We start from the raw sequence: 72,089 nt of genomic DNA on the forward strand, positions 1-72,089 counted from the left end.
GGTTTGCTAAATAAAAACAAAACATTACATAATCCTATTTTTCCTATGCATTTGAATGCAAATAAAGTTTTGACAACATTTGCACTTGTGCACATAAATAAATTACCTTAGAAAATGCTTAAATTAAAAGGTATTTTTAATCAGTAATAATGAAGATACCATGTAACAACCAGATATGAAATACCCTAGTTTATACTGGGGAGTGGCTTGTGGACCTGGTCACATTGGTGAAACCAGGGGTGATTAAATTCCAGCGCAACTCATTCTTGCATATATATTACACAGCTATAATCTACACTACAAGGACAATATCATATAGTACTGCCATCTTTCATATTCCAATTGTTAGACTTATTTCAACTACCTTAAAGTGGAAATAATATGCACACCTTACAAGAATCCATTAATAACTAGTAGACATCTAGATAAAGCAACTTAGCCTCTGTTTTCAGTGAGACATAAACCCCTTAAGGGGATCTTCATAAAGATCATTATCTAAAGGTACAGGTTTTTGCAGACAACTGCAATAAACAGTCTGAGAAACAGAAATAGAGGATTTTTTTATTAAGCTGTTAGTTTTAGACATTGAAAAGGAACAGCAGTTGCCCAGACTTTGGAACATACTAGTGAAATACAGAGAATAAATGCAGGCGAGCTTGTAATTAAACTGGAAACCTTAAAATAAAACAGCACTAGAAGACTAGCAGTTACAGCTTCAGCCTGCTAAGTGGATTCAGGGATGTGAGGACTTAACTATGTTTAGCATTGTTGCTTTGCTCATTGAACTCTATCCAATATGTATCAGTCCACGGAGCTAAATGGACAGCTGATTTAATCTGCAATCCATTTCTGAGATTGGGGTTGAGAACTCTACAGCTGTGTAGGGAGATGGACTGTAATACTTGTCAGCACTACATAAGAAACATACTTCAACTCTTATTACCGATGATAGGAGTTTAGAGTTTGAATACCCAAAAGAATAGGAGTACTGGGGCCCAATTCCCAACTGGAACTTTAAACTTTTCTACCTAAATCAGTCTCAACAGTTTGACTTGAATCATTGTGTTTTGCATAACCACTTGCAAGCTGTGTGTAGTATGGTTAAAAATGAAGCATCCTATTTATGTGCAAAAATAAATAAACAAATATAATAATGATAATAATAATAATAATAATAATAATAATAATACCATAAGGGTTCTTTCAAATCCCATAGCATGTTCCTGACATTTTTTTTCTCCAGCTGGTCTAACTAATACCTCTAGTGTACTTTTAGAGTCCATCCTTTTCCAAAAAGCCACTGAAGTAGTCAAAGCCCTGGTAGAGTGTGTGCCCTAACCATGTCTAGAAGTGTCTTATTATGGTGAGAGTAACAAACAGCAATAGCATGAGACAACTATAAATAGTCTGTTTTGACATAGATTGTCCCTTTTCCCTACCTTTATAGGAAATAAACAACTGCTTAAATATACCTGTAGGTTTTTGTCTTGTCAATTTAGTATCTTAGTTGCCTATGGGCATCCAGGCTGTGCAGCCTACTATAGGACCCCATTCATGACTACCTGTCTAATATGGAAGCCATGAGCATTTCAGCCAAACACCATTCTCTTAGAAGACTTCAACTACCCTTCTATCATCTTTGAAATGTATACAACCCCAAACATATATGTCAAGAAATTTCTGTGCTTCACAAATACAAACTCACTGGACGAGGTAGTTCATATCCCAGTAAGATGGGACAAAATCTTGGACCATAAATCATTCCTATTCACCATAAGACCTAAGCTGGAAGCATCCTGCAATAGCTCATTATTTGGAGATTATGCCAAAGCAAATCCATTAAAGCTGAGAGATGACATATGAAAATTCAACTCTCCTCTCCTTTCCACCTTGAGGATCCTGTTACAAATGTGGAATCCTTCACTGTCAAATTCTGTGAATATTTTAATAATGGTATGAAGTATCTGTGCACCATCGAAATACACTAAGTTTAAGAAGAAAACTTTGTGGTAGAACCGTAATATAAACAGTCTCTACAATAAAAGCAAAAAGCTCACTGTACTTAAAAACAGATTTAATTCTACAAATGACAAAAACATCCTTACTAAGACTAACAGAGAACTTTGGACCCTGATTAAATCAACCAAAGAAAGATACAAGGTAAAAAGAGCCACCCAGGCAAAAGACAATCACAAAGCAAATATGTCAGAAACCTCAGAAATAATTTTCAAAATTGCCCTGAGCTAACAGTAAATGATATCATATAGTTTGAAGACATAATTTATTATTAGATAAATTTAGCTCAAATTTCACCCACCCTTGCCCAGACCTCTTATTAGCATCCACTCCTCCCCTCAAATCTGTAGGGAACAAGTCCTCAAGGCACTAACCAAGACCAAAAACAATGCTGCTATGGGGCTGGATTACCTACCATGATGCCTACTGGTTAGCCTGAAACATGTCCTGTCAAAACCCCTTACAAAGACTTCTCAATATTAGTCTCTAAACAGGGATTTGTACCATATGCCTGGTAAATTCCAGCAGTCACCCCCCCCCCTTCATAAAGGTAGGACACCAACCAATTTGTGCAGCTATAGACCCGTAAGCATAACCAGCCTCATCAGTAAAGCTATGGAAAGGATAATTATGGAATTAGTAAATGAAGACCAATTATCAGCCTGATCCAGTTCAGTTTTGTCATAGGCAAATCCTGCATACTCAACTTAGTTAACTTTTTATAGAAGGTCACCAAAGCAATGAATAAGAGAAAAATGTTCATGCTGCATATCTAGACCTCAGAAGGGCATTCAACACCATCCCCCATTCAAACACAGTAAGCAGACACAGGCAGCTAAATATAAATCCCTGTGTAGCTTGTTGGATAGCAAACTGGCTCACAAATAGAGCACAAAAAATTAGGGTGAGTAGATCTGCTTCCACCAAGAGATCTGTTACTAGTGGGGTACCCCAGGGCTCAGTCCAGAAGCCATTCTTTGCTGGCATCTACTTTTCAAAGGTCAGGGCAAATACTGAGGGCTTATGTCTGGCAAAGTTTACTGATGACTGTAAACTCAGTGCCATCATAAACTCTCCAGATGACACCATGATCCTTCAGAAAGGCCTGTCACAAACAAATGGCTGGTGTCAAAATCATGGCCTAAAACTAAATGCCATAAAGTTCATAATTGTATTCCTTCATCAAGCAAGATGTCCCCTGCAACTTTTTCATCAACATCATTCTCCTGATAATTGACCCAGTAGTGAGGGACCTAGGATCATATGTAGAGAATGAGCTGTCATTTGACAACTACGTGTTGACTATTCATAGGAAGTGCTTTATAGCACAGCATATTAAGAGGGATGCCACCTCTTAGGATGTAAATCTAAGGAAGTACACTGCACTGGTTAGGCTAATCATTGAATTTAATGCTGTATTTGACATGTACCTATCCAAACATCTGACTCAACTCTAGCAACTACATTTTCTCACCAAAAAAATCAAAGGAGTATATCACAAAAGCTAATCTGACTGCCACACAGCCTTGCCCTACTTTTCAATATCCTATGGGCTGCTGAGGGGATATCATACATCACAACCTCTTAGAGCAAGAAATCTGGACAGAGCCTAAAATAATGGGGGACAAAGTCCAAAAAAATAGGGACATATTTTAAATATTTCTCTTACAACCTTGGAAAGTTGCTAGAATAATATAATTTGTGTTAGTATGCACTTTCCAAAGGATAAGAAGTCTGAAACTCAAATGTGTGTCATTATTTAATGACTTCACTCCTCAGTGATTTGCCAGAAAACCACAAATTTTATGAGGAGCAGACCAAAAATATGAAGCAAAAATCTGGACAGTTGAGAGCTATGAGAGATCTCCCCTCACATGCAGGGCCTCCACTGACCCCATGTAACTAAGGCACCCTTCTTGCAGAAGTCAGAGTGATACATAATGTGTTTTTCCGAAATAAGAACTTCAAGTCAGCCTCATCTGCAGGTTGAAAAGGAAAAAGTGTAAGTTTCTCCAGGATAAAGTTCAGAACCCAAGGAGTCATCTGTATGCTAGGTGGATAAATATCTAAAACCCCTTTCACAAACTGTTTGACTAAGGCAGAGTAGAACAGGACAGAATCCATGGGCAGATAAGCAGAGATGGCTGGAAGACAAATCTTGATAGAAGAGTAATAAAGGCCAGTGGATAATTACTCAAATACTGTAGAACCCTGTGTGTCTTGGCCTTAAAAAGGATCCAGATTCTTTGACACCAAGTAGAAAATTGTTTCCGTTAGCCAAATATGATTTTTTTTAGTAGCTTCCTTTAATACCTGCTATATGTCCTCAGAAAACAGACTTAATTCCTTTTAGGCACCTATCATCCAGGCAATAATCTGAAGAAATTAAAGGTTGGGCTCTATCAAACAGTGCCTGTCCTGTGTGAGTAACACCATCCTGTAAGGAAGGTTGCATAATTGCCCTTAGTAAAATTACGGGAGAATCAGTGTTGCCAGGGATGAAAGGGAGTTACTAGTATCATCTTTGGATAGTTTTTCTGAAGCTTTTGAAGAACACTAGTTTATTTACTTTTATCTTTTGTTTGACTGGGTTAGTCTCACTAGACTAGTAGCCACTTTTCAGTGGAGACCCAATGTGGCATTTACACTACTCGGGGGATTTGGACTGACCATTAGGGAAGTTCTGGTACTCTTTTTGATATGTGCTGTGGGATCTTTCACATCCACCTGAGCTACCAACAACTCAGGCAGATGAGGTCTCAGTTTAAAATCTCACCTGAAGGATGATACTCAGGAGTGCAGCACTCCCTTTATGCAGCACTGCAGTGTCAGCAATCCGTCTACCTGGTATGCAAATATAACCCACAGTCTTCTGCTCTAAAAGCAAGTATGTTATCTGCTGTACCATTGACATTGGTAGTTATCATAGGAAAAGGTGAAAAGGCTTAAAGGAATGACTCCATCCATGAAAATGAAAAAACATCTGTCTTCCAGACCTTTCTGTAAGAAGTCATGGAGTAGAATTTCTTTAATTGTGTTGTGAATGGAGGCAAACAGGTATATTTGAGGTGATCACATTTTGATCAATTACTGGAAGACCTCTGGGTGCAACTTCCATTTGAGAGATTCTGTCCCAGTCCTGCTGAGCTTGTCTGGTATAACAGTCTGTGGTTATGAAATTTAATTAGCCTTGAAGATCAGATTGTGTTGATTTACTAGTTCCCAGACTACCACTTCCAGTTTACAAAGGAGGGAGGGGCCAGGAGCTAGCTCCCCCTGTTTGTTTATGTATCACATCATTGTGGTGTTGTATGTGATTAGTGACCGAGGGCTTGAAATTCAAAGATGGCTCAGAGATTTGAGAGCACTTAGAGCTATCATTTGTTTGACATTTATGTTTTAATTTATTGTTTTTGTTCCACAGACCATAAACTTTTATCCCGTTGGATACAGACCCCAAGCAAAGTCTGAGGCATCAGTGATTATAGACTAAGTAGGGACTGGAAAAAGAAAAAGGAAGACCTCAACTGAGACAACTGATTTACCCACCAAAGTAGTCCCTTTTCACAAATGCCAGCACTAGGAATTGAAAAAAAAAATAGGGAGTGCTGGTGTCAAACTGATTTGATGAAACACTGGATTCTCCAAATGTGAAGTTTGGCCAAATGAATCATAAGAATTGTAGAGACCATGGAACCCAGAATTCACAGATATTCCCTGGCAGATACCAGAGTCTGATAGGAACATGCCAGAAACTGTCCCTTCTTCTTTGTCCAGGGGGAGATGCATGAATGAGACATTCCAGAAATATTGTCCTGTGAGACGGAATGAGAGACTATTTCTTCATGTTCACCTGAAATCCCAGACAGAAAAAAAGATTTTTTACCCAAGCTGGATCATAGGATGATAGGAAGTTAATAGGCTATCAACCTGGAGGTCATTTCAAGCCTATCTCTTTCATCCCAATGTAGTACCATAGATACTCTAGTCAATACCCAGGATTGTATTTAGTAATGACTGCCTATGTCCAGAAGGGTTGTGTGCCTGTTATGAACTTACAGTGGCCCATCCACTTGTCCAGATTCCTTTTGAACCTTGTCAAGTGAATGGGGTACTGTAATCCAGAGAATCATGGCAACTTGTATAAGAATCAGAAAAAAATAAAACAGTTGTCTATATATGGAACAATGTAAATTCCCTGCAACACACAATGGGATAATACAGGAGTCAGGCTCTATCTAACCACACTTGGAGCTGTTGCAAATCTAAAGGGTAAATAAAGCAGGAATAAAAATGTAAATCAGTGTAAAAAAACATAAAACATGAAACCATTGAGAAATGGAAGATGACACACATCTTTCAAATCCATTGTTACTAGAAAACTGAAATGTAGAATGAGAGGTAACAGACACTGTAGAGAAAGCATTTTGAATTTTGATGTGAAGATTTAAAAAACAAAGGTCTAGGACAGGTTTGCAAGTTTCTTCTTTCTTTCTTTGGCACCAGAAATATTCTTAAATAGATCCCGTTCCCTTTTAGTTCTGGAAGAACAGGTTCTGTAACTTCCAGAGACAGCATTTGATCTTACTAGGAAGAAACAGGATTGGATGGATACATAAGAATTTTCTGAAAAAGCGAATGGAAGTCCCAATGCCAGTTATAAACTTTTTGAATAACATCAGACACTTGGGTTATGTGCATCAGCTGCCCCAGAGGTAAGTGAAGACCTAGACTTTTGGAAAGCTTTACTTGAATGCTAGGGTGGGAAGGTGGAAAACATGAAGTTCATATAGACAGGATTATAATTGGCCCTTAGAAGATTTGCCTTTTTTTGTACTTCCCTACCACTGCTTTCTGAAATGTTGTTGCCTATGCCTTGTTGGGATTGTTTATTTTGTTATTTTTGTTTATAGAAGGAACCTGATTTGGAAGGAAAGTTGTTTGTGTTTTGGCAAGGAGGGTTGAAAAATATGACTAACCCCTGAATTAACCATCTCCTTTCATCAAATCTGTTAAGGACCCCAGCAGAGGAAGGGCCAAGTAATACCTCTTTATTTGGGGAAGCATTCAGAAGCTCAGCTTTGACATCCCCTGGTAAATTCTGGGAACACAGCCAGGGGCAGCTGCTCTAGAAACACTGTCAACAATTTGAGAAGAAAATTTTAGAATGCATTTAGTTACCTGAAATGGAAGAAATTAAAGAATTCAGAGATGTGCAAGTCTATGAAGAAGGAAGGTCAGCAGTAAACTCTCTCAAATTTCCAAGGGAAGCCAGATGAAACTTGGACTTGCAAGCCTGACAATTCATTATTCTGAAGGCTATTCTGAAGGAGTATAAACTATGGGCAGGATTCACGATGGCTTGCACGGAGTCTAAGAGTCGTGTAAGACTCCATGCAGCCATAGCGATCCAGGAACAGCCGGAAATACCGTGTAAGAGACCAGCTAAAACGTCTCTTACACGGGCAGGGCGTGGATATGCTAATTACCTCACTTGCAGCCGAAAGGCATGCAAATGAGGTAGATTAGCAATCCATGAAGCTGAAACCAGCCCGTGTAAGAGTCGTGTTAGGTGCAGAAATGTACTCAGTTGACAACTGAGTTTTTTTTTTTTGGTGATCGTCGAGGTTTAAACGCAGCGCAGCCCGGCGAAAACGGGCTGCGCTATATAAAACATAAAAATAAAGGTTTGAAACCCCACAAATGTGGGTTTTATGCAATGCATGGATTTACAATGCAGGGACTAGCAGACCGAAAACAGCATGGCCACCGTTTAGTGGTTGCTAAGGGGGGAAGCTAAGTGTAAGACACGTAACTAAGCATTAGTAGGCAATCCTATGTAAATGAGTGGTAGGATAGTGAATCTCACTGTCACATAGCAAATGAGCACATTCCGTGTAGTGTAAGAGTTAGATAAGGGGGAGTAACAGAGTAGGAGATAGGTGACATCACAGGGGGGAATGTTAGAAAGAAATGAAGCTCATTGGAGCAAAGTGGTATGTGAAAGATGTCAGTCACACAGCATAGAAAGAGGAGTGTCAACAGATAAGCATGGGAAAGTCAAGAAATGGAAGGTGTACACCGTGGCTAACACCAAAGTTTCTTGCTGTGCGAGCATGCGCGCGTGTGCACGCTGGGAGGCGCGAGTAAGACAGAGTGCGCGCGTGTAAGGCAGAGTAAGCATGTAGGAGCCTGTTTAAAGTTCTGTAAACCTGTTTGCACTGGTGTGCATGCGTTTTAACCTGAATAAGTAGATTCTAGTCCGTGTAAGCATGTGTGCACATGTGGTAGCCACTGTGAGCGTGTTTTCGCTGGTATGCGCGCTGCTCCCCCCTGAGGAAACAGAGAGGACAAAGGAAGCAGAAGAAATAGTAGGAAGCTAGCAGGGAATACTGGTAGAGCTAGCAGGTGAAAACAATTAGAAGCAGGCAATTACACAGGCAGAATACTAGCCCAACCCAGCACTTAAAACACTGCAAACAGCATTGCAGTATGTTTCTCTCAAGAGACACTGCAAGACAGGAGTAAGCTATTAGAAGTGAAAACTGAAAAAGCTGCACTCAGAACAAACATGCTAGGGGCTGCCATAGCTGTTATAAGGAGACATAGGAGACTTGCTGAGGGTGGTGACAATGCAAATGCTGCCAGACATCCCACAGTGAGGAGACGGAGAAGAGTGTACAGGCCCAGGGTCACCTAACAGGGGTTACATGAGCTGGAGATAGTGGAGCGCTATAGAGTGGACAGAGACCTACTGCAGCAAATTGTTGAGCTGTGCAAGCCACGCCTCACACACAGAACCAACAGAGGGGAACCCATCCCAGTAGAAACCAAGGTATGTGTTGACCTAAGAATACTAGCAACAGGTACCTTCCAGAGACCAACTGGTGATATGATGGGGATCTCACAGGCATCTGCATCCAGGGTACTGCACCATTTCCTGGATGCCATGTCGGCACATGTCGGAGATCATGTATATTTCCCCAATTCCCATGAGGCATTGGCCAGCAATATGCGACTCTTCCAGCAAATAGCGGAATACCTTAAGGTAGTGGGTGCAATAGACTGCACGCATACATGCATCAAGGCACCAGCTGGTGAGCGGGGTAGGGCCAACATCAACCGCAAGGGCTTGCCCTCCATCAACTACCAGGTCATGTGTGATGCCCAGGGCATAATAACGAATGTGTGTGCTGGCTGCCCTTGAAGCTACCATGATTCCCATATCTGGCATGTGATGCAGCTGTACCAGACATTTGCCAATGGGGACATCCCACATGGTCACTTAGTGGGGGATGCTGGATATGCACTGGAGCCATGGCTGATGACACCCATCAGAAACGCACACACACCTGAACAAGAATGCCATAATGAGGCACACGCACAAACACAAAATGTAATAGAGCATGTGTTTGGGCTGCTCAAGTCACGGTTCCGGTGCCTGGACACATCTGGTGGAGCCTTGCAGTACTCACCAACTACATGTACCCAAATTGTCATGGTATGTGCTATGCTACATAATATGATTCTGTGAAAACAGCTGCAGCAGGACCAGCATAGGGCCGGGCCAAACAGCCCCCCACCATTGCCAAGGCCATCACAGGCAGAGTGTGACTCGGAGGAGGAACAACCTGAGCCTGCCCCAGTAGGCAGAAGGAGGTGTGCCCAGTATGTTCTGGCCTTGGCAAAGAGGCAACACATAGCACATACACTGGCTCAGTAGGAACCCTGGGAATGATACCCCTCTCTGACTCACACATATAGTAACAGGGACGCCTAACATGACACAACCTGCTTTCAAACATGTACAGGGAGTGTAGTATGTGCATCCGACATAGGCAGCCCTGCAGCACCACCTGAGGCATGATTGCCATGTGTTAAGCAATGTAACACCATCTAGTATATGCAAACATGATGACCCTGCCTAACATCTCACCCTCACCAAGCATGATGCCACACTATGAAGACAACAAGATCAAGTGCAATAATTGGCTGAAGTATTGCTGTTAGCAAAGGGAAACAAATGGCTGACAGCCTGGGATGACATGCCGAGCAAGACATGATGCTCCACCTGCTAGGGATGGCACGCACCCAGCACACCTGGCTGTGTGGATACTGGCAAAGGCTGTTGTCACCCCCACTGTGCCTTGAATAGGTATAGCTGGAAACACAAACCCACCACCATAGGTAGCACAAGGGATAACAACCTGGAAGTAATGCTACCCAATGCCAGAAGTCTAAACTGCAAGGTGCATGCAGACCAAACCCACCTCAGCATGGAGAATGGCAATATCTGTTCTGTAACAGAAACCTGGGTCAAGAACCAGAAGAGCACCCTAATACTACCAGGTTATGCCTTATACCATGCTCAACAGCCCCAAAACATGGAACAAACTACAATAGGTTGGTACCACAGCAAGAAGCAGCATGGACTATCCACGGGCAAGTAACAGTGGCTCAAACTGTGTCCCTGTTTGCAGCCTGCTACAGACCACCCTCAGAAACCCAGGAACCCCAGCTAGCCTTCCTGAAGACACAGCAGAGTATGAATGTGTCAACAAATACCAAACAAGGCACATACAAAGTATGACATAGGTGGTAATCCATTATGTACGGAAGAAGTAATCAGGGACCTAGGGACACAAGTGGATGGTAACCCATCATGTGACACTCACATTGCCAAGGTGGCCAGGAAGACCTGCTATATTGCCCACCTTAATATGAAAGGATGCACATGCAGATCAAGAGAGGTCACTGTGCTCCCATACTCTTCCCTTATCAGGCCCATACTTGAGAACAATGCCCCAATTTGGATGTACCTTACCTGACACCTGCAGCAGTTAGAAAGACCCCAAATGTACCTCACCAAGAGGATAAAGGGTCCAAACATTTGTCATCTGCTGCCTGGCTGAAGAAACCACAGCCCAATTCACATGCATACTGCCCAGTCAGAGGTGATGCATGCCTGATGTACAAGGCCATGTCCAATCCAGAAATAATTGACATGCTCCATTGCAGAAACTCCAAATCCAGCAGACACACCACAGTGAGATATCTGAACCTCCACACATAGATAAATTGGATGTTCTGGAGGGACAGATCCATAACCCAGAGGCTCCTTACACTCTGGAACAGAATCCCAGTCCATGATAGGCTGAGCTCCACACTCATACTCAACAAGAGAAATCTGGTCAAGTGCATGGGAGATAGTAGGTGTACACTGGGGCCCATCCCTGTGTCACATCTAGTAAAGCAAACCCTAAATGGGCATAATATGCACATTGCAAGGGGTGTCGAAAGCCACACACAGTCAGTCTATGCTCAAACATGGCCAGGGAAGATAGCCTAGTACGAACCTATGAACCTATGATGATACAAATTGTGCAGGACACAAAGGATAATCACACAGCTGTCCTAACTGATGTAGGAACCATGGTGATAATGCAGCATGGACTATCATCCTGTCCCTACCTTCCCCCTCTCTTTCACAAATTACTCCATAACAGATTTCAAACCACTAGAAAGTTTTACCTAATACCCTCCAAAAACTCAAAAATATCTCCAGTCCCACAAACACTCTTACTGTTACACGGGGACATCCACACCAACCCTGGCCCCAATAATCCCCTCATCCACACCCTTTCAAACCAAACTGCTAACAACTTCAGTTCACCTTTCTCTTCCAACTCCCTTTCTATAGCACACCTAAATATTCATAGCATCAACAATAAAATCACACAACTCCATGCTTTAATTGACCTCTATGCATTTGCTATCCTCTATCTCACTGAAACCTGGCTTAAACCAGGTACCAGAGACAACAAAATCACTCCTCCTGGCTATAGCACTTTAAGGCAAGATCGTCTTAACAAAAAGGGTGGGAGAGTGGCCTTACTTTACAAATTCCAACTGCAGGTGGCCTTAATTGACTCCCTGCCTCCCTTTCCAGCCAATGCTGAAATACTCTGTAGCAAATGCCAAGTAAATAAGAGCAAAGCCATTTATATAATATGTTCCTATATCCCTCCAGGTAATAACTTAAACACACTTGAAAATATTCTTAGCTGGGTCTCCTGTAGCTTTCCTCAAGAAACCATAATCTTAGGAGACTTTAATATTGATTGGAACTCCTGCATATCTCCCAAACCCACCTTTCACCTCAATCTCTTTAACTTTCAACAAACCATAAACTCCCCTACTAGAATTCGCAAATCAACCAATAAACAAGCCATCCTGGACTGGATATTGATCAACAATAATCCCCTCTCATATAAAACTGGAATACTCCCAGACAATATCAGCGACCATCTCCTCACCTACATCACTAAACAAAAAAATAACAATCTCAAACAGGCTAGTTATCGTACTGTATGTAAAAAAAAAACTTTAACCTTCCTACTTTCCTTAATGAACTCAAAGAATGTAACTGGTCAGCTCTAAAACACCTCCCACTTGATGAAGCAGTTACCCATTTCAACAACACTTTCCTACAAATTCTCGAGCGTCATGCCCCCTCTCGCTTAATTAGAATAGGATCCAAAGCTGCCCCTTGGCTTTCTAAAAAAAACAAACAAACAATGCTATTAAGGAATAAATTATGGGCAAAATGGAGAACCACTAAAAACCCAACTGACCATCAAAACTTCAAACACCTTAGAAAAAAATTATTACCTTCAATATCAACAAAACCAAAATCACAACCCCAAAAAATTCTGGTCAGGAATCAATAAACTGCTCCATCCAGGGAATACCAAAACACCTACACCAGCTAACTTAGCTCAGACCCCACGCAATATAATAGCCAATACATTCAACAACTTCTTCTCTGAAACAGTCACCTCTCTAGCAAACACCATGACTCCCCTCCCTTCAAAAGACCTCTCCTCAAAATAACACCCCCACTCTAAAATTTAGTACAGTCTCCACAACCCACATACATAAGTTACTCTCAAAACTTAAACCATGCACCCCTTCAGCTGACAAACTACCAGCTGAATATCTGCAACTAGCAGCAGCAGAACTAGCTTACCCAGTCTCCATCTTAATTAACAGAACAATAACCGAATCTACTATTCCATCCTGCTGGAAAGTCTCCCATATCATTCCTCTGCATAAAGGAGGTAACACTAATGAACTTTCTAATTTCTGGCCTATAGCCCTACTATCTCCACTATCTAAAATTATGGAACGTTGTATACACCATCAACTCTTACATCATCTTTTGCAAAATAGCCTACTCGTAGACTCCCAACATGGTTTTAGGCCCTACCATAGCACTTCCACTGCCCTTCTCTCCTTCACAGACATGATCAACAAAAATCGTAATAACAACCTTTTCTCCTCTGCTTTATTCCTGGACCTCTCAAAAGCCTTTGATATGATCAACCATCAACTTCTCCTAGACACTCTGAAATCTCTCTCACTTGACTCTTTGGCATTACACTGGTTTGACTCTTATTTGAAAGATAGAAGACAAGCAGTCCTCTGGGACAGCCATATATCCTCTCAGCTCCCAGTCACTATCGGTGTCCCTCAAGGATCCCAGTCACTATCGGTGTCCCTCAAGGATCCATCTTAGGTCCCCTTCTCTTCTCCATATTTATAAATAACCTGTCTACTTCACTCCCAACATCCACTTGTATTCAGTATGCTGATGATTCAACTCTCATCTCTTCTGCTTTATCTCCAGAACTTCATTCTTCCACCCAAAAAGTCTTTACGGCAGCAGAAAAATGGTTCCAACATATCTGTCTCCTCCTTAATCCCAAAAAAAACAAAATTACTACTTTTCACCCCAACCCTTAAATCTGCCCCTATCTCCTTTTCCAGTGTGACTGACAATGGCACTATCATTAAACCTGATTGTTCCACTAAACTACTAGGCGTTACAATAGACAATCAACTAAACTTTGACTGCCACATTGATCTAACCATCAAGGCTGTTAATAAAAAGATAGGTGCCCTCTACAGACTTAAGCCCTTTCTTACTGCAACCACCAGAGTGTCCCTTGCCCAAACTCATCTCATCTCTACACTATTGTATGCCTCTCCATCTTTTATCAACATTTCAAAAGCTAACCTTCAGAAACTTGCCACAGCCTACCATAGTATTGCCAGCTTTGCCACAGGTTCCCCATTTCGTACTCACCGTTGTGTTAATCTCAAAAACCTTAACTGGCTTGAACTTCAAAATCTAATTCTCCTACATCAATTAGTCATCATATATAAAACTCTCCATTACCCCTCTAATAAACCCATACTTAATAACCTCATTGCCCCATACAAGAATCTTACTTCCCTTCGCTCAGCCAGCAAACTTCTAGTAGCCACTCTCAAATCTCATAATAAAGCAGGTGACTCCTTATTTACTAATGCTGTTGGCTCATACTGGAATAAACTTCCCATAGAACTGACCACTTTAGGCTCATCTCACCTTTTCAAAAAACAACTAAGAAACTATTTTAAATCTCACTGGCTATGCCCCTGCTCTAATCCTGACTGAGCTCAGCAAACAATCCCTCTCTACAGTCCTCTCCATTCACTTCTACTTGCCTCTATCACTACTTCTATCCCTCCAGTGTAGTGCACCCAGCGTCCCACCTGCTTATTAATTTTCCTATACTATCTTTTCTCCTTATACTTGATATATTACTGCAACCTGTCATCTCTCCTTTTATTTAACCTAGATGCTGATCCCTACTGTGCAAATCTTTATCTTAAAACTAGTGCCCTGGCACAAAATGTTTATCCTAATTTGTTAATAGTGTAAATATTTATAGACTCTTTACGTGTTACTATTTTCTCTCTTTTTCATTTTATAGCAGTCCTACTCTTGCAAATATTATGGGATAATGATTCCTTGCTATTGTTTAGTTCTTGTTAAAGTGCTTCTGCATTGTTACTATACTACATGAGAATATTTCTTTATTTGCTTATATGTTTGTATATTTTTGTTTATTGTAAGTCACTAGTATATAGTGGAGCTTTTCTCCTCGGGCTTCTGCTGAAAATGGACATGTATCCAGCCAGACTAGCCCGGTCAACAAATGTAAAATAAATAAATAAATAAATAAAAATAATCCACAGATATGCTCTGCAGTACTCAAATATCACAAACAATACACCAAACCCACACACATTGCCAACATCCAACCTAACAGATTCTTTGCAAACTCCCCACCAGCACCAAACTGCCAAATATCTATCCCAGCAGAGTGCTGGCCCCCTGACATTGCAGATGCTGAGGTAACAGCCAGCAGCTACAAAGCAAACCACACAGCATCAATGGTACCAGATGGTGTCCTGGCTTGTGTCCAACAAGTACTGTAAGAAGAATAGAACATCAAATAGCACTACTGCGCACTCACAGTCTTACCACCGGATATGTACCCAAAGAGCAGTGTACAGCAACAGTGGTCCCTCACCACAAAGGTGGTTCCTGAATGGATACTGCAAATTATCACCCCTCAACCCTGACTATCTTGGTTGGCAAAGTAATGGAGAGGATGATCATGGATCCCAGGAATAATGAGATTGGGTACCTACAGACATTGGACCCTACCCAGTGTGGCTTTCATAGGGCAGATCCTGCCCCTTAAACATGTCTGACACATGTGAAACACGCACCAAGGCCATTGATGAGGGGAATGTGGTTCACACAGCCTATCTGGACCTTGCTAAACCCTTCCATACAATACCCCAGTTGTTCAGTACAGATAAGCTCACCAGCCTAACTATAAACCCCTATCCAAGTAGATGGGTTGCAAACCAGCTCAAGGACAGAACTGACCTGGTCAGACATGCTGCAGCCATGTCAGACTACAAACCAGGTACAACTGGCATCCCACAAGGCACGGTTCTGGGACCTCTCTTGTATGCTATATATGTCACATAGGTACAGGCCAACATGGAAGGACTCTGTATGAACAGGTTCGCAGATGACTACAAACTGCCCACCATATCGGACCCTCCAGCTGACACAAGCATCCTACAAAAGGCACACATAGAAACAGACAAGTGGTGCCACAGCCATGTCAACAAGCAAAATGCAGAATAGTGTATAGTCATCCCCTGTGGAAACACAGTATGTGGCCACAAATTACCACATAGGTGTTAACCCATTAAGTACATCAGGAGCAATGAGAGACCTGGGGACACAATGTGATAGATATCCTGCATGTGACAACCATGTGTCTGTAGTGGTTACAGAAACATACCATATACCCACCTAATCATGAAGGTAAGCACAGCTAGGTCAGGGTAGGTCATTGTGCCTCTCCAGTCATCCATCAGCAGCCTCACAATTGTGTACAATGGCCCTTGTGGGATTTACCTTAGCAGACACCTGCATCAACTGGAAAGACCCCACAAATACCCCACCAGGAGGATCTCAGAGCTGTAACAGATGCCATGTGTTCCCTGATTAAACAAACTGCAGCACCAAACAGTGCCATACCGCCTGGCTGGAGGTAATCTGTGCCTGATGTATAAAGCCATGACCAAGCTGGAATCAATGGACATTTGGCACCATGTAAAATCTGAATGCTGGTGACCTATGCACATGACAGGCCTGAACCCCAGCATAGACATAAACAGGACATGCTGTACTGATTGGTCCATAACCCAGAAGCTCACTCCACTCATGACTAAACTCCCAGTACAGGTTATCCAGGGAGTCCCTCATTGACTGTCATCCAGAGAAATCATGATGACTGGATGGGAGATGGTAGGTGTACCCTGGATATCACCTGTATGTCACGGGTAGACAGAGGCACAGCACACTAACCTTGATATATGTCATGGCAAACACCAGTAAATAAGTGTGTTGAAGGACAAACACTCTCTGACTAGCATTACAAATGGCCTAGGGCACATGGCCATTGTTTGTCACTGTCCACTCAAGTTGTGGAATACATTAACAATGTTGGACAATGTTGTTCTATGTTGTCCATATCTGAACAAAAAGCAACATGGTTATATCTGCACAACTGGCCCTCAACCAGTCTGGTGTGCTCACTATAAATATTACAAGCAGTGATAGGACTGAAACCGATGATACTGTCCACCACAGTGAAAGTACTGAACCAGTACACTATACAACAATACGCTGTTTGGTCAGTATGAAAGGATGTTGACAACTGTATGCAAACTATCCCATGGCAACCCTGCAGGCACAGCATAATGCCTGTTAGGTTCAGACACAAAGCAGTTGGGCAGTAAGAACACAACCTGACGTCCAACACTCAACTGTACATGTGAAATATAGATGAAGTCCACACACAAACACAAATGTGGTGGACCACAGTTCCCAACATATGGAAAGTTCACACTGGGCATGCTCGCACACTTAGATAAATGAGACATGTCAGTCAAGAAGCCATATAAACTGTTAACTGGGCATGCTCACACACTTAGGCCATGTCACAGTTCAGCAGTTGCACACACATATCTGGCATTTGTATGTGTTAACACAGGAAACTCCCACAATACAGAAATCTGCCCAGTGCACACAGTGAAATTACAACAGAGACATAAGTAAAGTACTGGATCCCACTCATATGCAAACATCTGCCACAGTACACGAGTTGTTCATAGAGATAGGCAAAGCTATGGCAATAAAGACCCACAAACAGTATATGAGCAACAGATACTTGCATCTGACAGGTAAACATATGGCCGTAGAGTGCAATACTATGCTGTTGTCCCTGGGGAATACAGAAGGCTATCCACAGTGTGTTTGGCATCTGCCTCTGCAGTACAGTAGGCCACTGTGCCTCTGCAAAGTTAATGCATATATATGCTCTCCCCCTTACTGATGGATAGTAACAGATGTACATACCTCTTCATAAATAATGATGTCAGCACACCATACATATGTCAGGAGCACAAATCATACCCAGTAATTTGAATAGCGCGCTCAGCTACTGCATCTCTCACAAGTGTTAAAACATAGTTAGGTAGGGGTTTGAATTCTGCAAGTGCTCAGTGTGTATGTGTGACTGTGGGGGGGGGGGAGTAGTGTGTGTGCAATTCTATGTGTAAGAGAAATGTCCCTTTTGGCATTTAGTACAACACACCACATGCTGCATATTCCACTGTCTAAACACTGATGATGTCAGCACCCTATAAGTACAGCAGGAGAAAGAAACACTGATGATGTCAGCACCCTATAAGTACAGCAGGAGAAAGAAAGCCTCCCAGTAATGCAAATAGCACGCTCTGCTACTGCGTCTCTCACAAGTGTCATAACACAGTTAGGTAGGGGTTTGTATCCTATAAACGCCATGTGTGTTTTTGTCACACAGTTTGTCCATGTGTGTGGGGTGTTGTTCCCAATATTGCACGACATAGATTATATCAGTAATGTCAATGCACACATGATGTATGTGTGTGCCACATACACATATGTACCTGTGACCTTCAATAGTTCCCATGTCTGAAGCCTGCTGCATGTGAATACATGGAATTTGTATTAGACAACTGTATGACTGTGGTGTTCTGTGCAGGGGCTGCATGTGGTATGTGAATATACAGTGTGAGTTGTATATGGTGTCATCCTACCAGTGAGGGATACACGTCTGGTCTGGAGCATATAGTCCACATGTTGTTGATGAACAGGTGCAGCATGTTTTCACCTCTTGTGGGAGTGGTAACAAGTTGTTCCATAGCAATTCAGTGAATAAATGCTAGGAACATTTCAGCTAGGGTCTTGGAGCTAGAGTAATGCTCACACTCTATGTTTGGGTAATTGCAGTCCACCCATATAATGGTGTTTGTAGAGACTGTCATATTCCCAGTGTTGTCAGGAAGGCCAAGTGGGTTTCCTGGGTATGGGAGGGTGGTGTGTGCCAGGCTATGAACCTGAAGGCAGTCTAACCCACTGTTAGTTGCACATGGATAGGCTCTGATGCTTTGTGCTGTGCCACCAACCTGGAGGTGTGTGTATCTGTGGTGCCTTTGGATACATCCCCCCTGTTCTGGTTTGGTGCATGTTTAGGGGACGACAAGCATGGTATGAGGTATGACCTGGCAGTGATGGGGTGCACCTGGGAGCCTTGTACCAGGATTCTGTTACTGCATAGATATTGCTGTTCTCCATGCTAAGGACAGTTTCCACTGCATGCATCTTGAGGTTTACACTGCTGGCGTTGAGTAGCATAACTATTAGTGTCTTATCCCGTGTGATACCTGTGTAGGTGGCTATGTAATCTGAGCCTTGCATAAAAAGGCACTATGTGTGTGTAGCAAGAGCCTTTGCCAATATACAACAGCCCATGGGTGACAGGTGCAAGCTGTCCCTAGCAAAGCAACGTGGCTTGTCTAGCATGTAATCCCACGCTGGCAGGCATTGGATCCCCTTTGAATGTCACCGAAACATAAGGCAATTGTAGAAATTGATCATCCTGTCTACATATTGTGGCAGCATTCTTGGTGAGGGTAAGATGCTACTCAAGGTCAGGGTCATACCAGCCTGTGCCACATGCTCAGAGAGCCCCTCTATGTCCCCTATCATGTAGTCCAGGGAGGTACGTCACAGGTCATTCACATTGGCACGGACAATGACTGAGTCATATTTGTACATGCCTTGGAGTGACCTGTATGCTTGTGTTATGTGATGGATCATAGTACCCGACGGGCATCTCACCGTGACCTTCTCCTTGTTCAGCCTGGTGAGCAGGACCTCAGTGTACCTGATGATAGAGGTACCTATTACAACTGTAGCAGGTGTGTTGTTAAGCCGTACAGGCTGTGACTGTTTGACACACAGGCTTTGTGAGCTATGTGTTGCACGTGCTCTGTTCTGGCATAACGTTTGCTTGTGTGTCTGCTTCGCAGGTGTCTGCTGCTCAGGCAGGATGCTATTCTGAGACTCCAAGAATGTTCCTGTGTGTTTCTGTGTTTGGATTGCTGTCATGGCAGGTCTATGTGAGACTGGTATTGTATTCACTGCAGTATCCCATTCCACCTGACAGGGTATGCCAGTACTGAGTTAAGAGAGCTTAGCCCCCAGTTTGGCTATGTGGTTGCATCTCTCACATGTGTTGTAAGTTTATGGGAAGGGGAGAGGGTTGTCTGTGTACATGAGGCAGCTGTAACATTGCCACATGACTCACAGATTCACCAACTGGACCAGAGAGTAGATTGATAAGTGAACTTTGCACATGCTACCATAGTATTGTGAATCCCGTAATAATTAACAACACATAGGGCCAATGGGGAACAAGGTACTCAAGGTGAGTATGTGAGGGTGTAGTGCTCCTGATTTGTTAGTGCTGGCATATATAAATGCTTTCGTGAGCAAATGCCAGGTAAGTCATATACAGTGTGTTACAGGCAACTTACATGCAAACAGGACAAACAGTGACGTTCTGTCAAGTGAGACATGAACATCAGTACAGTAAGCAATACAGATGTCACTAGGGATCCACAGAGGCACTGTAAATCTGCATTGCAGATGGAATCAGTGTTTCAGGGACATAACAAGCAAACATGCATACAAACAAAGCTACAGTCAGCAGGCCTGGATCTAGACTATGCTACAACAAACAAGGTGTATGACTTCCAGTAGGTAACAGTGCATATATGCAGGCACTGTAAGCCTGTGCCCAGAAATTCACAGGTCAGACGGGCAGGGTCCAGCCCCACCTCCCACAAGTGTACAGGCCATGTAACTTCGTAATGTAGAATAACTGGCCTGAAACCCAAGTGCTCATACCTGAACTAATACACATTTCGAATAACAGACACTGAGCCCTCACTCAGCAGTTCCAAACTTAGTAGGATGTATGCTACCTGTCCTGGCACCACAGTATCCTTGACATGTATAGAGACTCTCCCTCCTGTCATAGTTCTGTGTTTTGGGGCTGTCATGCATGGTATGAGGTGTGACCTTGTAGTGCTAGGGTGCTCTTGTGAGTCTTGAACCTGTTGTGTATTACTGCACAGATATCAACATCCTCAAATATCCTCATTGCAGAGTCAAGTGTGGACAGCATGCTTGTAGTTGACATGTCCATCATTGAGTATCAATACTTACATTTTCTTATCCCCTGTGCTACCTATGTAGGTTGCCTTCTGTTGACAGCCTCACCACTAGTATGCAAAGATGTGCAGACATTACACTATGGTAATTACTATGTGAGTACAAAACAATACAATGACATTCATACTGTAACTGCATCAGGTATGCTGGGATATACCCATAATGATATCATTACTCTGTACTGTTGACAACATGATACTATTATTACACTTCTATGTAGTCACCCTGTGCATCAGCACCATGTTAACCTGTTCCTGCACTGATGTTACAGATTGCAGGAGGTGGCACAGTTTCATCATATGCACAATGTGTGTACTTGGTATGCCTGATTCTGCCACTGATACAACCAATTGACATGTCTGTGTGTGTGTGTTGGTGAGGGACAGCAGTACAAGATGGAGCAATGTTGATGCAGTGTGTGTATGCGGTAGCCCTAGGTGTTATCAATTCGCATGTGTGTATGCATGCACACAGTTCCACCTCATGGCTGCCATATACAGGTGTTTGTGGACAGCCCCAGACTGTACCTGCCAGGTCATACAGATCACTGTCTCTGGCCACAGACACAGTACCTGTGCCTGGCAGGGGTGCTACGGAACATATCAGGTACTAAGCCAGACTGGGTACTGTCATCAGAAGCAGGTGGTTGGTGACTGGAGACAGATCCCTGTTGGGACTGTCCAGAGCCACGTGCACATGGTCTCCTGGGGCAGTCTGATGACAGCACAGATCCAGCATTGCTGGGGCTGCTGCTGGCACTATGGGAACGGCCGCAGGCCTGTTGTCGTCCGCGACGGCTGCCAGCTGCTGCTGATGCTGGCATACACCCACATCGATGCCTCAACCATCCACCATTGCCCTGGCTCATGGACATGTAGTTGTGGAACAGATCTATTGTGTCCCCCCAACATCTGTCAATGACCTCGGTGAAATTACGGATGGCAGCTGCAACATCACGCATACTGTCATTCATAGCTGTGCGACATGCTCTCAGCTCCCCCAGACCCTGTCTGGTGTACCGTTCCATACGTGACTGTGCCTGCATTACAGCCCGAAACATAGCTGAGGTTGAAAGACCTCTGTGGGCACGTCTGACAGGGTTGGTATGCCCACGGATGCTCCCACGAGAACCCCTGGACATCTGCCTGTGTGGTACCATGTCAGGACCCTGGCAATGGCTGCTGTGTGGGGATGCATGTGCCACCGATACCACATTACCCTGGTCAATGCCCACTGTATCCTGTCCATCACCTAGGGACATTGGTGACAAAGGATGTATTGGCAGGATGACTGTGCGCATTGATGGGGTTGACAGCTGTGTACTGTCAATTGGCTGACCAACGACGGACCCTGGCACACCTCCCTGTGCCATTACACAGGTGTCATCATTATCACTATCCACGGCAGCTGATTCAGGTTCCCTGCTGCACAACACCAGAGCAGCACCAGAACCTGTGGGAGTAAGACAGGAAACACACTTTACAATGTGGACACAATGTCACCATTGATACACACATGCACACATGCACACATGCACTCATGCGCACATGTGCACATGCACACATGCACACATGCGCACATGCACACAGGTGCACATGCACACACGCACACATGCACACATGTACACAGATGCACATGCACACATGCACACTCCTCAGTATATGAGATATCAACACACAGACACAAACACACCTGCAATCAAACACATAGCACTACTGCTTCAGCCTATTATTACTATTAGTATCAAGTGTATTGAAGGACTTGTTATTACACACTCACCAGCATGGACAGGCTGCCTTGCTGTTACACCAGAGGGACCTGCAAAAATGAGACATTTATTGTCAGTGGGCACAACTGTGCCATTGATACTGTGAGTATGATACAGTTCAGTAGTACAACAGTTGGCTTCCACAGGTCTACTGCTGATATTGAGAATATCACTCTTGCACAATAATTACCAAGATAACAGCTACAAACTGAGGACACACCTCACACATGCATAAACTAACAGTGTACAGAACAGTCAACTATACATATGGCATGTTACCTGCATGCTCCGAGTCCTGCTGCTGGGTGGCTCCAGCCTCCATCATTACGCATGTATGCTGCTGCTGTTGTTGCTGTTGGGCTGGAGCCACAACACTTAGGAGTAGTCCCTCCAGTCTGGTGAGGGGGGGTGTATAGCTGCCCCACCACCTGTGGCAAGCTGTTGCCTGTGGATATCCGACACACGCTGACGGACATTTCTAACTAAATCACTGCAGTGATGGCGTACCTGCTCATATGTCCGGTTATGTGTGCCTATGTCATTTACCCGACAGACCAGGTCTTGCCACAGTGCAGCCCTCTCCTGCTGGTTCTGGCTGGTGCAGGAAAAGAGTATTGCAAAATCCCGCACCAGGCTCTGGTGTATCTCCTCATCCTCCTCTGCAGCGGAGTACAGAGGATTTCGCTGGTGAACCATAGCCCTGAAAAGGAAAAGAAAAATATGTCAGCAATATATGTCAGCAAAATATGGCACACATAATACACATAATACTCGACTGTAGTGATATAACTTAACCCCCATATATAGCATCTGTCTGTCTATTGGGGGATACACATGTAAATGACCAGATATCAGTGCTCAGCCAACAACTGTGCAACAGTACCTGGCACACTCCATACGACAGACTAGTATACTCCAGCAGTCAGCACACTGATTCAGGTCCAATGCACAACCTCACACTGGGGTTTGTATCAAGGTACTGTATGGGGAACATTATCAACCCATGCACTGCATGCAATGCACGTTACATATTTCACTGGTAATGCACACTACTCTTACTTGCCATAACCCTACCTACACCACAGTCACATACAGGGTAACACAGCACAACATATGGCAATGTAGTATGTTTTGATCGCAATACCTCACACATCTGTCTCTGGCTTCACACCAAGGACACACACTACCATGACAGACAGACAGTCATGGTGAGCAATCACACCAGTACATAACATACACCCAGTCACTGGCACACTCATTCCACCTCACATATTTGGTTTGCAATGGGTTCATGGGTGTGCATTGTGTCTTAGGTAGGTAGTATGCTATTGGCCCTGGGCCTACAGCAGCATACTGTTATGCTACCCTGCCCCTTGTGACACATGTGATGTGATCGTACCTGCTCATGTCAAACAGTTACACAGGGTGACTCATATGGCATATTACCTATCTGCATAACATTCAGCAGGGGTATGTCTGACATCTACTCATGGGAGCCTTGCTTCTTAATACTGTGTGGTTTACTGCAGGGTATGTCTTATCTATGGGTAGGGACCTGTACCTCCACCATGTGCTCTTTACTGCAGTGACAAGGACAACAGACATAGGTAATTTGGGTTGTGGATGTTGTGAGGTGTTACCATGGTTGTTGGACAACTGTCATGGGTGTGACTTAACTATGTATATCCAGCAGTGGTAACCTCTATGTAGGTAGTCTGGGTGCGCTCTGTGGTCTTGTCAGTCACTCTGCATAGGTAATGTGTTTGAGTGCATTGACACAGTTACTTACATATGACTGTGTCCTTCTCCATATCTGTAGCTGCCATGGTAGGTATATATCATGTAGGACATTGTGGGGTGTAGAGGGGTACAGTGACCTACATGTCCATAGCTGACACACCATGTCTGCTGACACATACCATGTACAGGTATTACAGGACTAGTGTGCCACTGTGTATATCAATGGGGAGCCTATTGTACACTTGTTGCCCCTGTTCCCCCTGACACATGCAGTGGTGGGCAGGCATGCACATATGTGGTGGTTACTGGTGTCAGTGTTTTGGAATGGGGTATGGTACTCCAGTATCCACACTGGTGTTCACTCCATGCCTTTGTCACCAGGCACCTGTTGCAATACATCTGCACACATGTGCCTCACTCAGTATATATATATATATATATATATATATATATATATATATATATATATGTATATATATATATATATATATATATATATATATATATATATATATATATATATACATGTGTATATATATATATATATATATATATATATATATATATATATATATATATATATAGATAGATATAGATATGGGGAGAGAGGGGGAGAGAGAGAGAGAGAGAGAGACAGAGGGAGAGAGAGAGAGTGAGAGGGGTTGGGACAGAGAGAGAGATAGTCATATACAGACATATCTGTAGACAGTCAGATCTGTCTGTATATGTATATGTATCTACATATATCTATATATGTATGTGTGTATTACATATACCTGTATGTACATATTCTATCTATCTATATATGTCTATGTATTTCTACATTCCTCTCTATGTATACATATATGCATATTATATGTATATATACATGCATATCTCAATATACATACGTATACACATGATATATATATATATATATATATATATATATATATATATATATATATATAATCCTTTTTATTTACACATATGTATACACACACTAGCGTACTGATGAACATCCATTACTGTACAACCTACATTGTACATTGCACTACAACCTACATTGATATGTGCACATAGCTACCTTCACATACATATATATGTACAGCCTTCAGTGACAGTTGCAGTATGTCCCCTGCCCTACGCACATCTTCATATACATAGATACAGACTAATAACACATATGGAGGGTTCACAGTATGTAGACTATTATATTAGTACTTTACATTACCTGTGTTTGGTACAGCTGTTTGCATTGGCTTTCTGATAGTTGGCCTGCTGCTGCTTCTCTTGCCAGCTTCAGTTTGCCTTGGCAGTGTCAGGTTGTGATGACAACTTGTTTGTTTTGTTGTTATATATATTTTTTTCTTTCTTTCCTTTCTCTTTCTCTCTCTCTCTCTCTCTCTCTCTCTCTCTCTCTCTACCTCCAGAGGGTGTAATGAAAGTATTGCATATGTGGACTGGGAGTACAGGATGCTTTTGTAGGTATCTGCACATGTCCATGTGATGGCCTCTGCACCAATTGTTAGCCAGCATTTACTAATTGCATGCTGCCTGTTGTGTAGTGATTGCAGTTCTCACTGTGATTTCAGGACAGTGCTATAAAAAGGTTTGTTAGGTAGGCATAGCCCTTTCAGATTATCAGGGTGGGGACCATGCTGGTATGCTGTGGACACTGTTCTGTGAGTGTAAGGGTTGGTATGTCTCTCATATTTCAGGCTGTGTTGTAGACACTGCAATGCATGTTGTACTGTAACCTGAGTATTCCTTCCTCCAGTTTCCTCTTCTCAGTGTGTATGTAAACTGACACCTACGACTAGTAATACTGTGTATATGGGTGTGTGTGCTTTCCTGTGGGAATTGTGGTGTAACTGGTATATAGCAGTGGCTCTTGCAATCTGTTGCTATGGCTTCAATATTTGCCCTTTACATTCACTCCTTGTATTCCTGCTAGGTGTCTTTCCTGTAATGTGTTGCTATGACTTTCCTATTTTCCATTTACATTCACAGCTTGTAATGCTTGCTATATCTGTTTGAGCAGCAATTCATTATGTGCTTGTTCTGGTAGGGTGGTACTGCATGCAGTGTGGTCTGGCCATGATGTGGGCCTTGACACTTAGAAGGGTGTTTGATCATGTTGCTGAACAGGCCTCAGTTAATCTCAGGTGCATCTTTTATCAGCCTCATGGAATGGTACATATCAGTGGGATACACCCATGAAATATTCTGATATTCTGCAGTTGTGACTGTGGGTTATTTTGAGCATATGTATTACTACACCATTTGTGAAGTGCAAGTGGTGCATACTTTCAGTAATTCATAGTTACTATTGCATGTGTTGTAACACCTTTCTACTTACTGTTAGTACATTTCACAGGGAGTCAGTGGGGCACAGTTGACATTTGTTTTCAAATGAGGGACATCCCTGTAACTCAGTCACAGTTGTATGTCTGGGCTCTTAACTATTCAACTATGGCAGTGTTTATCCTGCTCTGAGTATGTGTGTGGCTTGCCAGGTGCTACTGTGACATTATTACCTACTAGTTACCAACTAGCATGGCTGTTTCTCTTCACACAGTAATATTTTACAAATCCACTAGATTTCACAGTAAATATACATGACATGCTTTGTGTACTAGACTTGCTATATTCCCTTTACATTAATTCCTACTATTTCATGATATATTTCTTTCAGAATGATGTTCTTGTATAGCAGTCATGGCTTAGTGGTAAGTCATGCAGACAAATGTTTCCAAGGTCCTGGGTTCGAGACTGACAGTGGAATTTTATTTTGCTGCTGAGCAAATTACAGGCCTTGTCATTCAGAGTGACTAAGGCACTTTTAAGCAGTTGTAAGCGGGTTAGTGCTGGTTTGCGCGGAGCTGACGCATGCGCACTGTCACTTAGCTTTGCGCACACACGCTTAGCTAAGCGCACAGAAGCGCACACCCACTTACTACTGCTTAAAAGTGCTTACTCTCGCGCACACCCGCGCTAATTTTTTGAAAGAAAAGAAAATGGGGAGAAAGGAAAGTGGTGAAAAAGGGGGCACAAAGAGGGTAGGACAGTAGGAAAATGAGCTTGGGATTTGCAGGAGGGATGTAGGAAAGGCCCATAGCTGCCAATTTCTTTATCAGCAACAGCTGTGCATATGTTTGTAATTTGGTGTGAAATTTGAAACCTTCCACCCCTGAGAGAGGGGTGAGGACAACAATATTTCTTGTACAGCCAATTGTAATTGCCAGTTTACATGTCCAGCAGACATGTGTGTGAAATGGGCAGCTATGTATGGGGTGTAATTTTTTTGTGGGAACAGAGTGCCCTTTTTTTTTTTCAGGTGAGAGTGGAATGTCAGGTACAGGAAGTAGGTATAGCTGGGGGGGGTAGGTAGGGGAGATTAACAGACAAGACAAACAAGATGCATACAGGGGTGGTGTATGACACATGTGGGGGGATACACAATTGACAGGGATGGATGTTTGAATATCTCGAGCCCATGAGCCCACAGATGGCAACAGTGGAACTGAGATCCCCACCCATGGGCAGTTGCCACTGTGCCTTCACTGTCCAGGACGGGGCTGTGCTGGGGGCTGTGTAGGATGGGCAGCAGGCATGCCTGTGAGTTGTGCCACCCGTGCCTCAAGCTGGTGTAGGGGCTCAAGCACAGAATGCCTGATCTCCCTATGCACCACAGTCCGGACACTATGGAGGGTGAGTGGATGGTCTCCTCTGGCCATGCTTGCAGAGGGGGGACGAGCCCCATCCCCTGCAGCACTTCCATCTGCAGGTAGCACAGGGCCACCAGAGGAGGGTCTGGCCTGGGCACTACTGCCAGGTGCACTCACCAGCTGAGGTGGGAGAGGTGGGTCCGCTGGAACCCGCCTTCCCTGTCGTCCTATGTTTTGCATTATTTTATGACAGTTTGGGTTAGTAACGTACAATACCATTCACAATTAGTTGTAACAGCATGCATTAGTATTCCCATTAACCAAACACCCATAAATTCAAGCCATTGAACAGCAAGCATAACACATGCATAATTTGAACAACAATACACAATCCAACAACATGCAGGGTTGACTGATGGCAACAGGCCATCAGGTTTGGATGTATGAACAGGGCACATCCATCAACGTTCATGCAAATATGTATGAACCAACAGGACAAATGTCCAGGGGAGTTAATTGTGATTGCACATACCCATTTCATGTGGAATGGATTATTTGTGGTTATAGGGTAGGGTGAAGAAATATTTCATTAACAACTTCAAATACCTATACATATGCTGTACATTTCTACTAGCTGCAGATATATACACCCTACAGGTCTGACTACAGTTTCCTGTGTGTAAACTTATGCATGTTGGTGATGGGAATGTTACTGCTACATTAATATACATTGCATTTTTATTCATACACATTCATATCTGGCTCTGTTCAGCTACAGCATCCTGCTACATTTGATTTATATGGCTCTAGACAACTGTGGATGTTTGGTATTTCATACAACCATACTATCTGCATATTGCAAAGGTACAGCAACATATCCAAATTGTGGGACACACATTCCAGCTTCAGTACTTTATTGCACACATTTCACTCTTTGGTTGTGCCTGTCACATTCATTTCATTCTGTACTGACTGCAGTATACTTTATTCAGGAGTTATTACAACTTTATTGGTGGATTCATAACTCTTTCTCACACTCTCACTTGTTTTATTTTTACAATTCAGGATGGTACTTAATTCTAGGCTTTATTGACATGTTTTACTTGGTTACAACAATCCTTTCCAACAGTCTCACTTGTGTCATGTTTCAGATTTTAAATGGGGATATATTTCACACATGTGTTGTACTCAGCTTGTGTAGCTGTAATTTACAGCCTGCTGCAGGTTATGTACTATTACATTACAGGTGGAACATCTTTATTTCAGACTTGTTTCATTTTTATTTTTGGATTACAGGCTGCATCACACTTATGTAATCACACAGTACTAGCAGAATCTCTATTACACTGTTACTTGCACTTTTTATTAATAAGTGACTACACTGCACTCTTTTTCAAGCTGTCATACTTATATTTTTTAACAGTTACAGGGAGAGAATTACTAACCTGCCTGGTGGCGCAACCACACAAGCCTATCGGCATAGACTCGACGATTCATGGAAAGGACACCTGCAGCTGTAATATAAATGAAGTAATATTGGAATTCACATCTCCATAATATCAGCTAGGTTAATTTCTTACATAAATAATTACATGCAACTTACTCAGTAGTGGGACGTTGGGCATTTGCCGGGCCTCCTGGATCCAACGGTTCAGTTGGTCCTGCGTCCGTCTCTTCAGGTCCGCATGGTGGTGATGGACCTGTTCACCAGTCCTTGGTATTCCTGTGGCACTGGTGAGATCATGTGCCAACCAGTCCCAAGCCTCAGTCTTGTATGCTCCCCACAGGACCTGGCCCTGTATGAGTTGGGCCTCATGATCATGGACGAGGAGCCAAACCATATATTTGGACTCCTCAATGCCCCACCTCTGTGCTCGGAAGCAACTACCCTCTCCTACACCTGCCATCCTGACTGCAAATCAATTCCACAATCAGTTATGCTGTGTATTCCCACCTGTGGGGCTTATATATGCCGTTTTTCCCGCACTTATCTGTGATTGGCCATTTTGGAAATGTATCAGCTTCACAAAACCTGCTTTGTCATGCTTCTCTTTCCATTCATTCCTATATATATGCTAATACTGCATTTCTAAGAACAACTGTCATGGCTTAGTGGTTCAGTACTTTGACTATGGTGCATGGTATCCTGAGTTTGAGCCTGGCAGTTCCTTTTTTTTTTTTTTTATGACTGTCTACACAAGCTAGGAGGTGTGTCTGTGTAAAGGCAGTTTTGATACAGCTTGCTCAACGTTGCCCGCTGGTTATCTTGTTGGCGCGGTGCGCAGCTCCACGCAAATGGGTTACGCTGGTTTACGCATTGTTTGGCTGTCAGCACGCATATTACGCTCATCTCAGCTATGGGCACACAGTTTCAGCGTGTTACAACACTGCTCAACCCCGGGCACTCATTTTACACCTGTTAAACCACTGCTCACCTATGGGCAGATATACTCAGCTTGTTAGAGCATAGTTCAGCTATAGGCACTTCTGACATTTTATTTATTTTTTTTATTATCTCACATTTCATCAAAATACATAGCCCATTTCATTACAATTTACATAAAATATAATTTTATATATGTACATATATGTCAGGGAATTGTTTTGTGCTTATTTCACTAGAAATAAAAATTGATGTTGTGGGGACTCGAACCGTGACTGCCTCGTCTTCAGCTGACATCTCTACTGCTACACTATTGCTTCTTGGCTTACTTTGCATATTTAGATCTTATATGCTTTTCCACTGACTGCTAACTGTGGCTAAGCGACAGGCATGCCCGCACAAACGAGCGCAATTATGGGCAAACATCTTTAGAACTTATAAAAAAATATATAACATGTTCATTCTTACTTTTTATGTTTATAGTCTGTGGGGCCATGTGTTGTGTTGTGTTTGTTGACATTTACGTGGACTCTCTCATGGGGGTTTACTTTCGGGTCTGTTCCCCTTCTGGGGGTGTGTCTGTTTGCAGGACTCACCCTGCAGACACGCCCCCTACTTTCTTACATGGACCGTGTTAGCCTTGGGTGTGAGTCAGCATGCCCTCATGAATATGCATGGCATGCTGACGTCACACCGTTTAACTGCAGCCTCCATGTAAGACTTGTAACTCTTACACGGAGGCTTCGTGAATCCTGCCCTATGACTTCTCTATCTTTGTTAGAAAGAGTAGGGTTTGAAAAAAGAAATGTGTATGCCAGAGGAACCTTATACAAATTATCAGACTTCTTGTGTGCAGGTAGCTGATTGTCAGGCAAAATGCTGAGTGCAAAGAAAGTTTCCTGTAATGCTTAAAAAACAGGATGCAAATAGGGGAAACCCCATCTATAACAAATCATCTTTGCTTGGATTCTGTTTTATTTCCCCACTGAAGGAACTCAATTCCGACAATAGTATCAGAAAAGGACAACTCTTCAGGTGGGGAATCTGAAGAATTTTTCTCAGAATAATATTCTACTTGGGTAGAAAAGTACAGCTTTGTAAGTAAACGTACTATAACAGTACATGTTTAAATAACTACGGTTCTAGCCATCATGTGCCCAAACCATTAGTCAGCTCAGGCTGAGTTGATTAAAGTCAGGTTTGGATGTTAACCCCTTCAGATGTTTCATGCCAACAGAAAAACAAAGGCTACAGCTCTAACAAGGACAATACAAGGAAAACACTTTTTTTGTGTTGCATGATTATTAACTGAACTGGAAGTTTTGACTCTGCTCTTCAGTTAGTGCTGCTTAAATTTTATTATTTGTTAGTAATTGCAGGTGTGGGGTAGCCACATTCTTTGATTTCCTGTTCTTGCCTATTTAAGTGGTACAGTTTGATATATTTTCTGATTAAAAACTTCAGCTTTGGCTGGCTAGCATCTAGCTGTATTCAACTGGATGTATAAGAGAATTTAAGTAACTTTATCTGCACTTTTTTCAAATAATACAGTATCTAAATTGATTTAACTGTGTTGCATGATTATTAACTGAACTGGAAATTTTGACTCTGCTCTTAAGTTAGGTTTCCCACCCACCCACCCTCTTTCTGTTTTGGTGTTAATCTTACTGGCTTTGAAACTGCCTGCCCCTCTTGTAAATTTGTGTTTGGATGCTCCTTCTGGGACCATCTCATTTGCTCACTCAACTGAGTGCAGTGAGATCATATTCTGATTTCATGCACTCCTACTGTGTACAAAGAGAGCATCTGGGAAAGAGAACAAAAAAAAATTTAAGCTTGTTTCCTGCCTTTCCTGTTAAGTGGTCTAGACTGTTTGTAGGCTTCTGCGCCCCCAAGCCCTTCTGTGTTGGAGGGAAGCCTTCTAGCTTACTTTTGTTTTTTATAACTAGCCAGTTTTCTAGTTTCAGCACTCAAATCTGTTTCTTTGAACTCAGCACTTGTTCAGAACTCATTGCACTACATAAGCTGCAAATTACTACAGCACTCAACTTTCCTCACTTTTCTGGTGGAAAGCAGTTTTTAGTACTTAATAAATAAGCACTTATCCAGGCATGTCTAAGGGTCAGCTCCCAGTGATTTCTCCTGTCTACCTGATGAATCTGGGCATCTTGGGGCAATGCAGCAATTGCCTCATGTACACAGACAACCCTCTTCTCCTACCACCCAACACTACAACCTGTGAGAGATGCACTTATATAGCCAAACTGGAAGCAAAGCTCTCTTCACCCAGGACTGGACTAGACAGTCAAGAGGAGAAGGTAAACACTTGCACCACACCACACTCATCACATAGTCCCTCAAAACCTACACCACCAAAACACACACATAGAAACACAAAGCACATACCTACATTCGCGGAGGCTCTTAATAAAAACCTGCCCAAGCATCAGGGACATCCAAACTCCACCCCCCAACACAACCCAAATGACACATAGCCCACAAACTCAGTGTGACACTCAAACACAGCCCATAAGGCATAACAATGTACCCAACACTCTAGTCAAAGGTGACTCTATAGTCAGGCACACTGAATGTTCCACTCACTAGACTAAACAAGGAGAAAGTTACTGTCAGCTGCCTGGATCCGTCACATAACGCATGCACTCAGGTCACTCCACAATAAGTACAAATATGACACTGTCATTGTCCATGTTGGTGTGAATGACCTGAGATGTACCTCCCTGGACTACATGAAAAGAGACATGGAGGAGCTCTCCGATCTTGTATCCCAGGCAGGTATGACCCTAACCCTGAGTAGCATCCCGCCATCCCCCAGAATGATACCACAGTACAAGGACAAAATGATTGACTTCAACAATTGGCTAAGCTTTTGGTGTCATTCTAAGGGGATCCAGTATTTGTCTGCCTGGGACGACATGATTGACAGTCCATGATGCTTTGCCAGAGATGGCCTGCACCTGTCGCCCTTAGGATTCCGGATACTGGCTAAGGCTCTTGCCACCGCTATAGTGCCTTTTTTAGGCAAGGTTCAAATGACAAATTCACCACCATAACAGGTACAAGCAAGCAAAATCTGAGGGTAATGCTACTCAATGCTAGAAGTCGAAACCTCAAAATGCACTCAGTCTAGGCACTCCTTAAAATGGAGAACATTGACATCTGCGCAGTGACAGAGACCTGGTTCAAAGCTCCAGAGAGCACCCCTGCATTACCAGGCTTCAATTCATACCACACCTTTCGGCCACCTAACCCAGAAAGAAGCACTAAAGGCGGAGGCGTGTCCATATTCATTAAGAATATCCACATCTCTAGGCTAGTTGCACAGCATAATGCATCTGAGATTATCCAAGTGCAACTAACTCTGGGCAAGACCGCAATCCAAATTGTAGCTTGCTACAGACCCCCCACCATGCCCCAGGATTCACACTCCTCATTTCTTGATACACTGGAAAGTATTAGGGTACAACCCAACATCCTAATAATGGGCAATTTCAACTACCCCACCATTAACTGGGAAAACTACTCATGTACCAACTCTTTTGCTCAACGTTTTCTAGAATTCAAAAACTCCAATGCCTTGGATCAACTTATTCACACCCCCACCAGGGACAGCAGTATCCTAGACCTGGTCATTACCAACATGGGAAATCGGTGTTCCACACCAGAGGTCAATTCCTCGTTAGTCAGATCCGACCACAAGCTAATCAGCCTAGACATCCACATCCCACCCCCACCCCCAATTAGGGAAACCATCGTAAAAACTTCTCCAAAGCCAACTTCACACTTCTTAAGACAGCCGTGGAAAACTTCATGACACCCATGCAGACAGACAATAGAGGTATGACTGCTGAATCCTACACAAATGCACTTTATAAGCACTTACACGAGTGCATGGATAATGCTATCCCTAATAGAACCAAGATGTCATCCTCCAAAAAAAGGAAGCCAACCTGGTGGTCCTCTGCCATAAACAAACTCTACAACAGAAGAAAGAAACTGTTGCAAAAAAGAGTAAAATCCCATGACTGGAGGAACTCCCTGGTCAAATTTAGTAAGAAGCTGAGATCCGTCATAAAATTGCCAGAGTGAGGACTTAGGTTCATAGGTTCATAGGTTGGTACTAGGCTATCGGCCCTAGGGCCCATACAAGCCTAGCCAAAAAAGGTACCCTAGCTTTTGCCACCCAAGAAAATTATTTTCCTGTGCCCCTGTCGAGCAGAGCCACAGAGGTGATCCCCAGGGTGAATTTCCTATTTCCCATCCAATCATCAAGATTTTTCTTGAAGAGTGCTAATGAGGAGCTGTGTTTGACATAGATAGGTAGTTTGTTCCAGAGTATGGGAAGTCTCTGGGACAGGAATCTATCCCTCCAGCATGTTCTGTTTATTGTAGTGACAAGGTTAGGTCCCTAGAGCATGCAGCTTGGAGGGATTGGGATTTCTTTACGTGGAGCATGTCCAACAGCTCTGGGTTTGGCATAGCTTTGTATGTTAGGCTGAGATCACCTCTGAGTAGGTGATATCTGATGGAGTAAAGCTGGAGTTTTTTGAGACGGACTGCGTAGGGCATCTGTTTGAGGCTGGTAATCCTCTTTGTGAGGTATTTCTGTGGCCTTTGCAGTTGTTGTAGATGTCTTGTGAGGTACATACCAAAAGGGGCATTGTACTCTATTATGGGTCTAATGAGTGATGAGTAGAGGGAAACAATGGCCTCTTTCTTTCTTGATGAGAAACCTTTTGTGATGAGGTGTGCCATGTAGAGGGATTTTCTGACTACTGTGGTGATGCGATTATCAAAGTAGAGACTACTGTCCACCTGTGTCCCAAGGTCTCTTATCATACTTTCTGTGTTAAGTAGACTACCACCTATGTGGTAGCTCATGGGTACAGTGATCTTAACAAAGGGGATGACAATGCACTTTTTGGCACTGAGCTTGAGGCCATGGCTTTGACACAAGGCATCTGTCTCCGTGAGGCTCTTTAGGAGGATGTCCACATCATTAGTAGTTTTGATTATGGCTCCTAGTTTGCAGTCATCTGCAAACTTCATTAGCCAAAGACCTTCTGTGTTAGCCTGTACTTCAGAAAAGTAGATACCAAACAGGAGAGGACCCATGGCTGAACTCTGTGGTTCTAGACTTGTCACTGGTCTAAAGTCAGATTTGGAGTTTGCTACTTTCACAGTGTGGGTTCTGTCCGTGAGCCAGTTGGCAACCCATCTTGTGACATAGGGATTTATATCTAGTTTAGTGAGTTTATCTATAATTCCAGAGTGGGGGATGGTGTCAAAAGCCTTGGCGAGATCTAGATAGGCTGTGTGAACCACCTTACCCTCATCTACAGCTTTGGTGACTGCTTCAAAAAAGACTATCAGGTTTAGGAGACCATCAGCAAGTAAGAACAATTCAAGTAAAATTGGGACTGTCCCTTGCTAAAATTGCTCTAGGTGTGCTTATATAAATAGGGATAAATGTTTTATACACCCTAGTACTAAGCTGTATTCTGTTAAGCATTATGCTACCTGCAAAATTGAAAACATTATTTATTTGGTTACCTGCAGGACTTGCCCTGCATTTTATGTGGGGAGATCTACTCGCCGTTTAAGGTATAGAATGATGGAGCACAGGTCAGAGATACGGATTTGTACAAATGCTTTGGCTCAGCACATAAGTGAAAATGGTGATGCTCACAATTTTTCTTTTATGGTTTTGGATGTGGATTTTAGAGACCTAAGTGGTGGAGATTTAAATAATAAACTAGAGATTAGGGAGTATGATTGGATTTTATGTTTAAATGCCAATCATGCCCCCAGTATAAATAAGATGGTCTCTTTAAAAACTATTTTAAAGTATAGGCAAATGTGTTTGAGATAATTGCCTTTTAAACAATTTTATTGGCTGTGTGATGTCATGTGTCTATTTTATTCTATTATTTAAATGGGTTCTTAAGTTAATTCATTATACTGATGAAGGACTTTATCTGAAAGCTTTATCGTTAAATGGTTGATGCTATGATTACACGTGTTTGTATTCTTGTTGCATTTTTAACATGTTATTACTTTACCATGTTCTGCAGTTGCTTTGAGAAAATATCAACAGATCTCAGAATTGCCGTTGTTTAACACTCACACTGCCAGACTTGACTGAGGTAATGTTTTTTCCTGGTATCTCATGCATCGGATTAGCAAAGGTACCCTCCTGCACTCACTGTCACACATTCAGACACCAGTACACACAGAAAGAAACAAATAATAAACACACACAGTCCCATATACACGTACACATTCCCATCCAGTAACAAACATCCCCCACCCTGCTGCTGATCACTGACAAGGAAACACTCATCCATTCACCCAAACACATGTTCCAACATAAACAAACACAAGCATCTAGATCCTTAATTCCCTACCTAAACTTTTAGTGTATGCACCCAGTCAAACACAGTTTTACACACACACACACACACACACACACACACACACACACACACACACACACACACACACACACACACACTCATTCATGCCCTTACAGGCATGTGCATAGACATCCACACACACACTAACACCCCCCCCGACCCCAATGTCTTCACTAAATGTACGTGCACCTTGCTAGCAACCTTTGTTGCTTCCTTAGGAGTTAGTGGGTGACAGTCTTCTTTTGCCACACTTCCAACTCAACACATTTTTGCTGGACTTACCTGCACCTTACCTGTACCTTGACTGCTTCCACAGGAGTTAATGGATTACAGCCATATTTTGACAGCATTCATATTTTCCTCCAACAGCGGATACCAGGAGTTGCAGCTATTTGTTGGGGATGACAATATGGCTAATAAACATTAGTTGATCCCCAGTATTGCTGTATTTGCTTGATCAGTGGGGCCACCCTCTACACTGATGCTTCCACCTGTGGGAAATCTCAGTGGCAGGGCAGTCTAAGAATCACAAAGGCTCACTGTCAGTAGGAAAACATCAGTGTTAGTGCTTCATCCTAGTGGTAAGTATTTCAGAATCTCAGAGAAATACTTGCTTTATGGTATGCATTCTAACTTTTTTTTTTGATAAAGTCTGGCATTTAACGTGAACAGGATATGTAATTGTCACCCTCTATGCCATTTTTAGTGTTAGATCTATAATGATAGTGTTGCATTAACTACAGGTCAGCTACAAAGAATTCAGTATACTTGCATGTAGCTATTTTTGGCATAATATTCTTATCTATGACCTTCTGTATCGCACACAATTTTTATTCTTAGGAGATAAATGTTCTCCATTTGGCAGTTAAGCAACACACTTTACTCTTGTTTTTTTCAGCCTGACTACAAGCTGTGTATATTTTCATTGGGATTACTGATTACCGTCATCTTATTATTTTTCACATTTAAATATTTGGGACTACTGATTGCATTTTAGGACAATGCTATATCAATGTAACAATTATGTGCACAAAGGCAGTTAATCTGTATTTGCTGGAATGATTTACATATTAAGACATGATATCTGAAACGCAGTCTTTGCAACAGTATGGTTACAGTTCATCTGATAATGTTTTATGACATACAGACATAAGACAAACTGTAACAGTACTAGTAATTCACTAGGTGTGGTTGACACCATATACATTGATAACCCCGATACATCTTGTATCACGAGCAAATGCCTTATATGTGTTTCAGGCTCATTTTACATCTCAGTACATATTATAAACATATTTGTTATGGTAGATATTTGACCTTACACATGATGCATCCAGCTGAAAATGTTAACCTCAGTGCTTTATGTTTCACTGTGATTAGCCCTATTGTGCAACTTGTGCTAATTTCATTTTACTCTCTAAAATGGTGACATTTCACTGCATTATTATTGGCAAATACACAACACTGTTTTAGCTATTTTGTTTTGTTTTTATTTGTTACAAAGTGAGTTCACTTGCGTAAGTGCCTAGCTTTACAGGTGCAAGTCAGGACCACTCCCAGATTAAGTGATGTGCTCAGAATCACTAATATACAAAGTAAGGGTAGATGGAGTCAAAACCAGGCCTAAAGTATGAAACTTGTTAGCAGTGTTACCATAGTAATCCAGACAGATTTTGCTAATGGATAACATATGGCTTATGTAATTTAAATTCCTTTGTGCTTTTATGTAAAGGATGAAAGTGTATCTTATATTAAGATTAGGACCGCGTACTTTCTGCAGACTATGCTACAAAGTCTGAAAATATTGTTATTACCAGTATTTTCACATATTGTACAAGTATTATTTTATATCACACTTTTGTTGACTTCCTTTCAGGTAACTACAGTAAGCACTGTTTTATATTTAAAAATATTTAAAAATTGTAGGGCTTATGGTTAGGTTAGGCACCATCAGGTAACTTAGAAGGCGAGAGGATATTGTCCAGGCAGTTCAAGAACTGTGGACATTGTCAAGAACAATGGAAAGAATACAGGAGAACTCCTGATCCCTGTGGGCATGCCCTCATCTGAAGAGGCAGGGCCAGAAGTCACTTGTGGGATTGGGGTAATTTCTTTATATGATAAAACTGCACTAATCAAACAGATCTATAGTGACACTGCTATGGGAAATTACTACATATGGTCTTAAAATTCTGAATGAATTGGGTTCTTTGTAGCTGGTGTGGTTAAGATGCCTTTAGTTTGCTGTGTGGAAAACAAGGATAGCATTGTTGTACTGGCAAACTTTGGTGGATATCCTCCTCCCTAACACACACATGTATATTATATATATGTTTATATATAAATGATTTATAGGCAGGGGATGCAGGAATGTGGCCTATTGTACATATGTTACCCAATAACTGAGCCTCTGATTTAGGAGGATCAATATACACTGCATCTTGGTTATGGAACTGCGGATCAATGTTTTCCCCCCTTTATGGCTATTAAATGTTCTTTAGGAATTGATAATACAAATATGTACACAAGATGTAGACATCCTATCTGTTGACCTGAAGAACAGAACTGGATCATGGTCAAATGAAGTTCTAGACAGGGTAATGGACCTGGGCCCCAAAGCCATATCATTCATACCAGTATTCCATTACTCATCTGTATTTCCCAAGTTGCCATAAAGCACTGTTCAAACCTATCAGTGTGCACACTTATTTTATTCTTTATTTTTACAATGGTCAAAGAGATATGTATTTAATTTAAAACTCATTTTAAATTTGACAGCAAAAGCCCTGACAGCTGTTAGCTACACAAAGCACTCACAATGAAGACTTTAAAAACTTCTCTTCCCTTGAAACTCACATTTCATGAACATGCATCTGGCAACCCATTAAACTACAAAAGATGTACTAGGATTCTTTGTCATGCAGTATGCAGAGAGCCATCAGATGGTGGCTACGAGAAGGGTGTAATAATTTAACAGAAAATTGTGTAACACACTTGCTAATAGCCTGAAACAGCCTACTGGAAGCAAGAGATTCTTTACAGGAACATTGTCTGGTGAAGTGACTTGGTCAGAGGATAAATGATAAATTAAACACATAGGAAGCAGTTCATTATCAGCTCATAGTCTTACTTGACTGTGCTAAATGCCAGACAAACTATTGTAGCCCAAACATAACGCATTTCACATCAACATACCTGCAATCAAACAAGCTAGACTAAAAATGTATTCACAGTTAAAATATTAACATTAAATTTGTAGACTTCACACTGTATAGCTTACTGACAGCCAAATAATAAACATACTGACAGTCAACAAAACAAAGAAACCAAGGATGATACACAAATAGCATGGCTTATAAAATAATGCTCTTATTTATTTTAATAAATTCCTAACTTTACACCATGACTGCTCTTCAATATAGAAACCAAGTAATCTCTCTCTCTTACACAAACAAACACACAATAAATTACTGCCCCTTCAGTGACTACATAAATAATGACCTCATAGCTTAAAAATCAGCATCAACATTCATACCAAGGAACATATTTTAAATACTGGTCTTGTATAATTACAAAGTTACTACTAAAGCAGATTTTGTGCTACAAAACATTTTCTGAAGGGTATGAAATCTTAAACTCACACTTATTATTTACGGACTGCATTCCACAACACTTTCAAGAAAGACACCAATTTTAAGAAGAAAAGACCACATATGTAAGAGAAAAAAAATCAATAGTTGAGAACTATACCCTCTACAGACACATTGATACATACTAATTAGAGCCTCTTGCATGACTGTATACCTCGGATATCTACTTGAGAGCAAGTGGATGGATAAGTTCATAAGTAATGCCCTAGAAATGTATTCCAGCTATCAGCTGTCAAAACCATAAAGTGCAACCCATTGCAAAACACTTCTGCCATCACAACCTCTTAGCTCAAGAATCAGAAACAAAGACACAAAATCAGAGAGAGGTTTTGAATACTTTTTTTCTCATATATTCCAAAAGTTGTGAGAACATATATTGCATTAGTAAGCTTTTTCTGAAGGGATACAAAGTCTAAAGTTGATAAACCTGTCATGTACTGACTGTAATCTGCAACAATTTGCCAGAAAGCCACAAACTGTACAAGGAACAGACCATATACCTGTCAACTTCTTAGCTTAAGAATTCTGGACAAAATAAAAAATGGGGGAATCAAAGGGCCCAAAGAGAGAAATTTTGCTTTATTTTTTTTTCTACTTTTGGAATATATGAGAAAAAAGTATTCAAAATCTGTCCCTGATTTTGTGTCTTTGATTCTGATTCTTGAGCTAAGAGGTTGTGATGGCACAAGTGTTTTGCAGTGGGTTGCACTTTATGGTTTTGATAGCTGATAGCTGAAATACTAAGATACACATTCCATCAAGCTAAACCTCAAAGGTTTATCAAACACCGACAACTAACAAACTTGAATCCTGAAACTTTCAAATCTTTACTATCAAAAGTGAACTGGAATCCCTTAAAACTACTCCCTTTGGATGAAGCTGTCCACTTTTTTAACTCCACATTCCTTAATATTTTAAATTCTGTGGCACCCCTTAGAACAGTCTGCATAAAGTCTAACATAGCCCCATGGCTAACTGTAAACACACGTGCATTACTAAAAAATAAAGACAGAGTATGGAAAATTTGGACTAAAACTAAATATCAACCAGTCCTCCAGAAATATAAAGAACTTAGAAATCTTGCCAAAAGTCACATACATAAAGATAAGACTTCTATAATAATCCATCTTCTACCTTTAAATACAACCCTAAAAAGTTCTGGCACTCTGTAAATCAAATACTACACCCAGGTACGCAAGCCTCCCCTAACCCTCGTCCTGACAAAACACATGAGGTAATGGCCTCCATATTTAACAACTACTTTATAAACTCAATATCTAAATCACTAAATCAAGACATAAACCATCCCACCAACAATAATAGACCTAATAGCTCAAACTCTTCCATCAGTAGTAATCCTACCATTACCTTCTCCCTCATACCTGTCTCCACTAACTATATTAAAGCTCTACTATCTAAATTAAAACCTTGCTCCACATCCATAGACAACATTCCCTCTGCATTCCTTCAGGTTGCTGCTGATGTTCTTGCTTTCCCAGTTTCTATTCTAATAAACTCCTCTATTATGAAATCCACAGTCCCTTCCATCTGGAAGCAATTTTACACCCTTCCAATATACAAAGGAGGAAACTCCACAGATATAACTAATTTTAGACCGATAGCCATACTCTCACCACTCTCCAAAATTCTGGAAAAATGTATACACAATCAAGTCTTACACTACCTTCTGCAGGAAAATGTACTCACACCTACCGAACATAGCTTTTGTCCCATGCACAGCACTACAACAGCTCTCCTGTCTTTCCTAAACACAGTATCACTAGCTAGAGACAGCAACAAACTTATTTCCTGTCTCTTCATTGACCTCTCTAAAGCCTTTGATGCAGTCTCTCATAAACTTCTCCTTAAACTAGCAAACTTACACTTCTCTCCATCCACCATATCTTGATTTAACAGCTATCTCTCTGATAGACTCCAATCAGTCAAATGGCTCTCAGCTTTCTCCCCTCTTTTTCCTGTTAAAACGGGTGTTCCACAAGGCTCCCTCCTTGGGCCCCTTCTTTTTAACATCTTTACCAACCTTCTCTACTTTTCCTGTCCTGGATCCTCACTGATACAATACACAGATGATTCTACACTTAGCACTATTGCTGAATCACCAACTCAACTAAAATCCGACACACATTCCTCTTTTAACTCTGTAGAAAACTGGCTATCTGAAAACCAACTTATCCTTAATCCAAAGAAAACCAAATTACTACTCTTTCTCCCTAAAAACCTTAACCACGTAAAGTCTTCCTTCTCCATAATGTCACTAAATAATACTCAAATACAGGTGGACACCAGTGCAAAACTCTTAGGTGTTACTATTGATGATAGACTAACCTTTGATTTACACATCAATAATTGTATCCGAAAAACACATCTCAAGCTAGGTCTCTATAGAAACAAAAAATATCTTACCAAAACAGCAAAACTAACCCTTTCAAATGCCTACCTCTTACCCACTTTACTTTATAGCTCCAAAATTCTCACCAGCCTCAACACTGGACTACTAAACAAGTTAGAAACAACTTATAACAGGATTGCCAGATTTGCTGCCCAAAAGTCTTACAAATCCCATCACTGTCTCTCACTAAAAGAACTAAATTGGCTAGAATTACCAAATCTGCTTCGGTATAATCAGTTTCAGATTATTCATTCCATTCTCTACAAACCCTCTTTCTGTCCAACTATCTCATCTCTAATCTCTCATTACCTACCCACTAGATTACTCCGCAGTTCTGAACAAGGTCTACTAAAAATCTACAAACCTAGGACCAAAATGGGTCACCTTGTCTATATCTTTAACCCTTCCAAGGCCTGGAATAGCCTACCACTAGATATAAGATCCATTGAACATCCCAATCAATTCAAAACTGCTACAAAAAATACCTTCATGATAAATGGACTTGCCAATGTAATTATCCTTCGTAAACACTTCCCTATAACCTTCTACTTCTTTTCTCTCTTCCCTCCCTTCAATAAACTAACTTACTACTTTATTTACTCCTCTTGGTACATCACTGTACAAACATAACTAGTAAAATATTTCAGCTACGTAACTATTGCACTATTATGTATATAATATGTAATTATGAATGTATCCCTCTGATGAATGTATTTCTATGTATTTCACTTGCCACAGTTTAATGTATGACACTGTAATGCAATAATGTGTGGTACTAATGAATGTAATGTGTGGCACTGTAATGCATTAATCTGTGGTACTGATAAATGTATTTCTATATGTATTTAATATGTAAAATTTCTATTTTCTGTTGGAGCTTTTCTCCTTGTGCCTCTGCTGAAAATGGGCATTTGTAGCCCAGTTGGACAAACCCAGTCAACAAATATAAAATAAATAAAATAAATATTTATTCACCAGGTAAAGCCACTGGACAAAGTATCCCTTTCCAGGGGCAATCCTGGCTGGTTAAGTGATTTGCTCAAAGACACACAGTAGACAAATGGAAGTGGAGGAATTCATACCATTTACTTTTGACTACAGGAAGCCATTTGTTAACATCTGAGAGCCTTACGTGCTAGAGAACTGTAATTCACTTAAAAAAAGTCAAAAGACCAATGCATTTTCTGAATAGTAAGAGCTGTGAAACTTTCAAACTCCGTCTGCTGTGCTTGGTGTCTAGGTCCCACAAAAGACAAGTGTAGATCCAGAGAAAACACTTCTTTATTTACATCTACAAAACACTTGTAACTTTTCTTTAAGTGCTTTCATCTATAAATAATAGACTTCATCAGAACACAATCCTTTGTTACATGCTGGGTTATATATTAATATTCAACCAATCATACTAGTTGATTAATCAATCAATTAAGTGTACTGTTTGATTAAAGTGCTCAGTGCATTAAATTAAAATTCTCAGTACTTTTAGTTAAAAAAACACTCAAATGTAATATGTAACTAAATGGCAAATTATGTTAAATGCAACAGTACACCCTGGAATTAATGATAGCATCTCTATAAAGCCTGTTTTGGAATATACAATCTGAATAGAATACATATGAAAGGCAATAGGATATGTATATGAATTTAAGTGATGGTAGAATAGTGTTTTTTTAACAATATTATATTTCATGATATGATTTTATATGTTGTACATCTGTCATAGTTTAGACTGAATTACATATTACATATGAGTGTTTTTTTTAACTAAATGTATTGAGAATTTTAATTTAATGCACTGAGCACTTTAATCAAACAGCACACTTAATTGATTGATTAATCGACTAGTACGATTGGTTGAATATTAATATATAACCCAGCATGTAACAAAGGATTGTGTTCTGATGAAGTCTATTATTTATAGATGAAAGCGCTTAACAAAGAGTTACGAGTGTTTTGTAGTTGTAAATAAAGAAGTGTTTTCTCTGGATCTACACTTGTCTTTTGTGGGACCTAGACACCAAGCACAGTGGACAGAGTTTGTGTGCATTTGTTATATTGTGGACTTTTGCTGACAGTAATTACAATTTTAGCTGTGAAACTCTAATGATTGGCATTATTGAGTCACTAATCTTCAGTGATTTGCCAAAAAAGAAGTTAAGAGACAGAGAATAAATGAGGCAAAACCAGAGACAGACAAGACACACTACAGTAATGTACTTAAAAAGTTATCAGAACAGAGCTTGAGTCAACATACATTTTCTGAACAATAAGAACTATGAAGCTCTAATGACTGGCATTACAGACTGTCTATAAATTTCAGTGGTTTCAATCCTTGGTGACTTATCAGAAAATAAAATTACCGAAGCTCTGTCAGTTAGTGCAAATGATTAAGGCTCTAAGCTTTCAATTGGCTGTTTTTTTATAGTCAAACATATAGAGATTGATTCCTTCTACCTCCATTTGCTTACTGTGTGATTCTGAGCAAGTCAAGTAACTATCTAGTGCTCCTGAAAAGTATTTGGGTAACAGATAGATTAAAACAATGCATGATTAGAAAACAGATAAAAAGCTAAAAAGGACAGGACATAAATATGAGGAGAAAAGAGATGGCAATATGCATTTTCTGCAGTATGAAACTTCAATCACCGTAAATGTTTTCCAATTTCCAAATTAGGAATGTTTATTTGTGGTCAGAGGTACGCTGACTCCAGTAACCTGAATGTGAACTGAGGTTGAGGTCAATTTAGTGCTTATGTGGTCAAATCTAGTCATATGTAAGACAGCTGTGAATGAATATGCAGTCCAGTTCTCAGGGAACACACACACACACACACACACACACACACACACACACACACACACACACACACACACACACACACACACACACACGTGCACACACGTGTGCATGTACACACACACACACACACACACACACACACACACACACACACATGCGCGCGCGCGCGCACACATACACACACACACACACACAAAAATATCCTGGGCAGTATAAAACCTTTTTTTCTTAAAGCTGTAATCCAACTTGGTATTGGCTTTTTGTTAAAATCTGCATTTTTTCTCTAAAGGTTTGTACTTCCACTACTCTGTCAGAGGCGCTAAGTGGATCCAGGTAATTGGAGTTGGGAATGGGGCATTTTTTTATGTTTTTGGCCTCCTCCAGAACTATAGTAGATAACACCAAATATTAGCACAACAAGAGATTATTCAAAGTCAATGAAATATATTTGAAGTCATTAAAGAAGGAAAACTTAAAACATACACTCCAAACCCTTCAAAATTAGTAAAGTCAGTGAAAATAGAAAGAGCTGATAAAAGGGAAGGCTAAAAAGAGAAACAAGTGAGGAATGCTAATCTTTACCGAACTCTGGCACAAAGTCAAAAACCCTTGACTAGCTTTGATGAAGAATTTGTGCATCTAGGTCAGTGCTTATCTGTTTTCTTTACCATTTCCAATAAAAGTCCCATATTTCTAGTCCAGCAATATTCTATGCATTTTTCTAGGCATCAACAAATATTTATTATTTAGTTGACACTTGTTAACTAGGAAAGTCCTTTTGGACACAGAATCCATTTTCAGCAGATACCCCGGGAGAAATGCTCTTACAACAAGATATTTAATACATGGATAATAATACACAATTTGTAACACAAGTGTGATGACATAACAGACAGTACAATATTTATATAATACAAATGAGGCAGTAGAAGAAGAAACAGTACACTATTTGCACTGATAAACATTTACACTGTTCTGTAACTAGCTTGTTAGCATTATTGTGTTTCTACAGCTTTTACAGTTTGAGAGCTCACTTGTTTACAGTAAAAAGATTAGGCTTTGCAGATGAATCATTATTAAAAATAGACGGAGGTGATGGTGGACAGTGTAGAAGATGAAAAGGGTGAGATGAAGATGAGAGGAGAAGAAAGAGAGAGAGTAACATAGGAAGAGAAAGAGGAGAGAATGACCAGAAGAAGAGAAAAGATGGTATTTCAGCCTAGTGTTAAATATTCTCTAGTGTTTCCCACTGAAACTAGGGTAGCTAGTAGCTGTAGCACAGTCCAGATCCAGGCCTGCTGCTTCTGGAACTGTTTGTAGTGGTTTGTTTGTTCTGAGCATATTTTCTAGGCTGTCTTGGATTGGAAGAGGCCTATCTGCACTTGTGTTTGACTGGCACCTGACTGGTAAAGACAGGCCAGTCTATGGCTTGGAATAAGCATCCTCATTGGTCCTTTTGAATTTTGTTTGTGTTTTTTTTTTTTCAAGTTTTAGCTTTTGGTATTTAGGCCCTGCATCTGAGCAGGTTTCTGCTTGTTTGCACATTGTGCAGCACCATGCACTAAAAACTCAGGCAGAAATATCATTTCTGAAAAGCCACCCTAGTGATAACAGTCTTCATCCTAGCATTATGGACAGTTGGGCTACCCTTGTTTTTCCTGCCAACCTTGTTGAGTTTGGTCTCTTGAGGGAGTATAGCAATTGCCTCATGTACACAGACAACTCTCTACTAATAACACAGTCTAGCACAGAGTGTGAGCAATGCATTTACACCAAGAATCTAGAATCCATGCTCTCTTTCATTCAAAACAGTAACATGGAGATGGTTGTCAACTCACCCACCACTGCATATTTACATAGTTTCACTACATATTCACATAGTACCACTACTCATACACACAGTATGCATCAAATATGTAAATCCACATATGCGGAGGCTCTGTCAATAAAATTACTGAAACACTACAGACCTCTAAAGCACAAGTCTGCTACAGCTAACACAGTCTCTACAGCACCCATGACACACAGCAACACCAGTGTCTCACCCACTAAGCCCGTAAGGCATAACACTCAAAAAGCAAGTTTTCTTGATATTGGAAACGCAATAGTGAGACACACAGATGTCCCACTCACCAGGCTGGACAAGGAGGAAGTCACAGTCAGCTGCCTGTCTGGTGCCAGGATTCACCAAATCATGCATGCAGTCAGGTCTCTCAGCAACAAGTACCATTATGAGTCTGTCATAGTTCATGCTGGTGTGAGTGACCTGAGATGTATCTCACTGGACTATATGAAGACAGACATGGTGAAGTATGTGTCCCAGGCAGGTGTGTCCCTAGCCATGAGCTGCATACTACCCTCACCTAGAATTATGACACAGTATGAACCAAAAATGATTGATTTCAATAATTGGCTTAATTTTTGGTGTCATTCCAAAGGGATCCAGTTCCTGTCTGCCTTGGAAGCCATGGTCGACAAATCTCACTGCTTTGCAAGGAACGGTTTGCACCTGCCACCCCTAGGCTTACTACTGCTGCCAAAGGCTCTTGCCTCCCCATAGTGGCTTTTTAGGCAAGTTCTTGAAAACAACAGTACTGACATGAAATTAACCTATCAGAACAAAATAAAGATCATGCTGCTAAATGCTGGAGCTTAAACCAAAAAACAGCACTCCCTGGAAGCACTTCTATCACTAGAAGATGTAGATGTCTGTGCAGGCACAGAGACCTAGTTTAAGGCCTCAGAGAGTACCCCAGCCTGCAAGGCTACAATGCCTTCAATACCTTTAGAATGCAAAAGGAACATGTGAAAACCAAAGAAGGTGGTGTTTCAATCTATATTAGAGATAAATTAATCTCATGTTTAATTAGACTGCACAACTCCATGGAGTTACTCCAGTCCCAGGTTACAATGGGCAAGACCCCCATTCAAGTCCTAGCCAGTTATAGATCCCCCTCCACAGGTCACGACACCCACAAAGTCTACTTATCCAAACTGAAGACAATCCAAACACACCAGTTATGGAAGATTTTGATTATCCCACCATCAACTGGGAAACCGACTCTAGCCCAAACTCTCTAGCAAAAAAGTTCCTTGACTTTGTGAATTCAAATGCCCTGGAAAAAATTGTCCACAACCCAACAAGAGGAGCAACTATTCTATATCTGATCCTTACCAACATGTCAAATGAGTGCACTGCTGCAACTGTTGGACCCTCATTAGTTAAAACTGATCACAAATCAGTTACTTTTGAACTGACACTAACACCAGAAATCACAAAGGATGAAATCAGAGTAAAAAATTTCACCAAGGCAAACTATACCCTCTGAGGTGAAGGTATAAATGTATTCGAACCCCCACCCCAAGCTGAAAGTGGTAAGTACGCCAAAGCTTACACTAAAGCCCTGTACAATCACTTGCATAAGTGTATAAACTCAGCTGTACTTGATAGAATCAAAGCCAGAGCCCCAAGTAAAATCAAGCTGCCATGGTCGACTTCCAGCATCAAAAAACTCTGCAATAAATGCAAAACTTTGCTGTCCAAGAAAACAAAGACAAGGACCCAGCAATGGAAAAGCACCCTCTTCAGCCTTAACACGCAAATAAGACAGCTTGTCAAATTGTCCAAGAGCCCCTTTGAGGGGAACCTAACAAGTACTGCCAAGGATAACCATAAAGTCTTTTACACGTAACCTAAAAGGTAGGACCTAATATCACACACAATGACCCTACAGAGATAGAAAACTTGGTGGTGGATAGGTTTAGTGAAAATTTCACTCCTTATCCCCTCTTAACTTACAACAAACCCTCCCCCAAACTGCCCCCCCCACCTTACATATCTGAAGAGCAGTTCCTCAAAGCCCTGTCAAAGGCAAATAACATGGCCTTCATGGGACCAGATGACATCCAAGGCTGTTTTCTAAACAGAATAAAAGATGAACTAACATCACCACTAAGAACCCTTTTCAGTCATAGCCTAACCACAGGCTTTGGTCCTACGGAATGGAGAACAGCTAGAGTTATTCCTCTCCACAAAAGTGGCCTAGCCACTGAACCAGGGAATTACAGACCCATAAGCCTGACCAGCCTCATGTGTAAGTCCAAGGAATGTATCATTATGGACCTCATAAAGACATAGGTGACTTCCAAACCCTGGACCCTACCCAATTTGGCTTCGTGAAGGGCAGATCCTGCCTGTTAAATCTGGTGGATTTCTTTGAAAGTGTGACCAGGGCCATTGATGAGGACATATCTGTGCACACAGCATACCTTGACTTGACAAAGGCTTTCAACACAATCCAACTTTCAGGCATTACCAATAAACTTAGCAAACTGAATGTAAACCCCTTTGTTGTAAGATGGGTTGCCAAATGGCTCAGAAACCGGACACACACTGTCAAAGTGGGTGACTCCACATCAACCAGCAGACCTGTTACTAGCGGGGTGCCACAGGGGTTAGCGCTGTGTCTTCTGCTGTTTGGTATATACTTCACAGAAGTTCAGGTCAAAACTAAAGGGTTGTAGCTGACCAACTTTGCAGATGACTGCAGACTAGGTGCAATCATTGAGTCCTGAAATTATGTCAATATATTCCGGGATGATCTCACATAGACCAATGACTGGTGTATTGGTCATAGTCTCACACTGAATACAAAGAAGAGTATCATCATTCCCTTCAGCACAAACAATGTCCCTTCACACTATCAAATCAATAACAATACCCTAAATACCCATGAAGTTGTAAGAGACCTGGGATCACAGGTTGACCGCGATCTTAACTTTGACCACCACATGTCTACCAGTGTAAGGGAAGCTTTCCACATAGCTCACTTTATTAGTAAAGGCATCACCTCAATTGCAAAAGAAATTATAACCACACTATACTTGGCACTTTTCCAGCCCGTAATTGAGTATAACATCCCATTTGGTATGTACTGTACTAAGCATCTACAGCAATTAGAGAGACCTCAGATGTTTCTAACAAAGAAGATCAAGGGCCTCCAGCATGTGCCTTATATGGACTGACTAAAATCCTTGTCACTATACTCTGTATCATATATATTTCTTAGGGGAGAGTTATGCCTGGCCTACAGAGCAACCCAAGACCCAAATCTAAAGAACTTACAGCATATCCGTAAATCAAATGGGTCTAAAGCTACCTGTTCCAGGGATTTAAATATGGCCTGCAACTAAAATAGGACATGTTGGAGGGACAGATTTATCTCCCAGCAACTGCCAAGTCTTTAGAACAGGCTGCCAATTCATGTGAAACAGAGCACCTCTATGACACTGTTTAAGAGGAACCTGGATGACTGGATGGAGCACCATAATTTTTTTCCAGGGATAGCGCCCACAACCTTCCTGGACATAGGCAGTCATCACTAAATGCAATCTTGGGTATTGACTAGTACCTCTATGGTATTACATTAGGTTGAAATGGCTAGGCTTAAAATGACCTCCGGGTTGATAGCCTAGCAATCTCCTATGCTGCTATGATCCTATGATCCTATGGTGTGATGCAAGTACAGAGCCAGGATTGAGTGAGAAAGTGTTGAGTCCTAGATATTAGTATTTAAATATTCCATGAGCAACACTTTTGTAAGACACTGAGCAGTCACTGCATTCAGAAATTACAGGATATACCTGCTGCACTAATCATTTTCCAAGAAAGAAGCCCTATCTCCTGCTGTCACTCATCCTGGTTCCTACAATATTTTGGACAAGGAGGTCAACTAACACTGACAATTTGAGGAGCCTGTGCAGCAACAGCTGTTACTAGTTACAATGTAAGAATGCTGCCGACACATGTATGCTCTCCATCTTAATTACAAATATACCTGTAATTAGAAAGCTATCAATAAATCTATTTATCCATTGGAATTCTTTTTGCATCCAAATTCTTAGCTTCTCAAACTAGTTTAAAAAATGCCACATATTCATTCAAAATAGGTTAAGCACTTTTATCAATAAGTTATTAAGATCTTAGAATGAAAACTGATGTGATACAGCCAAAATAAACAGACAAGCAACATGTTAAAACAAATCAATCCAAGTAAAAGTCATTTAAAGCATTTTGAATTTTTAACCTTAGCCTGTAGTTTTGCAAGGGTAATTAGAAAAGGTACTAACATAGAAATTATTAAATTAAAAATATGCCACAAAAATTTTTCACAAAAATCGGGACCACAGACTCAGAGAAACACTGGCTGGTATTCACAAAGGCTTACCATGAGGGCGCAAGCCTTAAAAAGTCCACTTTCCCCTTCTCAATAAGCCTTTTTGATTCTTAGATATCCCTATCACTGAGATTTTTCAGCAGTGGTACCTCAGCGAGGACAGAAATCCTGCTGGTAGAGCTGCAGGCTAATACATCAATCCATGGAGCCATGTGTATTCTACTGGAAATGTCAGCACCTCCCAATTTATGCTGCCAAGCAACAGTGTAAATTTCATTTTTGGAAAAAAAGTGAATACCATCAATAAAATGGCAGTTCACTCCTATTGTAGCAGATTCTGTGCAGGTCAATTCAACAAAGAAGTGTGTTGCGGGAGGTAGGAACATGTGTTAATGTATGTATGTGTGAGTGGATATCTGCTAGTTCAAGAATGAAGCTTAATGTGTGTGTGTGTGTGTGTGTGTGTGTGTGTGTGTGTGTGTGTGTGTGTGTGTGTGTGTGTGTGTGTGTGTGTGTGTGTGTGTTCTCGCATGTCTGTACGGCCATAGATGAAGCTTAATGAGAGAGAGAGATAGAGGGAGAGAGAGTGTATACCTGTAGTTGTTTAGGAAAATGAGGTAGCCAGATACCAAAAACAAATAAGTAAGTCTTGATTAATTGTGAACAAGTGGGGCCAAATTCAGAATGTTTACAGTGAAATGTTGATGCAAACATTCCATATGTAGAGACGACCCTACCATGGGGCTGCACTTCGTGTTGCAACATCATTGTGGGCTGCAGCTGTGGCTGTGGTCAGTACTAACAAGGTATTCCATGGGAGAGGCATATGATAATTAGCCATGTGTTCTTCCTTGGGAATGCCTGCAGGAAGACATTTATGAAGCAAAGTGATTAACAGAATCACTCAGCTGCATAAATTAGTACAGCTGCTCCTAGTAGCTCATAGTAATGAACATGGCCAAAAGGCTGTGTTCATAAACTGCATTAGAGGTTAAATACTAGGGACATTAGTTGTCGGATACTATTAGGTGGGAGTGTGAGTGTGTGTATGTGAAGGAGCTACATATGTGTGTGTGTGTGTGTGTGTGTGTGTGTGTGTGTGTGTGTGTGTGTGTGTGTGTGTGTGTGTGTGTGTGTGTGTGTTTCTCTCTGCTTGGAGGTCACAGTATGGAGGTTAGGCAGGACGTAGATCGGTGTATGTGTATGTGCATTTTATTTATATATATATATATATATATATATATATATATATATATATATATATATATATATATATATATATATAAAGTGTGTGTGTGTTTGTGTGTGCACTTATGAAATGAATGTATATGTGAACATGTCTTTGGGGTGCCTGTCTTACTTCCACACACCTAGACTAGTAAGCAAAGCTTGCAACATTGAATAAGGGGGTACCACTAGCCACTAATGATAACTCTAAAGACATAGATTTGGGGAATATTAGCCACCAATGAGAACTTCTCATGCTTTAACAGCACTTAAACATAACAAGGATGGGAGGGAAGCACTGTATACCAGGGAGAAATTCACATGCTGTTGGGTCACCCTTGGAAGATGATCCCTATTTTAAAGAATACTGCAACAGTGAAATGGAAGGACATCTCTAGATACCAGGTATATGCTATATAGAGTGCCTTTAAGGAACTTAAAAAAACAGGGATACTATAAATAGTGTGCCTTAAAGGCACTAAAAGGGATTCCAAACCTGAACACTCTCACTGAGTATGTTACACTTTAAGTGGAAAGACAGAGAGCAATACAGTAGCGGGAGCAATTTTAAGATTTGTTCAGAAAGGTGGACTAATTAAAAAAATGAAATCCTGTCATTTGTAAAAAGAAAAACTTTTCTTATAAGTTAAGGGAGGACAGAATAAATGTAGAATTTATATGATGTTTGCATCATTCAGCTGACATGATATGCAGGTGTTCCATTTTAGAAAATTGTTTTTAGAGAATGAATTAAAAATGATTTCTTCCCAGAGATTTAAAAGTGGAGACTTTCAGTAATTATTTCAATGACTGATTTCAGTAACTGTTTTATAGCTGTAACCAGGGTATCACATAATTTACAAATCCCTGAATGTCGTATTGGTCTGGCTTTCATAATCGTTCCTCAGTCTTGTTATAGTCGCCTATTATCCTTAATTACTGATATACTGTCTTGATAAAATTGTATGTATCTGTGTCCTAGTCTTTTTGTACATATTTAACTCTGACTGACAGCAGTTGGATCTGGCAGAATGATGTTATTTCTTATCTTTCAAAACTGTATTCATCTATTAAATACTTGTACTGCGTAAAACACAATATACTTCATGTATTCACGTCAAATCTCATATGTAAATGGGTTCTGCCCCTCACCATGTCCCAGTTATACAAAACATTAATAAAGAAAAGGGCTTTCTTCTCTTACGATGGAGGAGAGGACAAGACTTGTCTGTTTCAATAAAGCTTATCTTGGATTATCCTGTGGAGCTCAGTTGCTTTTGGATTTTATTTCTGGAGCTACTGTCTTGCTGCCTATCTTTGAGCTACATTGTACCTTATTGTGAGGTTTGGCTACCGTACTTCCTGGTGGGTGTTCCTGGTCTGCTTGTTTGCTACTTTTCTTGGTGGGTTAGTTTTTCAACTCATTTTCATGGTTCACTTATGTCTGTTTCATGTTATGTCCCGAAGTTTTAGGACTCCAGCTCTGAGGACACTTCCTTGTCATCTTTTAGTCTCCCACCAGAAGATGTTATCTTTAATAATGCCTTCAACTTCATGGTCTAAGTCCTCAAATGACCTCCTATTGACAAAGATTTTCATAAAAGGGGCTATAGGGTGTGATCGGACTCTAAAATCCAATGGAGATCACCTCCATCTTTGTTATCATAGGAAAACAGAAAGTACTAGGCAAGTCTGAAGATCATGTGCTTCTTGCCAACTAGTACCCTCAAGATGTATTATGTTGCTAGAGGTTCATATCTTAGGTTCAAGTGTTCAAAGGATTATGTGGCAGTAGCTTAAGCTATATATCCTGCCAAGGATATGACAACTGGCTATCTTCCAAAGCTTTAGGGCACCTTCAGTGTGACCTAACCAGTGAGCAGTTGTAGAAGAGCAATATAAAGTCAATGGTTAAGGTGTCAAACCTTCAGAGCTTTTCTGCCTCAGAGTAAGAAAGGCTAGAGCCCTGTGTTTTAGGTATATGCTAGGAAAACGGGTAAAATAAAAATCCACATCCTGCCAAAACAAAAAACATAACACAGACAGGGATTATTGATGGCTGGTGTTCCTACTGTTACAGTGTTCTATTCAAACATCTACTGTTGCTGTAAGTTAGCTTATAATAATCTAATGATAAACATAGTAGAGCTGTGTAATAGTAACCTAAGCTACATGGGTAGATTTCCAAAGTGTAAAAAGAAAGGAATGAGAAGGAAGGGTCACAATCCATCTGATCCTGGAGAAAAGTCCATCTAAAACCTGATGTGGACTTAGGAAAGGAATCTAACCAGTAATGTTTTATGAGTATGCAAAGAGATCTATGTTGCTCCCTCTGGAATACTTCTAAAGTCCACCCCTTTCCAAAAAGCCACAGAAGAAACCAAAGCCCTAGTAGCATGGGTCCTGATTTTGCATGGAAGTAATGTGTTATGGTGAGAGTAACAAAAAAACAATAGCATGAGACAACCATTTAGAAGCTGTTTTGAAACCAATTTTCCATTTTCCTTAACTTCATAGGAAATAAATAATTGATCTGAGTTCCTGAGTATTTTAGTTCTGTCAATGTAGTATCCAAATTATTTATAGGCATCCAGAGTATGTAAAATCCTTTCTACCTTATTATTTTTTTGGATCTGGAAGTAAGAGAGGGAGATGAATAGCCTGCTCAAGGTAAACTCTAAAACCACTTTAAGCATAAATTAAGGATTTGTTTCCAAAGATACCCTATTCTTATAAAAAATGAGAAGATGGACACACCATAAGAGCTTGTAACTCAGATTCACTTCTAGCAGAAGCCAGAACAATGCATAACATCATTTTCCAAGTTAAGAACTTCAGTTCAGCCTCATGACCTGGTGCAATTGAAAAAATTGTAAGATTCTTTGAGAACAAAAATTATATTCCCAAGAAGGAGTCACCTCTTTTCTATGTCAACAGATATGCGGTAACCCTTTCAAAAACTGTTTGACTACAGGATGGTTAGAAAGGGGGGAATCTAAGGGCAGACTAGTTGAAACATCTGACAAGTGAATCTTTTTAGAATATTAAGAAAGGCCAGAGGGTAATAATTTACACAAATATAGAAAAATGGGCCCTGGTTCTTATTTTGGTACCAATTAGAAAATATTTTACACTTAACACATATATGACTTTCTAGTAGCAGATTTCACAGCCTCCGGTAATATCCGTTGCATGTTCTCAGAAAACAGTAGCTTAAAATTTATTAAATCTCTCTCATCCAGGCAGTCAGTTGAATAAGATTGTGGTTGGGGAGTATCACAAAACCCTTATCTTGTGTGAGTAAGTCCATGCTTGTAGTACTTGTCCATGGTCATTTTCAAAAGGAGAGAACTGGTCTTGCAAAGTCCAAAAGGAACTCACCAGAGTAATCTTTGGGGAGCCTTTCTGAATCTTTAGAATGACCCTGTTATTACCTCCATTCACAACAGACAGGTAAACAGATCAGAGGAGATCCCCACAGTTGCAGCAATTCCTAGAAGAATCCAGATTCAATTTCCATTTGTGAGGGTCTGTGCTAGTCCTGCTCAGCTTGCCTGCAATAATGTTTTGCTCTGATGGGATGTAGGTAGGCTGAAAGGTTTGATTGTTATGAGTTGTTAGGTCCCCAAGCTACCATAGCAAGTCTGCTGGCAATGGGGGCATGATCGGTCCCCCATTTTTTTATGTACCACATAACTGATGTTCTCTGTGATTACTAGCAAAGGATCTAAAAGTCCAAAGATTGTTTAGAGATTTGAGGGCATTTATTACTGCTATAATTTTTTTGACATTTTTGTGTTTTAGTTTGTCCTGCTTGTTTCACAGACCATGAAATTTCACACCCTTGGAAACAGTTCCCTAAGCAAAGTCTGAGGCATTTGTGGTTACAGACTGAGTAGGAGCCAGAAGACAGAAGGGGAAACCTGGTTTAAGAGATAACTGATCCAATTACCACAGCAATCCTTTTTGACAAACCCCAACACTGGAACTTGAAAAGATCAGGGGTGCTGATGTTGGGTCCAAACAAATATGAAGAAACACTGAATGTTCCTCATGTGAAGTCTGGTTAAAGGAATCATATGAATTGTAGAAGTCATAAAACCCAGAATCCTAAGATATTCTCTGTCTGGTATCAGAGACTGGTTGAAGAAAATCAGAAACTGTTCCTTGAAAAGATCAACTTTATCATGAGGAAGAATAACCCTTACACTGAATGTATCCAGAAGGAATCCCAGAAACACTATCCTGTGAGAAGGAATGAGAAAAGATTTCTGCATGTTTACCTGCAACAGCAGACTGAGAAGCAGGTCCTTTACCCAAGCAAAAGATTGGCAATTTGTAAAAGTCTGCAAATATACGTTGTCTAAATATGGAAAAATGTGAATGCCGTGCAACCTGCAAGAAACTATTACTGGTGCCAGACACTCTAAACAGGCTTGGAGTTGTGGCTAAATTAAAGGATAAGACAGATAACTGAAAATGTAAGCGAGGCATAGAAAATCTTAAAACATCTGAATTCTTTGAGAATTAGGATGTGATAAGTATCTTTTAAATCTGTAGCTACCAAAAAATGAAGTTAGACAAGAGGTAAGAGACTGTAGGGAGTGTATGTTTCTACATTGGGACTTTGATGTGAACGTTTAGAAAAGAAAGGTCTAGGACTGGTTTCCAAGCTTCTCCTTTCTTTGGCACCAGAAAGATTTGTGAATAAAATTATTTCCCTTTTTCTTTTGGAGGAATGGGCACTATGACCTCTAGAGACAAAATTTGCTCCAGGATTGGGTGAACAGAAAAGTGTGGTTTGACAGATAAGTTGGAATGCACTGAAAAGGAAGAAGGGACTCCCATTGCCAAATGTAGACTTTTTGGATTATTCTCAGAACCCATTTTTCTGAAGTTTTCTGATGACACAGACACAGAGGAAAGTGAAGACCTAGACGTTGGGATATATTTAATGGGATGCCAGAGTGGGAAGGTGGGAACACAAATGAAGGGGCATATAGCCCATCTGCCTTTTTAGACTGTTTTTGGCTTAGGGTGGCTTCCCCTTTCTTTTTTGAACCTCACTTCCACTTTTCACTAGCCTGAGCCTTGCTGAGACTGTTTGTTCTGTTCCCTGTAAAAGGATCCTAAATTAGAAGTAAAGCTTCTCTTACACTTTGGTGGAGGAGGGGTCAGAGTGCCCACCCCTCCCAGCTAATGTCCCTCTTTCATCAAATCCTTTAAGGATCTCAACAGATGAATGTCCAAGCAATATCTCTTTGTCTTGGACAGCATTCAAGATCTCACCTTTGACATCCTCCAGTAAACTTTCTAAGTAAGAAAACCTCACTATGGGTTCAGTAGCAACTGTTCTGTGTACATCATCAGCAGAGTCATAAGAACACTTCAAAAATTGTTTGGTTACTTGAGAAAAGAAACTACTAAAGAATTATAGATGCCTTAATATCTAAGGAAGGATTGTTAGCAGTTAACTTTCTCATTTTCAAAAGAAACAAACAGAAATTTTGACATAGTTTGTCAATTCAAAATTCTGACAGCTAACGTAGAAGGATACACTTTCTTCTGAAATCAAAAGCTTCCCCACCTTTGTCAGAAGGAACAGGATTAATATTCACAAAATGTTTGCATAAGATGTTTTTGCCAAATAACTACAGGGTCTGACTTAGGATTTAAGAATAGAAGTTTGTGGGTCTGGGGACACTTGTATACTTTCAGACATTTAGGGGGCAGGTGGCTGACTGTCAGGCAAACTGCAGGCTGCCAAGTAAATATCCTCTGATGTTGTTAAGAGATGAGGAACAGTATAAACTGACAGAAGTCTGGCTGTAATAAGTTGTATCTTTGATGGGATACTGGAATTTCATTCTCTTCCCACTGAAACAGCTTTCATTCTGGCTCTTATTTCAGAAAAAGACAACTCTTCAGGGGAAGAATCGCAAGAAAAGTGTTTTTCCGGATTCAGATATCCCTTCCTGCAGCATACACAATGGAGAAATAAAACTCATTCAAATTACTCTCAATCACGCTGGGAATCAGTATCTGAAAGAGAAGGATTTTTTTTTTAATTCTGTGTGAAATAAGAATTTAAAGAATTAACCATATTCCCTGCCCATGCTATGTGAAGCAAATGAAGACAAACGCCTACCTTTTTCTTTTCTTTCCCTGGGAGACCCCTTCAGTAAAAAACTGGGAATCAAGCTCTTTAGGATGGCTTTCCAATAGAGCATAATCTGCACCATCCTCCAATACCAACAAGCGTGGTTCTTCCATGTCTGAAGAGGACAACTGAACTGCTTGAGAAGATGTGCCTGTCTCCAGGTCATTAGCAGCTTCTCGAAGAGCAATGCCAGAAGGATTGAAAGAAAATGAGTGGTCTGAGATACCTAAATTGGCCTTTGCAGACTGACACAGTGAGGAAGCTGGCTTGACTACCGAAGACTCCCATAAACCTCTTCTTGTGGATGGGTGAGGGAAGAACCAAACAGCCTGATGCCTGGTCTATTCTCTAGCGGGAAAAAAGTGCCAGATAAGTGGGCAGCAATTCCTTCAATAGTGAGTGAACCATCTAAAAGGAATTTTAGCCTTGAGGTAAAAGTTTTGGTGACAGCCTCCAAAACCTTCAAATCAGAGCTCATGTGTTTAATTTATAACAAAAATACACATTTTACATAGAAAAAAGTGATTTAAAAACACTACTTCCACATCGGGGACAGCTACTGAAAATACTAATCTTAGCCTAATTTGATAATTTTCTAAAGAAAAAGTAAGCTTTTCTTCACAAATTTCTATAAAGTGGAGTTTTTCCATAGACAAGTGCTTATCTTCTCTGGCTTGGTAAATTATCAGCCAACCATTGTCACTCAAAGCTTGCAGTTACAGCACGGTTCTTAGAAAGTTATGAAGGTTTATAGTCTGAACCATTGACTTTATTCTGCTCTCCCTGAGATGTTCAGAGATTAGGGTCCTGTGGGAGGTACCTGAAAGCTTTGGAAACTGGCCTGCTGTAATATCCTTGGCAGGACATAATGCACATATGGCTTTGATTATTGCAACAGTTATCTAAGGATGATCATCATACAAACCTCCTAAGGAAATGCAAGATCTTGTGTTACTGAATCATGCAATTTAAATGGAATTCATTCCATCAAAATCCACAACCTATAAAAATATCAAAAGCATATAAAAGCAGAAAAAAAATTCTCTGTCAAGTGCACACAAATGCAAGTTATCAGAGAAACAGTACTTAATGTTAACCTCCAGTACAACAAAATGCTGTTCCTTTTTGCAGCAGGGCTAGCTTCTCATGTGCCTCCATGTGGGGAACTGCACCTGCACCCCCTTATTTATACACACAATCACACAGTCACTGTCAGGGAAGTCAGCAAATCCACAAACATTTATTTTGCAAGAATGGAGTTTTTCATAAAGTAGTAATACAGAACTTTGCTTTTCAAACATGTTAACTAAATTTGCTTTAGCTGAAACAGTGTGCCTCTTAAGGATTTTGATGAAACAAACTGATCAATTGGACTCCAAACCAGGTACATCTGAAGCCAACAAAACAGAAAACAACAAGAATACAAAGGCATGGGAACAATAATGCAGTTTTTTTAGAAATTTCATCCATTGACAGAAGGAATTCTTCAGAGTAAATTAAAAAAGTATACAGAGGACAAAGTCCATTGCACAGGGTTATGAGGTTTCTTATACACTTCCCGACTATAAAAAGTAGAGTGTGAATTATGTTTCGGACTAGTGCTGTCTTTATTGGTGTCATGGAACTGTCACAATACAACATGAAACTTTTAGACAACTTGTTTTCAGAATGTGCGCTTATTCACTGATTGTAGGACAGAAAGCTGTATGACATACACGTGATGATATACTGCAATATTATAGACTAAATCAAAAAAGAAAAATTTGTTTCTTAAATATCAATACAAGGTCTGAATATGTTTTGAAACATAATTATGCAGTATACTAATTTTTAACATTCAAGGTTTTTAAACTGAAATCTCTAAAATGGCTTACGTACCTACTTTCCTGTTACAAAGGTCTAACATATAGGTAGTCACATGTTTTATTGATTATAATAAAATAAATTATTGGCAAAGAACATCACAAGTTATCCACAATATTGGGTATCTGAGACGGCAAAAACATATTTCGTTAAGACGCATGTTGTTGTTGTTTATAACAATACATCTCCAAAGTTAAAATGTAACATATGCGTGTGTGTGTGTGTGTGTGTGTGTGTGTGTGTGTGTGTGTGTGTGTGTCTATATATATATATATATATATATATATATATATATATATATATATATATATATATACAGAGAGAAACAGAGAGAGAGAGTTAGAGAGAGAGATAGACACATATACACACACACACACACACACACACACACACACACACACACACACACACACACACACACACACACATATACACCCACATATATACACACACACATATATACATATATATATATATATATACATATATGTATATATCTATATATATCTATATGTGGGTCCAACTTGTTTTATCAAAGTTTCAAAACTTTGAAAATCATATGGCCGAGACTATATGATCAAAGTTTTGAAACTTCAACCACTTTTAATTAAGATCACCATACAGCATAGAACAGGAGAGTTCCCTTTTTACTCTCTGTAGTGCAATCTTGGAGTTGGTATACTTAAGTAGCAGGGGGTGTGAGGGTGCAGGGGTCTTGCCCCCTTGCCAAAACATAAAGGTAAGGTATTTTGTTTTATTTATGCGTTTATTTTGTTTTTGCAAAGTTTTGAAACTTCAATCACATGGTCTCATCCATATGATTTTTCGAAAAATTACACACACACATATATACATATATGTATATATATACATATATATATATATATATATATATATATATATATATATATATATATATATATATATATATATATATATAAAACTATATATATATATATATATATATATATGTATCTTTACTTCAGAATCTCGAACTACTGAAATATCGAACTTCAGTAGCTCAAGACTGAAGTGTCAAAACCGCACTTGCGTGAAAGTGCAGAATCTCGAATGGGGAAATGCCGAATGCAGAAATGTCGAATCTATGATTTTGGAGTCATGTACCTGACATGGGATTCCCTGTGTTCATGATGTGTGGTGTGGTATGTGGATGTAGCTGGAGATTCAAGTAAATTATGTTTTACTTGGGATTATGGGTAGGGAAGGGAATTTAGTCTGTGTGAGTGTGTTTGGAGTTTTGAGGTGTGGGTTCGGATAGGTAGGTGAGATTGTGAGTGTGTAAGTGTTGAGAGAGGTGGTATTTGTAAGTATGTAAAATGTGGAAGGGGAGTGTAGAATGTGGAGTGGTGGTTTTTGTGTGTTTGTGTTTTTAGTGCAACCTCAGAGTTAGTATATATAAGTAGCAGGGGTGTGGGGTCCGCGAGTGTGTTTGTTTTGCTGTGTCTGTGTGTGTTTTGTTGGCCTGTAGTGTAGGGAGGAAGGTATATATGTGCTTGTTTGTGTGTGGAGTGTGTATGTGGGCAGTCGTGCTTTTGGGGTTTTGGGTTTTTTAGTTTTTGGCTTTACAGTCTCAAGATACTGAATTTCAATATTTCAGTATTTCGAGATTGTAAAGTGAAACCATATAGATATAGATGCAGGTATAGGTACACACATACACACACACACACACACACACACACACACACACACACACACACACACACACACACACACACACAAAGACACACACATATTTCCTTACTTATTCTTTCCGTAAGAACAGTACAGCATGTTATACTTTTCTGGTAAAAATAACATATATTACTTTTTCAGTTGTTCTATGTAACTATCAACAAAACGAAAAATCAAATGAAGCTTATTACACCAAATAAGAAACAATAAGAGTGACTTGGTTTTGGATATGCATAAACACAATGTAGTTGAACTACAACTAAAATATGTAGTGAGTGCCTTTCAGAAAACTGAGTTGCAAGTTTACCATGGTACCATGTGAATGAATACATGACTCCATCAGGTACCTAATCTTTGTTTAATATGAAAAGTAACCCAGAACTCGTAGACCTAAACTAATACAAATAAAAGGTCAAGAGAAAGAGACATAGTGACTTAGTGAACTATCTGTCTAAAGTTCAGGGCGTCATGTAATAAGAACAAGTAAAAAACAGTCTTTTAATTTGCAAAGCAGACCCACCAAAAGATAAGCAAAAAACCCTAAAGTAAGCTGACACCCAGCCCGCACCCCACCCACAGGTGTTGCATAAAAGGCCTAAACTACACGCCAGATAAGGATGGTAGTTTGGTCTTAAATACTGAAAAGCTGAGCCATATCAGGGGCTAGTACACTAAACAGGTAAGTCCCCACCAGAAGACTGTACAATTTGGATTTGCATTATGGTACCATGTCTAAATGTTCTAAAACATGTCACTCAGTGAGCCCAACAGTTTTAATGCTGTATAAAAACTCAGATGCCCAGTTTAACAGAAATTCAGGAAAAGCATACTTCAGCTGTCCAGAATTTCATCTTATATTTTTGGTCTGTTACTAATAAAATTTGTGGTTATTTGGCAAATCACTAAGGACAGAAACCACAAAATAATGACAAATATTGGAGTTTGACTTTATGCAATTCAGAAAATCTATGCTAATGGAAAACTTGTTATTCTAGTAACTTTAACAGCAAGTCCTTAGTTATGGCTATCTCCCATTATTTTGAGTTTTATTCAGAATTTTTTTAAACAAGAAACATCTTTATTCAGTTATCGTGTATGACATAGGCATTCATACATTTATATAAATGAAAACAAACCATATTGACATAATTTTAGTTGCAAACATTATACATTGTTTATAATCTATCCAGTCATTGTCAGTCACACATTACCTAGCTCATTCAAATCCTGCCTTCTTTTAAACCTCATTCCTCCTCCGTATGTATTCTTCCCACAATTCCATTTTTTTCTGTGTAATTTGCTCCTACCTTTTTCTAAAGATCCCAGTTCCAGTTGTTTTCTCTCTGTTACAACACCCACTACTTCTAGTACAGCTGGTTCAGACTTTGATTTCCATTTCCTAGTAATGGATTTTTTCACAGCTACCATAAGTAGACTCAGCAAGACGTTACTATAGCTAGACAATTCTAATTCTGTATCATAGCTGAAAAGATCATTTCCCTAGTTACACCAATTTGCTCACCCAGTACCTCTGACACAGTAGTCTGTAGGGAATCTTTAAAGTCTGCCAACTTATTACACTTCCAGAAAATGTGTTTCCAATTCTCTTTTTTCTCCATCACATTTGCTGTCTACCTGAGGAAAAACAATTTGAAGTTTAGTCTAATTGGGGCATACAAATACCTATGTAAATACTTCCAAGCAAAGATCTTAAATCTTCAAGACTTTGCTGCATATTTGGGAGACATACATATATCCCCCGTGGCATGTTTGTGAATTGCTTCTCTTCCCATTCCTTTATAATCTCGGATTCTTAGTTATCATGCAATATTTTATATGCTCCACTAATTATTCCTGTTTTAAACAACATCTTCTATTCTAGATTATACTAAAAACTCTACCAGAGCTGGTCTTTCACTTAGTACCCTCCTATTTATTTCTTTTTGCCTATTCTCTGATATCAGTCCTTGATAAGGAAGGCACACTCTAGCCTGCAGTGCAAATAAATTACTGTCCTCTTCCCATTATATTACCTTTTCCTCTATAATTATTTGCTCCCAATACCTTGGTACTTTTGTCAGTTTTCTACAATAAGTTCCACCCCCCTCTTGCCTATTGTCTGTGTTCCTAATTGCAGTCACCCCTATTGGCACAACCTCCTTTCTCCTGTCCCATGTTGGCTTACCACTTAGTATACTTTCTGCTACTTTATGAATTTAATATTCTGTATGGTTATTGTTACACTCCTTAAAGATCAGCATCCAAAATCCAAGTCTCTCCTTGTTTCTTGAGCTTCCCCCTATTAAATCATCATCTCTTTTTAGTTTGAATTATAGGTTTCTGCTTGTGCCATGTATAGGAGCCTTAACTGTGCAGCTCTGAAGTACCCCTTCAAATTGGGTAATCCCAAACTGCCTTGTTCTAGTGGAAGAATCACCTTATCCCACTTGACAACTGCAGTCTTCCCCTCCCAGATAAAATCCTTCAGTTTTTTTATTAATTGATATCCACAACTTCTCCTATGTTTGATAAAAATATGCCTGACCTGTGTATAAAACTAAAGGGAATAAAAAGATTTTAACTGCGTGCATCTTGTTATCCTTATCTATATAACAGATCTTCCAATTTCTCAGTTTTTATTTTATCTTTTGATGTTATGTTGTCCCATCCCACCTTCAGTCTTGCTGTTTTGGTTCAGAGCCGAAACCTCAGCTCCAACTCAGCCTATACTAAAGCTTGAGAGCTTCTACTGGCTCGAGGCTGAGTTCTATCCCATGGTGCTTAGCGGCTATTCCCCATATCTCATTTGCTGCTTGAAGCTTCGGGATTATCTTCACTCGCTCAGGCTTGAAAAATTTAATATTTTATATTTTTTTATAATAATTACTGTCTAATTATTAGCTGTTTTTACTCACTAGTTATATCGTAATAGCCTTGTGCTATTTTAGCCTTTCTAAACCTTTTAAGTTTATCTTTGCAGCTATCTTTTTCTTTGGGCCTTGTTGTCTCCTCAAGAATCCGTTTAAATTAAAGGATTCTTGCCCCTTTTCTTCCTTCTTTCCCTTTTAGGAGTACTCCTCCGGTTGAGGAGATAGTCATTTAACAAGAGACTTCTCCTCCCCCCTTTCCTTCTCTTTATAAAAAATGCATAAATAAATAATACCTTATTTTTAGATACCTGTTTTTTACTGTTTACTCTTTTTATAAAAGTTACAATTTTGTTCTAACTTTTATTGAGAATTTTTTTCCTTATAGCTAGCATGTCTAAGGAACCAGCTAAGGAACACAAGTCAGGATTCAAGAAGTGTGATTCCTGCACTCAGAAGATGTCCATTACTGACGGACACATTAGTTATGTGTACTGTCTGGGTCCACTCCATCTTCAAGACTCCTGCTCCATTTGTCATACTTTTAGTGCCAGGGTCTTGCAGGAGAAGAGGTATATGCTTATACTGAGGATCTTATTAAAAGTGGATGAAGGAAATCAGACCAAAAAATCAGACAAGACTCAAAAGACTGCTTCATCAGCTCCAGTGTCTGAGTCGACAAGCAGCACCAAACATGATGCTTTTTTGGCTCTGAAAGTTGTCGGAGCTGAGAAACATGGTTCTCCCTCAGCTCCATCTGTCTCATCGGAGCCATTGTGGAGCTGAAAGAGGAGCCGGTCACCATCCTTGGAGCCTGTTCACTTGGTGCCAGTGTCTTTTTTATTACAGTCAGTGGCAGGTAGCTCCAAGTCTTCCAGTCATTCCTCTAGATCCTCCAGGTTATCGGATGATGACATGGAGCGGGTAGTAAAGAGGTTGCTTCGGACCCAGGCCCTAGCTGAAATTATCTCAAGCCCAGCCCATTGGATATTGGAGCCAACAATGGTACCTTCTACTGTGCCTATTCCTTCTCCAATTCAAATGAGTTTGGAGCCAGAGAGTATGGAAGTTTTGTGCTGAATCCACCAGAGCCAGTAATCACTACTGATATCTTGGCTTCAATGTCTGCTTTGGTTTCCTCGATGTTCTCGTCCATTGAGGGACGTGGGGGGCCGATACTCCCTGGTCGGCTCTGGGGGGAAGAGTAGAGTCAGACCCTTGTCGGAACCAGCTCTCCTACTCAGCGCCTCAGCTCAGGTAAGTTAGGCTCCCACATCTGCCTTGGAGCCACCCTCCTCAGTGCCAAGGAGATCTCCCAGCCTCTCGGGGCCGGAATCTCTTTTGGTCCAGGACCACGGTGCCTTTGAGGTGATGCGGAGTGTGCTCTCAACTGAGTCTGCTCCACCTTCAGCTCCAGTCTCTCTTCCCCCTAAGGGACCAGTGTCCACTTCTAAATTACCTCTCCATTACCCACCGAGTAGAGAGCCAGTGCCCCAGGAAGCCACAATGGGTGGATCCTCCTCTTCTGATACCTCCCCGGAACATCCCCTTGAGGAGGTCCCTCAGAAGAGACAGTGTAAGAGGGAGCACATAGACTCCCCTGAGTCTGTCACTTCTGATACCAACTTACATGATTCAGAAGGGTCCCACGGTCACCCTCTGAGGATGTCTCTTTTTAAGACATCCTGGAGATCCTTAAACAGAGGGGTGGCTTGAAGTCCCTTTCCCCTTCTGAATATGAGTTGGTATACCTGGAGGCAATTGGCTCTCACCCCTCCACTTCTTGGGTGTCTCCACCTTTTGAACCTCTCCTGGGTTTGGTGAGCTGGAAGGTGTGGGACTCTCCAGACTCAGTTGACCCCTTTCCACGGAGGCCTAATAAGTTCATTACGACCCCGGAAGATAGGCAGTATTTAACTAAAGGGGTTCCTGTAGATGCAATGGTGGTTGCAGTAGCCACAAAAAAGGAGTTAGCTGAAACTTCTGTATCTGTTCATCCACCAAACAAGGATTCTCATATGATGGATAGATACAGGAAGCGTAAGTTCTCCTCAGTGGCCTTTAACTTACGGTCACTGAATTATTTGTCGCATTTCATGTGACTTCAGAGGGATCTCCTAAAAGAGCTAGGAGATACCCTGCAAGGTGCTACAGCCCAGGACTTATCTGATTATTTTTATTTATTTATCTGATAAGATTAACTCCCAGCTTGCAAACGTAATCTCCATATCTAATTCATTATGCAGCCGATGGAGTGAGCAGGGTAGCAGGTACAAGAATAGCCCTTCAAAGACATTCCTGGATGTGCCTTTGTGGGTTTGCCGAACCCTTCTGTTCTTCCTTGTTGACACTCCCTTTGATGGCTCATCATTGTTTGGGCCTAAAGTAAAATCACCTCTCACCAGGAGCCAACAAGTTGGTAAGACTCTGTCTGCCATTGGAGTCCGTTTTTCTGCCCCTATCAGACCTTATCCTAAAGGTCAAAAGGGTGGAAAAATGTGGTTCCATAAATCCAAAGGAGCCTTATCTGACACTCATGGTGATCCTTCCCCAGGGGCAGAGGGGAAACATTGGAAGACTCCGTCTACATGGCAGAGGGGGTCTGCAAAACCAGGATGACAGAGATGCATTCTCTGGTAGGCCCTTCCAGTGCTCCTGAAAGGAGGCCCGCCTGTCCACCTCTGGAGGCAGTTGGGGGGAGAATATAGTTGTACCCAGAAGCCTGGCTGAATTTGACTTAAGACAAATGGGTACAGTTCATTATATCCAGAGGATACAACATCCCCTTCCAATGTACACCTCAGCCACCAAAGTCTATGCCAGACATTCCACCTGGTCAAAGGGATCAAACAACACCAGAAATACAAAAGTTGCTAGAAAAAAGAGTCATCCAAGAAGTCCTTGCAGACCAACTAGGATCCAGAATTTACTCAAGGTTCTTTTTAAGTCCAAAAAAGTCAGGGGACTGGCGACCCATATTGGATCGCAGCAGACTAAACAAGTCAGTGAAAAAGTCAAATTTCCGGATGGTAACACTGCTGTCTATACTGCCGTTTCTGGGAAAAGACAATTGGATGTGCTCATTAGATTCAGGACGTGTACTACCACATAAAAATGGACAGGCACTCAAGAAAATTTCTACACATCTGGCTGGGAGCCAGTCATTACCAGATCAGAGCTCTGCCCTTTGGACTCACCACAGCCCCCAGGGTGTTACCAAATCCCTGGCAGTAGTCATGACTCATCTGAGACACCAAGAATTCCAGGTGTTTCCATACTTAGACAACTGGCTCCTAACTGCCACCACCAAGCAACTACTGATCAAAACAGGAGAATACACCATACATCTCTTCTCAAAACTAGGCATTACTATAAATGCAGAACGATCTGCCTTGTTGCCATCACACCATATTACATTCATTGGTGCAGATTTAAATGCAAATGACATGTTGGCAAGGCTACCTCAAGAAAGGATACAGATGCTATGCATTCAAGTGATTATTTTACTCAACAAGAACAGAGTACAGGCAAGAATTGTGCTGAAAGTCCTAGGCTCTATGGCAGTGATGATAACACTACTTCCCATGGCACAGCTTCACATGAGAATACTGCAGTGGCTACTCTTCATCCAATGGTCCATACAGGAGTTACCCATGTCTCACGAAATTTTCGTAATTCAATCTTGCAAGAAAGACCTACTTTGGTGGGTTCAGTCCACTCAGGTAACAATGGACAGACCATTTGTACTTCCTCAACATATTGCCATGGTAACCATGGACTCATCCCACATGGGGGGGGGCATTATCTGGGACAAATGGTCCAATAAGTTTGAAAATATCACTAGTACCATTTGCATATCAATGTCCTAGAGATGAGGGCCATGCTTCTGGTGTTGCAAGCACTTCAGGACTCTCTTCCCACGGGGACTATTGCAATTCAGACAGACAATATGTCAGTGGTATGGTACATCAACAAACAGGGGGGAACCAGATCCTACCCTCTATGTTGAGAGGCCCAGAGAGTATGGAAATGGGTGATATCTTCTCAATGCTTTCTGACAGCAATGCATATCCCAGGGAAATCCAGTGTTATAGCAGACAGGCTAAGCAGAGCACTTCTCATGCCTCATGAGTGGTCCCTCAATCAGGAAGTTACGAATCAAATTTTTCACAAATGGGGCCAGCCTTGCTGTGACCTTTTTGCCACTCCCTTCAATTCCAAATGCAGCAACTACTTTGCCATAATTTCCCCTCCAGGAGAGTCACTGAGGGATGCATTTGTTCACAATTGGCCCCTGGGTCTTCTTTATGCCTTTCCCCCATTTCCTTTGATTCCAAAGGTCATACAGAAAAAAAAGTTGTTGTGTTGCAGGTTAATTCTCATTGCGCCATACTGGCCTCGTCAGATTTGGTTCCCCTTCCTTTGGACCTACCTTCAGGAGGACCCATGGATCCTAGACCCAGTGCCGGATCTTCTGATGCATCAGTCAGGAACACTCCATCCTGCACTCTACACCCTCAAGCTGACAGCTTGGTGCTCCACTTCCACTCTTAGCCAGACTTCCGGAATTGTCCCCTGCAGTTCATCAAATTCTAGTCTCTTCACACAAGCAGATGACTAGGAATATGTATGCAAGCAAATGGAAGAGGTTCTCTTGTTGGGCTGACAAAAGACATGTAGATCCTTTTACAGCATCTATACCTGTAATCCTGGAATTTCTAACAGAAACCTTTAATCAAGGGGCAGCGGCAGCCACTATCTGAGTTCAATTAGCTGCTATTTCTAATTATCATGTGGGAGAATCAGGATGTAGTTTAATGTCTCATAGTCAAAGCAAAGCCTTCCTAAAAGGTACCTTTCTGTTAAGACCTCCCTCAGAGAACTTCCTCCTCCTTGGTACCTCAGTCTAGTATTATCATCTTTGATTCTGCCCCCTTTCGAACCAGCATCATCTTGTTCATTAAAATTTTTATCTTGGATAACACTCTTCCTGACAGCAATTACTTCAGCCAGGAGAGTATCAGAGTTGCAGGCCTTGTCTATCCGTCCCCCTTATTTGATCTTCCATAAAGATAGACTTCCCTCTAAATAAATCCTTCCTTCTTACCAAAAGTTTGTTCTCAAGCCAATTTAAACCAGAATATAGAATTACCAGTGTTTTTTCCAAACTATGGCAACAAGGCAGAGTATAATCTCCACCAACTGGATGTGCATAGACAGTTACATTTTTACTTGCACAAGACCAAACAATTTAGATAGTTAGACCAATTGTTTGCCTCCTATTCAGAAAATAAAAAAAGGTTTGGCAATCTCAAAAGTTACTTTGTCCAAATGGCTTGCTGAAACCATCACATATGTCTATGATTCCCACAATAAGGAAATACCAGGGAAAATCAAAGGGCATTCAACTAGAGCGGTATCTACCTCCATTGTCTTTCAATCCAGACTTCCACTGGATTCAATTTATGCTGCTGGTACGTGGACTAACCCTCATACCTTTATTACTCATTACAAAGTAGATGTGGCCTCCCGGAACAGTGCATCCTTTGGTTCCACTGTCCTGAGGAGTTTATTCCCTTGAGCCACCCAAGAAAAAGGTGCTGAGGACCCAAACAGCAAGACTGAAGGTGAAATGGGACAGCATAACCTAAAGAAGTTATGTACTCACTATAACATTCCATGTTTGTTGTCCAGTATCTCACCTTCAGTCTTGTGTCCCTGCCAGCCATCCCCCTCCTGGAGTATCTAGAGGAATGTTTCTCAGAAATTGGAAGATAAGGTCTGATTCCCTTGCCTTTTCTTGTTAATCCTTTTGACAATATGTTTTTTCGGATATTATCTTTTTGGGTATTGTATATATCATAGGGACCTTCCTTCTCAAATGAGATCTGGGGAATAGACGCTAAGCACCATGGCATAGGACTCAGCCACGAGACAGTAGAAGCTCTCGAGCTTTAGTATAGGCTGAGTCGGAGCCGAGGTTTTGGCTCTGAACCCAAACAGCAAGACTGAAGGCGAGATACTGGACAACAAACATGGAATGTTATGGTGAGTACATAACTTCTTTTTTAGTCTCTTCCCACATATCCTTAGCTGCCACACTAGAATCCTTTTTAATCCATACTCCTAAGTACTTCATTTTATCGTATCCCCATAAATATGGATATTGCTGAACCAATTAGTGTTGTTGTTGTTGTGTCTTTCG

Source organism: Protopterus annectens, chromosome 3.part1, assembly GCF_019279795.1.
Source record: "Protopterus annectens isolate FY-2018-M chromosome 3.part1, PAN1.0, whole genome shotgun sequence".
Taxonomy (NCBI): domain Eukaryota; kingdom Metazoa; phylum Chordata; order Ceratodontiformes; family Protopteridae; genus Protopterus; species Protopterus annectens.